General features: G+C 42.9%; 2 protein-coding genes across 9 annotated transcripts; one reads left to right on the forward strand and one right to left on the reverse strand.

Moving 5' to 3' along the window:
* Window positions 1–11,865: 11,865 nt before the first annotated feature.
* On the forward strand, window positions 11,866–33,713 carry DHRS7 (dehydrogenase/reductase 7). Its single transcript, XM_054067165.1, has 7 exons — window positions 11,866–12,023; window positions 19,478–19,630; window positions 25,926–26,032; window positions 27,012–27,251; window positions 31,166–31,288; window positions 32,632–32,847; window positions 33,522–33,713. Exons 1-7 carry the CDS (start codon window positions 11,897–11,899, stop codon window positions 33,555–33,557), a joined length of 1,002 nt encoding a protein of 333 aa, XP_053923140.1. The 5' UTR covers window positions 11,866–11,896; the 3' UTR covers window positions 33,558–33,713.
* Window positions 33,714–34,914: 1,201 nt separating this feature from the next.
* PCNX4 (pecanex 4) lies at window positions 34,915–50,674 on the reverse strand. Of its 8 annotated transcripts, none has more exons than XM_054067158.1 (14): window positions 50,460–50,674; window positions 47,846–47,922; window positions 47,670–47,722; window positions 47,334–47,469; window positions 46,273–46,999; window positions 44,429–44,608; window positions 43,830–44,338; window positions 43,001–43,101; window positions 42,730–42,852; window positions 42,109–42,472; window positions 39,358–39,461; window positions 37,587–38,623; window positions 36,807–36,993; window positions 34,915–36,442 (listed from the first exon to the last, which is right to left on the reverse strand). In XM_054067158.1, the coding sequence occupies exons 5-14, from the start codon at window positions 46,959–46,961 to the stop codon at window positions 36,191–36,193; spliced, it is 3,546 nt and encodes a 1,181-aa protein (XP_053923133.1). In that variant the 5' UTR covers window positions 46,962–46,999; window positions 47,334–47,469; window positions 47,670–47,722; window positions 47,846–47,922; window positions 50,460–50,674; the 3' UTR covers window positions 34,915–36,190. The 8 variants fall into 8 exon arrangements, with proteins under 8 accessions (XP_053923133.1, XP_053923137.1, XP_053923132.1 ...); XM_054067162.1 differs by having other exon boundaries at window positions 47,842–47,922; XM_054067157.1 differs by lacking the exon at window positions 47,334–47,469.
* Between the last annotated feature and the right edge of the window lie 20,518 nt (window positions 50,675–71,192).

Genomic DNA, 71,192 nt, shown 5'->3' on the forward strand with positions numbered 1-71,192 from the left:
TAGAGAATATTATTTTTTGAGGATTTTTTTTTTCTGCTTCCTGTTACAGCTTCAGATGGGTGGTATTTTTAAGAATATTTTTTAAAAAACATCTGTCTCTAAATAAAGATATTTACCACCTGTGCAGACTTGGGTACTGCATGTGGGGGAGGATGATTTTGTCCAGTGTTTTCATTGAAACTGTCAATTTAGAACATTCCACGCTTTGAAGCTGTTCCCAATGACATCATTTCCCATAAAAGAGAATACGGGACTGCAGTTGTGACTAGGATCACATGGCAATTTAACTGCGTTTTGGAATCGGTTTCCATTGCAATGGCTGTATTCAGAACAAGTCTACTGTAATGTCTGCATATTCATATTGCCCAAAGCTCCTTTTAACTCTTCTAGTTTTATTACTAGTTAAACTTATTTTATTATAAGGTATATCATGAGATACAGGAATTTTGGCTGTATATTCTTTAAAGAGGGGACAAATATTAACTGTTGTGTGGCATGATTTAGATTTCCTGATCCCTAAGTGGAAAAGCTGTACTTCTTTCAGTGTCTCTCATGTAGTTTATTCCAAAGGTCAGGAAGAGCAGAGCCCTTTGGTTTCATCTTCCATCCTTACTTATTGTCCCTGTGTCTCTTATTGTCTACCACAGATATTTTACATAGACGGGAAGTAATGTTTTCAGAGTTACTCTGCAGCCTAAAACCTGGTAGATTGTGGAGTTTGGTTTTCTTTGGAGTAGGATTATATCACCTAGTAACCCTCATCTAAATATTATATGTGTAATCAAGCTGTTGTCCAGGCTGTCTTTTGGGTCAGCAGAGACAGGCAGGCACCTTCCTATGATCATTACTCCCATGCTTTCCTGGGTGTCCAAAACAGGTTGGGTGAGTTGCCTTCTGAAAGTGCCCTTTTCTCTCCTGTAGTTTCAGTGATTACAGAAGAAGCCGTGATGAACACCCGGGCTGGACACTTAATTTTTATATGGCTAAAATTCATTAATTACCCATTGCGCTTAGAGGTTATCTAACAGAAATCCTCGTATTGATGATATGTAGGGCCTCTAAGAATGCGATCATGAACCTGCCAAAACTTCATCCTTGGACTGTGCAGTCCTCATGCTCTGCTCCATCTCTCCTCCAGTGGGCTGCCCCTATTTTTGGAATCTAAAAGCCAGCTGCTGGATGACTGTGCTGCAGGCTTTATGTTTCCTTGGTGCTATTCCTGCAACACCCTGGTGTGATGACATCTGTAGGTATCCGCTCAGGCAGCTGTGCCATTGGGAACTGTAGGACTGTAGCTATGATTAATAACCACATGATGTTTACCTCATCAGAAGTGCACACCTAGGGTGTATCCTGTGTTCGAACTGAATTTATCTGAAAGATGTCACAAAGGCTTTGGACTTTTGAAGAACATGGAATGCTGACATCCTGCATTCCTGAAATGCAGCAGTTCTGATAATATTTGCTTTCTGCTAGTGTCTTGAAAAAATGTGTTACACAAACTGCTGCGCTTCGGCCCCTCTGAGGCGAGATCTATGCTCACCTGATAGCTTTTTAAAACAATACTCAAACAGTCAGGACACTGGTTAGAACCAAAATGCCAGTAATTTTCAATCTACAAAATTAGTTGTGAAATCATTAGGGCATCACACTGTGGTTTTCTTGTTCAAGTGGAAAGAGAATTTGCTGATGGAAGGAACCTGCAATTCAGGAAAACCAGCAAACTGAAAGTACAGTAAAGACCTAATTATCAATAGAGGGAACATTATTTTTACGCTGAAAATATAAAGCTTTATTTGAGAATATTGTTATTTTTGTTCCACTATTTTTCTCCTAGTTTTTTTGTATGTGAAATACGGGAAAAGCACAACACCTCCCAGACTCTACAGAAGTCCAAGACTGACAGAAAAGTAAGCGGACCAACGTTCAGGCAGCTCAGAAAGATAAATGCAGTTTGTCCAGGTTTTTGGAGCTCATCTGCAACTCACATGCATTTCACATGGTTCCTCTATTGGTAGCAAAATGTCACTTAAGGTCTGGTAGCCAGGAAGATTTGATTTTCATGTGAAACATGGAAATTAAAAAAGAACGTCAGTACATTTACAAGCATTTTAAAGAAAATGAAGACCAGTGGGGGAAAAAAGATCCATTTGAATATTGATTTTTCCTCCCCCCCCCTTTAGAATCTCAGCTGCCTCAGTGATCTTGCTAGAAAGCCTGCGTGTCCTGAACCTGTTGTATAAAAAGGGACAAACCAGACATGTCTGACGCCTGAAGAAGCGTTGATGTGGCATTGCAGGGTATGCTGATTCATTTTGGACCCTGTGCTCTCTACTGGATTCATGATGGTACAATGTAAATGGACTCATTGGTACCATCTGCCAGTGACTACTTCAGCACAGAAACCACAGAACAGCTGAAAGCAACAAGAGTAGAAAACTTAAGTCAATTTGAGGTGTTCTAAAGGCTGGGTGCAATTCACACACAACAGGGCTCCAGCACAGCTACCTTTCTATGATTCTTTTGTAGAATCATAGAATAGCCTGGGTAGGAAGGGACCTTAAAGATCACCCAGTTCTAATCCCCCTGCGATGGTCAGGGACACCTCCTACTAGCTCAGGCTGCCCAAGGCCCCATCCAACCTGCCCCTGAACACCTCCAGGGATGGGGTGCACGTGAAGGTCCATATGTGAAGGAGATGCACCTTATCTCCTTGACAAGTCTTGACCTGTCAGTGGTGAAAGCTTACAATGCCTTTGTGTTCAATTGCAGAAAGCTTAATTTTCTTGACAAGATCTTCTGCTATAAGAAATAAGGAATGACCAGAATACTTTCTCAGCTAGGCTTTAGCCTATTCCATTCGTTAGGTGGTGCTTCTATTTTAAAAATGCAAGGGTGTATGCAAGTTGCTGTTTCCATTTGCTATTTGTAGTCCATGCATGAAGGCCTGTATCCTCACTGCAGTGACCTCACTGTTGCAGGACCAAACCTGTAGTCATTAGCAGGTTGTAAAAACAGCTGTCATCCCAACCACGTTTAATGGGCTTGCCTACAACTGTCAGTTGTTTAACCTTAAAATTAGCTTAGCCATCACAGCTAAAATTACATGTCAGACTGTTGATGTCTAAGAATACTTCATACTGAGTCATCAAGTCTCATGATGCTCTTAAGAGTTTTATAATTATTAACATTCAAGCAAGAGATTCTGAAATTTGATAAAGACTGGAATATCCAGATGTGAAGGAGATTAGTTCTGATGAGAAGATAAGATTAAAACTCTGTAAACTCTGTGCTTGCATTACTAGTCCTTTTCTTCTTTAAATAGCCTGATCTGATCACCCTTGTACAACCAAAGACAACTTACTCCTTGCTGCATTCATTCATTAAGTCCATCCAATCAGTTGTCTCTTTTTAACAAGGCTGTTAGCTGGGACACACATGAGGAACTATTTTTTTTGGTGTCAATTAAATAGTTAAAATTAAATTAAAAAACAAAAAAAATTAAAAACAACATGTCAGAATCAAATTGCCATGGTATGGAGATACTTGAAATCAAAACATTGCTTAGTGTTTTGCAAAACAGGTGTTACACAGTACCAGGGATTCTGGAGAGTCTGGGATTTAAAGGATAATCCTGTTCTGCAGCTGGATTTTGCCATTTATGCCTTTTTTTTTTTTTTTTGGCTTGACAATAGAACTGAGGTTCAAATTTAGCTTTATGACATAGGTGCTGATGTGGTTTGATTGTAAGAAGTAAAGACATTGTTTCATGTTTGCTGCCATAAGGGACATGATAAAAATGGATATGAGATCACAAGCTATATGTGATTATTTTCTTAGGAAAGCAAAATAAGTACAAATGTGGATTTTTAGCATTTTTATGACAATATCTGCAACCCCACCCTCACGTGATGAAAGGTTTTTTTATGTTCAAATAAATAATATAATCCCTTGTAAGAGCCAAGATAAGGAAGAGGGGGGGAAAAGTAACTTAGAATCATAGAATAGTTTGGGTTGGAAGGGACCTTAAAGATCATCCAGTTCCAACCCTGCTGCCATGGGCAGGGACACCCACTGGCTCAGGCTGCCCAAGGCACCATCCAACCTGGCCTTGAACACCTACAGGGATGGGGCAGCCACAGCTTCCCTGGGCAACCTGTGCCAGTGCCTCACCAATCTCATGATGAAGAAATTCCTCCTTATGTGTAGTCTAAATCTGCTTTTCTCTAGTTTATACTCATTCTCCTAGTCCTACCACTACAAGCCTTTGTGAAAAGTCCCTCCCCAGCTTTCTTGTAGCCCCTTCAGGTACCAGAAGGTCGCTATAAGGTCTCCTTGGAGCCTCCTCTTCTCCATGCTGAACAAGCCCAACTCTCTCAGCCTGTCCTCATATGGGAACTTGTCGTACAACAATGAGAAAAACCATGAGATGGAAAAGGGGAATCACTGGTGATGTTAATTCATAGCAGCCTGCTGAAAAGGGGATTGGAATCATCAGGTCACAGGATTGCTGTTCTATGACATAAATGCCAATTAATACGGACAGTGTCTCAACACCAGTGCAGCGTTTGACCTGATCTGAGCTGAACCCAAGCTGGGTGAGAGACTCATAACCCATAACAGTTCACAATTGGGAATTTTTCCTGCATTGCGAACTGGGAAGCGGGGTTACAGAGGAGCCCCTGAGCTCTCTAGGTAGCGGTCGCTTAAACAAGGTATGGAAAGGAAAAAGAAAGACCTCCTGCTTTTTCAGAGTCTCTGTACAGGGATGGTACTCACGCTCTGGCACCATCCACCCATCAGGAGTTGCTGCCTGCAGAATTGTTTCAGGCACTTGATGTCATCCAGTGCACTTCTGCACTCCTGCACTCATCCACCAATAACTGTACCCGTTGCAGCTGTCTGAGACAAAAGTCCCAGCTGGAGCAGCCTCTGACAGTCAGACTTGTGGGTACTCGAAGACAGTGCTTGTGGAATGCTTCATTCTCAGCTTGCTGCAAAAACAGCCTACTGAGAAACCCGCAGGAAAAAACACCACCGCTCTGGTGCAGTTTATAATGCTGTCTACAAAAATGAAGTTCAGGTTCTTTTCAGAATGCGAATGCTGGAAGTGTTGAATTGATCCAGTGCCTTTCAAGCTAAATTCAAGATTCCCAGTGCCTTCAGCAAGTCTATATAGGGTTTAAATGTCTTATTTGCTCGGGGAAGCATTAGTACTGTCAAAACAACTTTCATCAGTTTGAGCTGGATTAATGATACAGTAGTCATTTATCATAAAATCATAGAATAATTTTGGTTGGAAGGGATTTCTGGAGGTCATCTGGTTCAACCCCTGGCTCAAAGCAGGTCTGGTGAGATGGGGTTGCTTAGGGTCTTTGTTCAGCTGAGTTTCCATATCTTTGAGGATGGAAATGCCACCTGTCTGGGCACCTGCTCCTGTGTTTCCAACCAGAATTTGATGTGTTGCAATTTGTGTTCATTTTCCCTTGTCTTGTTACTGCGTACCTTTGAAAAGAGTCTGCAGTTGAAGACAGCAATAAAATCTCCTCTAGCCTTCTCTTCTTCCAATTGAACAAAGATGGTTCTCTCTTTGTCTCTCTTTATCTGAGTGGCCCTCCATAATTAAGAATTTACTTACCCAGGAAAGACAACAAGGGGCTGCTTACAGCTGTGATTTAAATAATTGTGGCTGATACCTTATCTGTTGCTGTGTAAGATGCGCTTTAACATCATTAAAAGAACTCAGCAATGCAAAATAAAACTGTACTGTCTTTTGCAACTCTCCTGAGCCTCTCTGAGAAAGCTGATGGATCCTCAACAAAGCATTTGCTTGCTTGCCCTGAGGCCTAATGTCTAGTAAAAGTTGACTTGAGAAAGTGGAATAGATGAAATGCTCATCAGGTCGTGTACACATCTCGGATTTGTGTTCCTGTAGCTTTTAAATGTAAGCTTTTGCAGCATTCCATCCTGCACACTTCCGAAGACGGACAAGGCCAGGTCCGCATCTGCCTGATCCTGAGCAGTGCAGGAAACTTTTAGGTGTTGGTAGTAGTTAGAGGAGTCTTAGAGCCTGTTTTTCTCGGTTTTGGTTACCAGAAAGGGACTGCTGGACACCAGGTGCACCCAACACCCTCTCCCAACACCAACAAGTCCTGTCCCTTCAGCTGATGAAGAAAGCTTGATGCTCTGATTTATTTCTCTGACACCCAAGGATTTTCCCAGATGAATAATTAGATCAGTTCTCTGTTTACTGTGTTGCCAGAATGGAAGCTACTGTTTACCCACTTTACCTCCTTGCTTCTTCATGTCCTTAACTATGTACTGTCTCTGCAGGACCACTGCCTATGACTTCTGTTAACTGAGATACACAGGAAAAAGGACCCCAGCAGCGTATGCCTCTGGAGCTCCTTACATAATATCTTCATTAAAATGCCAATCGCAAGGTTCTGCCAAGAGCCAGATCAGACCATGATCAGATTTTTAGGCCGTGTTCACTTTTGGACTTTTTGCCTGAGAAATTCCACAGGTTCACATGCTTGATTATGCAATTATTTTCTTTAATTCATTAAAAACCTCCCCCCCGCCCCCACTTCCCCTGCTCAGTTTACAGCCCCAAATATGATCTTCCTTATAAAGATTTACTAATAGTAAAAGGTCTAGAAACAGAATCTGGATTTTTCTCTTAGAAATATCGGTTGGTAACAAAAATTCTCTGCTATTTTGTGTTTTGCTTTGGGAAGACCAGCAGAGGGTGCTTGAGCCAGGGAGCAAACTCCGTCCCGGATTTGTGCTGGATCTGTTAACAATGTGAGTGTAAAAAAGAACTAAACTTTAATTGGTTTTCTATTGTCCTGGCCCACGGCAGGGGGGGGTTGGATCTTTAAGGTCCCTTCCAACCCAAACTATTCTATGATTCTATGATTCTAAAACCAAAGAGGAAAACGTTATAAAAATAAAGGGAAACTAACTGTCTTAGGAAAACTGGACTATTAAGAGGCTATACAAAAAGTAGTACTGATAATTAAGGGAAAAAATAATGTGGGGATTAGGAAAGGAATTTTTATTATCTGATTCTGTCACTGGCTAACAGCTACTGAAGGACTGGTTCCCTGAAGTATCTTTTCATGGTTTTTTTTGGGAGACATTCCCTCCTTACTTCAAGTAAGGAGACAGAGGAGCAGAAAGGAACTAAGAGAAGGTAGATTTAAACTCAATATGAGAAGAAATTTTTTACAGTGGGGGTGGTAAGACACTGAAACAGGTTGCCCAGGGAGCTTGGTTGATGCCCTATCCCTGGAAACATTCACGTTCAGGTTGGATGAGTCTCACCAACCTGATCTAGTGGAAGATGTCCCTGTTCCTTCAGGGAGGTGGGACTAGATGGCTTGTAAAAGTCCTTTCTAACCCAAACCATTCTATTGTTATATGATAATCTTTCAGTGCAGGATTCTGAGCAAGTTCCTGGCCACCCCTGTCATGGAGTTTTTTCTGCTGACTATAGTGGGTGCTCAGGGAGACAAAGATCTGCAGAATTAGCCTTTCGGAAACTGTCACAGACCACTCATAAGTGGAAGCATGATGGTTCTTTTCAGCTATGATCTTGGAGAGAAAAAAAGAAAGCAAAGCAATAATTCAACAAGTCAAGGGAGTTAAATTTCAATTCAAACAGGAGCTTTATTAATTGTGCCCGTTAAGCGGCTTGCGATAGAAAAGAGAGAGAGAATAAGGAAAAGGATGGGGAGAAAAGGGAAGGAAAAAGGGGTTTATAGCTACCACCACAGGTCCACAGACATCTGACATCTCTGGGGGTCCCACTCCAGAAGGCATTCCACTGCATCTGTAGGATGTGAACTACACATCCTGTAGTTCAAATGCTGTGACAGGTACAAAGCATTTGTTCTCTACCAGCTTTGGTAGGTACAAAGCATTATGGCTTTGGCTGTTATCGCAAGGCCCGCATCTGTGGTTTCTGAGGCTTAGCACCTGATGGGAAATGTTGAGACAGAAATCGATCCTTTGACCGACCCTTACAGAAACTACCAGCTTTTCCTCCTCCTATCTCTCAGTCAACTTTAAATGTCACAAGAGTGAGTTTTCACTAGTCCCCTGAAGCAGGAGTCTTTTCAGTACTAGTGCAGTGAGTGGACACACAGAGAAAGAACCCCTTCTAGATTCATCACAACATATTTAAATTGAATAAATAGGTTTAGATGGGATATTGGGAAAAATTTCTATACTGAAATAGTGGTGAAGCACTGGAACAGGCTGCCCAGGGAGATGGTAGAGTCTCCTCTCCTGAAGGTGTTCAAAAAGTGTGTGGATGTGTCACTTCAGGACTAGGTTTAGTAGGCATGGTGATGTTGGGCTGATGGTTGGACTGGATAGTCTTAGAGATATTTTCCAACTTTAATGACTCTATGATTCTCTGACCTGTTCCTCTGAGGAAAAGTCTTTCTTTAATTGTACCTTTACTTTTTGTAATATTCCATTTAAATATTTTTTAAGAATTAGATAATATTGATGATATAGGAGCAAATATGCATTGTCATTACATGGAGTTTTGTTCAATTTACCTCAATATGTTCTGTATTTCTGTTATTTATATAAACACAGGTGATTTAATCATACCCGTTAAACTAAAGAAAGTATGGTATGTTAAGGAAATGGATGATATGACTTAAGTACCCTGGGTTCCATCACTGTCCCACCATACTAAATAATTCTTATCATTGTAGAAATGGCCAATCTCCTGCAGAACTGCTTGGAGCTTTTCTGGATTTCTATTATTGCTCTGAGTAAAAGTGCTTTTAAAGTCAATAAACAGGAAGAGAAGTCAAAGTGGTGTTGTCTGGAGGAATGTGTGGAGCTTAGGCAGGCATTCCTGAATAAAATTCCTCCTTTTATGGAGGACACACCTGGAACACTGAAGTCACATTCAAATACCCAGTTAGGTCAGTGAGGGAGACTTGATGCACTGCAGCTTTCTGTCTGGGGCAAATGTTGTCCTTAGAAAAGCACTGTGCCCTTTTTAAACAGATATACTTCATGCAGGTGTCAGTAAAAGCATGCCAAGCACTTCTACTTTAAAACTTCTGTCCCTTGTCATGTCACAACATGCCGTGGCAAAGTGTCTGTCCCCATTATTCTTACAGGCCCCCTTTAAATACTGAGAGGCTGCAATAAGGTCTCCTCTGAGCCTTCTCTTCTCTAGGCTGAACAACCCCAGTCTTTATTCATAGCAGAGGAGTTCCATCCCTCTGACCATCTTCTGGCATCCTCTGGACCCACTCCAACTGGTCCATGACTTTCATGTGCTGAGGACTCCAGAAATGAATGCATCACTCCAGGTTGGGTCTCACAAGAGCGGTGGAGTGGAGGGGCAGAATTGTCTCCTTTGCCCTGCTGGCCATGCAGCCCTGCAGCCCTAGATACAGTTGGCCTTCTAAGCTGGGAGCACACATTCCCTGGCTCATGTCCAGGTTTTCATCCACTAGCACCCTCAAGTCTTTCTCTGCAGGATAGCCCTCACCCTCTCCACCCCCAGATCCCTTGTGCCACTGCACTTTTGCATGTGGTCTTCTCAATACTGCATAATTGCAAACATTTATTTCTGCCTTATTGTTTTGGAGAGAGAAGGCAGCTTATCTTGCTTTGATTTACATTGAGTGTGTCAATATAATTAGTGTAACTCTTAAGAATAAGGGACGTTATCATGTTATGTGTGGAGTTTAATTGATCTGTTATCTGCTGCCAAAGAGTCAACACAGCGAACATCAGGGTTCATAGCAGGGTGTGGAGCAAGATTGTGGCCTCTTACATTAGTAACTGCTTCTCATTTTGTTTTCAGAGCCTTGTACTTCAGCTTTACATTGGCTCTTGCACTTAACTGCGGTTAAGTACTTTGTAGAGATATCAGAATATGTTTGCTGAATTCCAAAGTGCTGTCTGCATCACTCACAGCACAAAGTGCAACAGAGCTGACATTCATTCTGTTGATGTTCAGCTTGACTTTGGTTGACTTTTAAAAACCGTTAGATGTAATAGCCTCGTCAGAAAATGAAAATTAACTTCACATTTGGAAACTAAGTTCAGGCATTAGAAGGAGAAACATTCTTGGTTTTCCTTGGGACCTTAGATGTTGGTCAAATCCAAGGCCTTTGTTACAATGTGATCCTTCAAGATATGTTTCACTTTGTTTTGGTGCTTTTTGAAACAGCTCTTCTCTGAGTACTACAGCTGCTATATGTGAAGCAATAAAAAGAACGTATGTCACCGTCAGCACTCAAAGTTGTACTTCCAAAATGAAAGTTGGAGCACTCCTTTGCGTTGCCCAGCCCTGACTAAAAGGCGTTCACTTTCTAAAACCCCAAAACGAGCCTTCGAGATTTTATTTGTCAGAATTTGTGTTATCAAGTGGGAAATATATTGTCCCCAGGTCTTGTCTCGCTGCTCACTGATGGAGATCACCTCTTCATCTTTCTCAGCCCTGATTAAAAGACACTTGCTTTCTCAAACCCCAAAATGAGTCATGGAGAGTTTATTTCCCAGAATTTTTGACATGAAGTGGGAAACATACTGTCCTCAGCTCTTGTCTCGCTGTGCGCGGCTCATGGAGATCACCCCTTCATCTTTCCCATCCTTGATCATAGAATCACCAGGTTGGAAAGGACCCACTGGATCATCGAGTCCAATCATTCCTAACACTCCCTTAAGCCATGTCCCTAAGCACTTCATCCACCGTTCCTTAAACACCTCCAGGGAAGGCGACTCGACCACCTCCCTGGGCAGCCTCTGCCAGTGCCCGATGACTCTTTCCATGAAGAATTTTTTTCTGATATCCAGCCTGAACCTCCCCTGGAGGAGCTTCAGGCCATTCCCCCTTGTCCTGTCCCCTGTCACTGGGGAGAAGAGCCCAGCTCCGTCCCCTCCACAACCTCCTTTCAGGTAGTTGTAGAGAGCAATAAGGTCTCCCCTCAGCCTCCTCTTCTCCAGGCTAAACAACCCCAGCTCTCTCAGCCGCTCCTCATAAGACTTGTTCTCCAGCCCCCTCACCAGCTTCGTTGCTCTTCTCTGGACACGCTCCAGAGCCTCAACATCCTTCTTGTGGTGAGAGGCCCAGAACTGAACACAGTACTCAAGGTGCGGTCTCACCAGTGCTGAGTACAGAGGGAGAATAACCTCCCTGGACCTGCTGGTCACACCGTTTCTGATATAAGCCAAGATGCCATTGGCCTTGTTGGCCACCTGGGCACACTGCTAGCTCGTGTTCAGCTGCTGTCAACCAACACCCCCAGGTCCTTCTCCTCCGTGCAGCTCTCCAGCCACTCTTCCCCCAGTCTGTAGCACTGCATGGGGTTGTTGTGCCCCAAGTGCAGGACCCGGCATTTGGCCTTGTTAAACCTCATGCCATTGGCCTCAGCCCAGCAGTCCAGCCTGTTCAAATCCCTCTGCAGAGCCTCCCTACCCTCCAGCAGATCCACGCTTCCACCCAGCTTAGTGTCATCCGCAAACTTTTGGTGCACCCCAAAAAACTAGTCTTGGAGAGTTTATTTGCCAGCATTTTAGCTATAAATCTAAAGAACACCGGACCACTTCTTCTGCCCGTTTTAAACCCCTCCAGGGTTGGTGCCTCCCCGTCCTTCCCGGGCAGCTCTGCCAGTGCCTCGGAACCCTTTCAGCGAAGGCTTTTTTTTCCCCTCATGCACAACCCGAGCCACTCCGGTGCAACTTCTCCCCCCGTTCACTCCCTTCTATCCCAGGCAGCTCGGCGCGGAGCTGGGAAAAAACCGAAAGGGCTGGTTATGTCAGCAGGAGGCGGGGAGGCAGCGGCTGGGGCGGTTCCGCCGGGCGCCCATAAGGCGTGTGGCGGCGGTAGGCGGGCGGGCGCGGGGCGGCCATGGCGTGGGGCTGCGCGCTCTGCCTGGCGCTGGCGGCCGCGGTGCTGCTGGCGCTGCTGCGGCGCTGGCTGCGGGCCGACGGGGACCTCGCCGTGCTCTGGGCCGAGCGCAGCGGGAGGAAGCCAGGTAACGGGGGGCGGGGCGTCTTGAGGCGGGGTGGAGATGGAGCCGGCGTGTGCACCGAGGAGAGGGCTGCCGCGGGGTGCGTTTCGCACTGGGTAGCGAAAATGCTGGCAAATAAGCTGTCAAAAAGTAATTTTGGGGCTTTAGAAAGGAAGCACCCTCTAGTCAGGGCTGGGAAACGTAAGGGAGTGCCATCCATCAGCTCTGTGCATCGAGGCAGGAGCTGGGGACAGGATGTATGTCCCACTTGGTAGCGAAAATGTTGGCAAATAAACTCCTCAAGACTTGTTTTGGGGTTTTGGAATGCAAAAAATCCTCTAATCAGGGCTGGGAAACACGAAGGATTGATTTCTGTCAATCTTGTGCAGGGAGACCGGAGCTGTTACAGAATGTATTTCTCACTTGATACCAATCACGCTGGCAGATAAACTCTCCAAGACTCGTTTTGGAGTTTTAGAAAGCAAGAGTCCTTTAATCAGGGCTGGGCAACGTAGGGGAGTGATCTCCGGCAGTGATGTGCAGGGAGACAGGAGCTGGGGGGCAGTGTATTTCTCACTTGATAGCAAAAATGCTGGCAAATAAACTCTCCAAGACTCATTTTAGAGTTTTAGAAAGCAAACGCTTCTCTAATCAGGGCTGGGCAACATGAAGGGGTGATCTCCATCAGTCGTGTGCAACAGATGAGAGCTGGGGACAGAATGTATTTCCCACTTGATAGGAAAAATACTGACAAATAAAGTCTCTAAGGCTCGATTTGGGGCTTTAGGACGCAAGCACCCTCTAATCGGGGCTGGGAAACACGAGGCAGTGATCTCCGTCAGTGATGTGCAACAGACAAGAGCTGGGGACAGAATGTGTTTCCCACTCATTAGCAATGATGCTGGCAAATAAATTCCCCAAGGCTCGTTTGGGGTTTTAGAAAGTAGTGAGGGTTGGGAAAGAGGAGGGAGTGATCTCCATCAATCATATGCAGGGAGACAGGAGCAGTTACAGAATGTATTTCCCACTTGATACCAAAAATGCTGGCAAATAAACTCCCTAAGGCTCATTTTGGGAAGCAAGCACCCTCTAATCAGGGTTGAGAAACGTGAGGGAATGCTCCCCAATGATGATGTGCAGGGAGACAAGAGCTGAGGACAGAATGTATTTCCCACTTGATAGCGAAAATGCTGACAAATAAAGTCTCTTAAGGCTTGTTTTGGGAAGCAAGCACCCTATAATCAGGGCTGGGCAACGCGAGGGAATGAGCTCTGTCAATGATATGCAACAGATAAGAGCCGGGGACAGAATGTATTTCCCACTTCATAGTGCAAATGCTGGCAAATGAACTCCCAAAGACTCATTTTGGAGTTTTAGAAAGCAAGCACCCTCTGATCCGGGCTGGTCAACATGAAGGGGTGATCTCCATCAACCACGTGCAACAGGCAAGAGCTGAGGAAAGAATGCGTTTCCCATTTAATACCAAAAATGCTGACAAATAAACTGTGCCAGACTCTTTTTGGGGTTTTAGGAAGCAGGCACCCTCTAATCAAGGCTGGGCAATGTGAGGGAGTGATCTCCATCAGTGATGTGCAGCAAGACAAGAGCTGGGGAAAGAATGCATTTCTCACTTAATACCAAAAATTCTGGCAAATAAATTTCCCAAGACTTGTTTTGGGGTTTTAGAAAGGAAGCACCCTCTAATCAGGGCTAGGAAACATGAGGGAGTGCTCCCCATCAATCGTTTGCAGGGAGACAAGAGCTGTTACACAACATATTTGCCACTTGAGAACAGGTTGGGAGAACTGGGCTTGTTCAGCCCGGAGAAGTCTCCAGGGAGACATAATAGCAGCCTTCCAGTATCTGAAGGGGGCCTACACAAAATCTGGGGAGAGGCTTTTTATCAGGAAATGCAGGGATAGAATGAGGGGGAATGGGTTTCAGCTGAAAGACAGGAGATTTAGATTAAACATTAGGAAGAAATGTTTTCCTGTGAGAGTGGGAAGGCACTGGAGCAGATTACCCAGAGAAGTTGTGGTTGCCCCCTTCCTGGCAGTCCTCAAGGCCAGGTTGAATGGGGCCTTGAGCAGCCTGGTCTCATGGGAGGTGTCCCAGCTGAGGGCAGGGGGATTGGAACTGGGTGGGCTTTAAAGTCCCTTCCAACCCAAACTGTTTCATGATTCGATATAGTTGCTGTCTGAAAGGAGCTTTGCAGTGCCTGAGCCCCAGCTGGTCTGTCGTGAGTGCTGGCTTGTTTTGGCCCAAAATGATAGGATTTTGCACCATTTCTGGGCAGGTGTGTGGTTCTGGCAGTGGCATGAGGAGCGCTGGGTCAGGGATGTTGGATAGGGTCGGTGAGAAGAGGGGGTGTTTGGTGCAAGCAGGCAGGGTGAGTCCCTTTGCAGCCTCTTTGGCTTCTCATTCATTTTATTCTGACATCCTCAGTCAGATCCCAGTTTCACAGTAGCAGTGAAAGTTTTGCAGTGAAGTGAACGTAAATATTAGTGGTTGGATTAAATGGATTTATTCTTCCAAGGATTTTGCCCTGGAAGGTGAAAGGAGACAGCACTGTCAGATTACTGTCTATGGCTTTACACTGCTTCTTCATAAGATGCTGCTTCTTCATAAGATGCTGCTTTTGACACCTGTGGGTACAGCAGTTCAATGAAATGACAGGGATTTAAACTATTGCTTGTGTTGATCTTTCCAATATGACCATAAGTGGTCAAAAATCTGCTCCTCTAAGAAATACTAAATTTAAATCTCTGTGAGCAGTCTTCTTTAACTTTTTGGATAAACAGCGCTAAGTTTTATAGTACCACCTTTCAGGTAGTTTTCTTACTATAAGAAAACTTACTGTAAGAAAACTGAAAAAAAGCTTTGTTTGTGGACTTTGCAAAGATCACAGAGAGACTCAGGGCAGAGAAGCAAGATAAATCTTGACTGATACAAGCAGAATTGAAGCCTTTCCCTGAAGGAACTTTGTGCGAGGCACATCAAGATGTAGGAGCTCTCGGGTAGACATAGAGGTATTTGAGTATAGCCTTCAGTCCTACTGGGAGCCTGGAAACCTTTTAACCAGTGCCTCAAAGATCCCATATAAATAGCAAAGCAGTCATTTTCTGATGCAGTTTTCCAAACGTGTAATGTAAGAAGAATGGGGCAGAATTTTGTTAACATAAGCACCTTCACTCTGCAAAGAAACGAGCTCTGTTTTGCTCTTTCCCTAACCCCTGCCTCCATGCTAGTGATTAACTAAAATATGTAGCTGAAACAGTAGCTTGAAACTGGCATTTTGCTGATCCTTCAGCCACATACGTGTGGGATGGAGGTGCTGTGGTCCTGATCCTAACTGTTCAAGTAGGTAAAAAGAAAGTGCAAACACCAGAAAAGATGTTTCTTTAAATATTTTCACCCTTTTCCTCCTCCCCATATCACACACATAATGTAGCATGCCTAGATGAGTAATGTTTGGATCCTATGGAAAAGCCCTGTCAATTTTGATTTAAATCTGTTATTAGAGCTGTCACTCTTGCAGCCATTATATGATGCTATAGTTTCTACTACGTTTTTATTCATGTCAACGGTTTTGGCTATAAAAATACTTGACAGAAAGCAGACAGATCTCATGCGTTTCTTCCTCTTGTGTTGTAAATAATTATTATGAAGAAAGGCCTTAATGTAGGTAAGATCAGTTCCATTTCTATGATTCAGTTCTATAGGGAGACGTCAGTTCTGAATTTTGTCATTGGCAGGTGCTGGATTGTTTCCCATCTTCTAAGTATCTGTGTTGTTGGAAGACAAGAATTGTGTGACTTTCCTTATTGAGCAGCAGCTGTGCTAAACAGTGTGATTTTCACAGACAGCATCATGTTATCCAGCTGAGGAGGATCTTTTTATATATGGAAGCCTACATATCTGCCAAGTCTACTCTTAAAACTGGGAATAACAGTGTGATTCTGGAGGGGTGTGGGAAGGATGTTCTGTTTTAATCCTTCCCACCCCAGTTTTTTTCCATGAATGAAATGACATGGCAGCCTTCTGCTATAGGAGCTACAAAATATTGGGGCAGAGATTAAACAGAGCTACAAAAGCACTTCTTGGGTCACTTGCAGTACAACTCTGTTCAGCCTCTGGTTTGTTTGTTATGAATTGTAACACAGTAGTTAATGGTTAGTAATAGCATAATCTGCTTTTATTTTTTAATTTGGTGTGGTTAATTTTTAAACTGATTTCCAGTAACACCAGCAGAGTTATTCTAGAGCAAGCGGTGGTTTGATACTTGTTCTACAACACCATTTGACCTAGATTTTCCATTAGGTTAACTGTCAGTAGCTCAGTGCTTGGTGATTATCAGCACTGAGGAATTATTTGCTTATCTTAACTAATTATTCTGTTCACAGAACAAGATCATAGAATAGTTAAGGTTGGAAGGGACCTTAAAGATCATCCAGTTCCAACCCCTCTGCCATGGGCAGGGGCACTTCCCACTAGATCAGACTGCCCAAGGCCCCCTCCAACCTGGCCTTGAACACCTCCAGGGATGGGGCAGCCACAGCTTCCCTGGGCAACCTTCACTCTCGTGGTGAAGAAATTCTTCCTAATGTCTAGTCTAAATCTGCCCCTCTCCAGTTTATATCCGTTCCCCCTCATCCTATCAGTACAAGCCTTTGTCAGCAGTCCCTCCCCAGCTTTCTTGTAGACCTGTCAGGTACTGGAAGGTCACTATAAGGTCTCCTCTGAGCCTTCTCTTTTCCAGGCTGAACAACCCCAACTCTCTCAGCCTGTCCTCACAGCAGAGGTGCTCCAGCCCTCTGGTCATCTTTGTAGCCCTCCTCTGGACCTGTTCCAACAGCTCCATATCCTTCTTACATTGAGGATTCCAGAACTGGACACAGTATTCCGGATGAGGTCTCACAAGAGAGGAATAGAGGGGCAGAATCCCCTCCCTCGCCCTGCTGGCCACGCTTCTTTTGATGCAGTCCAGGACACGGTTGGCCGCCTGGGCTGCGAGCACACGTTGGCAGCTTATGTCGAGCTCTCATCGAGCAGCACGCTCAAGTCCTTCTCTGCAGGGCTGCTTTCAATCACATCATCCCCCATCGTCTACTGAAAATGGGGATTGCCCTGACCCAGGTGCAGTACCTTATACTTGGCCTTGTTGAACCTCCTGAGGTTCTCACAGACCTACTTCTCCAGCCTGTCCAGGTCCCTCTGGATGACATCCTGTCCTTCCTGTGTGGCAACTACACCACTCAGCTTGGTGTCATCTGCAAACTTGCTGAGGGTGCACTCAATCTCGATGTCAATATCAATGATGAAGATATTGAACAGCACTGGTCCCAGTATGGACCCCTGAGGGACACCATTCCATCACAGATCTCCATCTGGACTTTGAGCCATTGACCACTACTCTTTGAATGTGACCATCTGACCAGTTTCTTATCCACCGTACCATTTCCATGATGGCAAATAGATCATAGCTTTCAAGCACCATGGTAGCTTCCAGCTCCTTCTACTTGTTACCCAAGCTTCATGTGTTAGTGTAAAGGCACTTCAGATTCTGAATAACTGCAGTGAAGCTGCCCAAGACAGGTTGGAAGCAGGGAGACTAAGTGGTGGGAGGAAGCAGGCTGGTTTTCAGTAGCAAGAGGAGATGAGTGCGGTAAGCAGGGTTGAGTTTGTCCATGTGTTCTTTTGTTCACGTAGTGTTGGCCTACAAAGATTTTTTTGCCAATAAGTGTAATAGGAGAGCCCTCGTGTTTCTTGTGGATAACTCAATGAAATGATAACATATGGGAAAAAAAGCTGCAGGAAAAGTGAGAATAAGCTTTACAGACAGCAGCTGTTTAATGTCATTATTAATACAATGGTTATTCCTGCAACTTCAGCAACACCTCTTTCCACCTCCCAAGTTCATAACCTTAGAATACATCTCTGCTTTGGAAAGTGACTGTTGTTGCTGTTGTTTTTGTTTTTAAAAGCAAACAAACCCTAAACAACGCAAAAACTCCAAAGCTTGGTTTTAGGAGGGATTTTTCTTTGGCTAAAACACAGTCAGCTTAAGTAAAGAAGTAATAGTCCCTGCCAGTCCCCCAAACTCAAGCTGAGCTCTGGTAGTCAGTCTCAAGTACTCTTTGCTCTTGTTGGAAGGGTGGAAGCTTTTGGTGCTGGTTTCTTTATGGGATTTATGTCACTGAGACTCTGAAAGTAAAACTTGAAACACAGCATAGTGTAGAGAGAACCAGGAACTAATTACGGAAGTAAGCAGGAAGTAAAATCAATCCCAGTCACTGGCTGCAGTAAAAAAGAAATAGTTTTGCTGAATTAAATGAGGGGCTAAGTTTCAGTGAGCTGAAAAATGCTGGTCTGGCATTTTTCAGAATAGAACTGGCTTTGAGTCTCAGGAACAGTATTTGGCTCTGCTATTTCAGTTAAACCATGACATCTTCCTTAGTTGGCTAGGCATAGTTTGGATATTTTTCTGTACAAAGGTGAGAAATTGAAGGAAGAGCTGTTCTTAGGAGCACTCAGAGTTCTTCAGTCAGATTTTCACTGAAACTGATTTTCACTCAGGCTGATCTTGAACGCACAGAAGTTAGGCAATGGTACCTTCTGGGAGGTGGTCTGATATTAGTGGTCATTCATCCTTAAGTTGTGTTTTGGAGTGAAATGGATGATTTCCATCCATCTGTTGTGTTTGATAATTTTGGATATATGTCTGGAAAGCTAAGCCTTTTCCCTGCACACAGCTGTATCATGGAGAGGGGATGATTGCAAAGAATGGGCAACAGGCCTATAAAGAGAGGACTGAAAGGAGTAAGATGCCTTTATTTTTAGTACAGGTTTAAAAAGCATGCCTGGGCAGGAACTATCAGTACATGGGAAATACACGCGTGACCTTACACCTTGGAAACTCGATGTGCTGTACACTGGCCAATGCAAGAATTAACGTGCATGAGATGCAAAACAACATGGATGAATACCTGCTTGGTTTGTTCTGGTTAACTTGTCTTTGCTCAGAGAATTTTGTTCTGTTGGCAATTACTTTGGAACGTTTTTGAGGCTGAACATTATTAGGAAAAGTTTGCTCAGGCTTTTCTTTGGATTTGCAATACAGTGGCTGTTTCCTATCACTTCCAAGAATTGTTCTCTCTTTTCCTCTGAAGCTTTTTTGATGAGGTTAGTGGAAATGCTGTTTGTGGATCGCTTGCAGGAATGCAATCAGATTTCTTCCATCAGGTAGATAATCAGTGTTTATTCAGATTAACCTTGGAACAAAGTTCAAGTGGCAACAGAACAGCTATGAGTGATTTCACAACTGCATGTGACCAACAAACAAAGAAGTCAGGATTTTGTAATAGTCCCCCCAAATGAGCATGTTTCTTAAAACCAGTACTGGATTATACCCTGCAGTGACTTAGATATTTATCCAAGCAGTGGCAATGTGTGAAATGCTGTCTTGATTTCTTTGATAGAAAATGAACTGCGTGGCAAGGTTGTCTGGGTGACAGGAGCTTCCAGTGGAATTGGAGAAGAATTAGCCTACCAGCTGTCAAAGATAGGAGCCTTGCTTGCCATCTCAGCAAGAAGAGAGGATGAGCTGGAAAGAGTGAAGAAGAAATGCCTTCGTAAGTACTAAATACTTCCTGCGAGCAGTTCTACTCTTGCTGTGATGGAGGTGCCACAGAAATACTAGCCCACATATCACATGAATAAATTTAATGATGAAAATACACTTATACACAGCTTAAACTATACATAAACCGTACACAGCTTTGCTGTGCGTTTGAAGCCTTTGTGTAGATTAGCATTGTAGGTCCCTTCATAAGCCAGTGCTACCGAAAAATCATCAATTTCAAGTCTTGTAAGATACTAGATTAAGAAAAGGAATAAATACTGCAGGGAAGGAAATAATCTAAGGGACATCATCCTACTAAGAACCGAGTCATGCAAGCTGCTGAGAAGCCTTTTTCCTGCAGGGTTGTGCATGTTACCGTTGGACTGATAACTGACTTTCCTATGTGGAGAAGGAATGGATAGGAATGTTAAGAAAAAGTTGTTCTGAGCAAGTGCAAGAAGGAGGATCTTCTGTAGACTAAGAGGAACAAATGTGAAGCGGGATGTTTAACTATTCAGTTACGTTTTGTAAGCCTGCTGAGTCAGTAGTTTGGCTTCGTTCCTCGTTTTTCTTTTCCCCCCTGTTTTCTGACTTGACAGCAAGCAGGATAGAGAGTTAATTCATGTTGATAAACAGAAGTTTTGAACGTGACTAGCTTTATGTCTTTTTCAGACTACATATCCTTTGTAGCTCAGTAAGCGGTATTTTCTGCTGTGTATATTATGACAGTGACAGTTCATTTCTGGTAATGCTGACAGAATGTCCACAGTTTATGTGGAATGAGTGCTGGTAAATAATGAAACATTTGTCTAGGGCTAGCACCTAAACATGTCTAGAAATCTAGAAGTTGCAGCAGGCTACTATGTAAACCTGTCAAGAAGCTTCAAAAATGCACAACTCCTTATTTTTTCTTTCTGATGCTTCAAAAAAGCTGTCCCTTAAATAGACATTTTCAAAAAGAAGCAAGGGAAGTAAGATGACAATGTGGTTAAGTGGTAATCATGGCAAAATTCCATTGCTGTATGGTGCAATGTTTAGCAGTCAGTAAAAGTATACAACCATGTTTGCATCTGTGGCTGTTGTCATTGCAAAATCGATAACATGAGGTAGGTTGGCAGGAGCTGTAATCCTGGATATCCATCTTCCGGCAACAGTTGTATGAGAGTGAAGCATGCTAAGGAATATTCACAAAGATTATTTTGATTGATGTGAACCAAGAATCGATATGTGTGACATAATTTCTGCCTCTGCCAACTTGAAGGAACTCTGTGAATGTCTCAGCTGTGCTACATACAAGCTTTAAAGTCTTATGTAGCCATGTATTTTGCAAATATACCCTGCAGAGCTTTACTTTAACTGTAAATCAGATTAAGAGGAGTACTGGAAACTCTTTAATAATGTAGTTACTCTGTATTTTCTGTAGCCAGCCTTTAAGTAGTGAAAGAGAGTAATTGGGTCCCCTTCCACTCTTATCCTTCTTTTCTCAAGGCTATATAAACCCAGCTTTTCACCCCTTTCCTTGATTATCATGTGCACTAGAACCCCTAACCGCCTCACTGGCCCTATGCTACGCTATCTCCAGTTTATCAGTGTTTGCCCTGAACTAAGGGGTCCCAAAACTAGACACAGTACTCCAGTAAAAATCACTTCCCTCAGTCTGCTCTTGTTAGTACAGCCTAGTAGCATTTGTAATTGCCAGAGCTGACAGATGACTTACGTTTGCCTTGCTGTTGTCCTTCCATTAGGACCTCAGATCTTGTTTGGGGAGCTGATACCCAGCCATTTGGACATTGACATGCAGTATTGCATGGCATTATTCTGTCCCAGGTGTGAAGTTTTGCATTTGACTTTGTTGAACTTAATGAGGTTTACCACATCATTCTTAGAGCTTGTTAAGATGCCTCTGAATGGCAGTCCTGCCCTCCAGCATAGCCACTGCTCCTTTGAATGTGATGGTAACTGAAAATTTGCTGAAAACTTGTTTGTTTTGTCCCATCAATCATAGGGAGTTGTTTAGCCTTGAGAAGAGGAGGCTGAGGGGAGACCTTATTGCTCTCTACAACTACCGGAAAGGAGGTTGTAGAGAGGAGGGAGCTGGGCTCTTCTCCCAAGTGTCAGGGGACAAGGCAAAGGGGAATGGCCTCAAGCTGCGCCAGGGGAGGTTCAGGCTGGATATCAGAAAAAAATTTTTCTCAGAAAGGGTCATTGGGCACTAGCAGAGGCTGCCCAGGGAGGTGGTTGAGTCCCCGTCCCTGGAGGTATTTAAAAGATGGGTGGATGAGATGCTCAGAGGCATAGTTTAGTGGTTGATAGGAATGGTTGGACTCGATGATCCTAGAGGTCTTTTCCAACCTTGTGATTCTGTGATGGTATGGTTTGAGTTGGAAGGGACCTTAAAGGTCATCTAATTTCAACCCCATCTGGGTAATTTAAAAGACATTGATCATGGAGGGATACCATGTGTATTTCGTTGATTGTTATTTTTCGAGCCTGTTTTTCACTGGCATTGTAATCCACTCGTCTAGGCCCCTCATATTTCCCTAGTATAGCCTTGAGGATGCTATGGAAGACAACATAGTAAGCTACATGTCAAGATGAGCAACTCCACTGCTCTGTCCTTGTTCACAGAGCCAGTCATCTCATCACAAAAAGCAATTAAGTTGGTCAGGCAGAATATGCCCATGCTAAACCCATGCTAGCTTTTTCCAGTCACCTTCTTGTCCTTCATGTCCTTGGAAATGGCTTTTAGGAGGAATTGCCACGTAATTTTCCCAAGGTTAGGCTGTGTGACATTCGGTTTTCTCTAATTACTGGGGAGCTACGCCTAGCAAGTGCCTTCCAAAGATGGTCAGCTGTTGTAAATCTTGGATCTATATATTGCTCTGCTTATACATGCAGTTTGTCCCTAACTTCGTCTTCCTCTGATGCTGTTAGTGTTTCTTTCCCCCAGAGTCTGGCTTCCAGAGTGTGGGAGGCCTGAGAGGAGATCTTGCTGGTGAAGACTAAGGCAAAGAAGGCGATGAGTACCTCATGGTTTCCTGTGCCCTTTCTCACTTTATCGTCATCCCTGTTTAGCACACACAGCTCACTCGGTCTTCCTTTTGTTGGTGCTGTACCTTTGAAGCCCTTGTTGTCTTTCATGTTCCTCACCAGTTTCAACTCCATGTGAGCGTTTGTCTTCCTGATTCCATTCCTGCATGCCTGGGCAGTGGGTCCGTGTCCTTCCTCGGTGGCTTGTCCCTCCTTCCACCTGCATGTTTTCTTTTTTCAGTTGAGTTCAATTGTATTCTGTTATGTTATAGTAGCGTGGGATGGATTAAGATCAAGCTGCAACACGTAACATCAACTTGAATTTGTCTGAATTATATGGGACAATTGGAGCCAATAGGCTTTAACATGGCAGTTGTAGATGCTACACACAGCAGCAACTTAACTGGGCAGTTTTCCTATTGATGTCAGAAGCAAGCACATTTATCTTGTTCAAAATTCAGTGACCCCACCCTATTATACACGCTTATGCATTTTACACAGCTTAGAAAGAGAGAGAGAAAGAAGGAAAGTCCCACAAAACTATGGTAATACCTGTTGAGTCATGCATACGCCAGCTGAACACATCTCTGTAAGAGGGAGGAAAACCAACTTGGATAGCTTTCATGGTTTCTGTATTTCCCCCAGCCACTCTCTGCAACGTGAGTTGAACTTCACCAGTAATTTTGGAGACTGTTTTCTCTCAAAAGCCCCAAAAATAAATAAAAAAATAAGTAGATGAGGTATGAGTTTCTTGGTTTGACAAAGCTTAAATATGATTTAAATATAGATAGGCCCAATGAATGACAGACAGTCTATAAATTATAGGATTATACAGTAATTGAGGTTGGAATGGGCCTCAAGAGGTCATCTTATTCAGTCTCTGCTAAAAGCTCCTCTTCTGTTAAAGGGCAGTATACAAAATGGAAATAAAAGGTGGAAGTGCCAAACAGCTGGGAAATAAAGGGTCTGTACATTGTTGTGTTATGAGAAACTGCTCTCTTGGATTAACATGTGTTGAAAAGAGTCATTGAGCTGAAATTGTTTAGGGAATGCTACAGGAAGGAGGTGTACGCTTGATGTCATGACAAAATATTATTTAAGTCAGCATTACTAATGCAGCTGTCCTTCAAAAACCAAGTTGCATTCAGGTGATGGTAACCATGTTTTAGTTACAGTGTAACTAGAACTTAATGAACCTTCAACAGGGAAGAGGCAGTCCGTGTCCTTTGGTAGAACCTTGACAGGAAAATGTGGGTCAGAAGACCTGCTGCTTAGTGGTTAGGCAGTTTGATCCTGACAAGAAGCTGTGTAGTGTGAAGCAGCTATGTAAGGTGACTTTATAAGACCTCCAGAAAGTGCACACAGATGTGTGGAAGTAGTTGTTGTTCTGGGCAGACTGAGCTTTGAGTGCTCAGTTTCAGCTACATCGCATCCAGAAGCAGGCGGCCGTGTGCAATTCACTTTGCAGCTGGAGACACTTCACTAAAGGATGGTAAAGGGTATTAATTAATGTATGCTAGCACTTCTGTAAAACAGTGGACTCTGGAGTCTCCCACTTGGAAGCAAGTGATTTTCTAAGTTACCATAATTTTTCCCTTAAAAACATCAGTTTAGTAGCAGGCAAAAAAAGGAAGTAGGATTTTGGGGGTTACTAGTAAAAGAAGTGGAGAACATAATTCATTCGACGGTGTAGAAACTGGGACGTGTACCTGCCTTCAGCCCTGTGCACAGTTCAGTCCTCTGCCAGAAAAACTAGGGGATAGGCAGAAGTCGTTTAGAAAAGGGGTAACAAGGTTTGAAGCTTTGTCTGAGGAGGCTGGTATCTGAGGAGGCTGATGGAGATGTATGGTCTGAGTGCTTTGAGGGTGGAAGTCAGACTGGACTACTGGCTGCACCAACATAAGAACTAGCCCTCTGGTTCGATGTTTCCTGGAGTCAAGAGTTTCTTCTTTGCCTGCGTCTCCTCTGCTTTTCTCTTTTCCTCTATGTAGCTTTCTTGGCTGTGTTGACCGTGTGGTCTTGTTAATCCACGGCAGAAACACTCTGTGTCCCAGTAGGCTTCAGCTGTGCAAATCTGCTTGATGGAGCATGAGGTAGGGTGTCTCTGCGAGGCTATTTTAAACTACGTGGATTTTACTGCTATCTTAGTGCAAGAGATGGAGGGGAAAATGCACATGGAGTGATTGAAGGGACCAATACAGGGAAATATTGGTAACTTTAAACCAGGCAGATGGATTTATTCTAACTGGTAGTCTGAATATGAGTGACCTTTGCACAGAGGCCACTTATGGGTTTAAGTAACCTCCTTGTTTGTACGTTGCTGTAAAGGCAAAGTTCAACCATACTTGTATGCAAGAAGTAGCAATTAGGCTCTCTGAAGAGCACAGCTGGTTTAAGGGGAAGCAGGTGCACTTGTGTCTAGAAATGAATTTAGGAACAAAATTAGCACTACCAAATTAGTATAAATAAAGTGAAAAACTTGTGTTATTGTGTAGTTTAAAAAAAAAAAAAAAAAGACAACCCCCCCCAAAACAACTGAAAAGATTAACATTGAAAATGTTTTATTTTTGTGAGTCATCTCCCTCAGAAATCCAGGGGAGCAGATTGCTGCTCCAGAAATACTTTCTATGGAAAAGGTCAGTTGTTCAGAAGAGACAGTGGTAGGAACATTCAGCGTGAAGGCTTGAACCTGATGACAGCTGACTTTTATTTCAGAAGATGGATGTATTAAAAGCTGACAGTTAACCAAAACCTTCTCCTTCTACCTCCTTCAATAATCCAACTTCTCTAGACTTTGCCCCATAGCTACTCATGTACTTATGTCATTTTGGGTCTCAGTTGTGCTGGTCCTGTCATCAGAAATAAACATGCTTGACCAGCTAACGTGCAAGCAAAGTGTCAAGTCTGCCAAGATGCTCTGCTTCTGAATGGCTCAGTGAAAACTTCTCATTATCAAATCCTGTTCGATGTTACTCCCAGTTGTTGCAATTTACTTAGAGAAGTGAATTCCCTATATTATGCTACACAAGCGTATTTAATAAATTCAAGCTTTTCCCAGGCAAAAACATGATGATGAGGAAAGAGAGGAACAGATTAAAAATGGATTCTGTGTTGGAGATAAAATGAAAGCAAAGCAAGCATTTTATTTCCAGCTTAATGTTATGATTTCTTGGTGTCTTCTTATGAAAATGTGATGGTTAAAGGCACATTATATTTCCCACAATTGTTATGTCAGCAATCATATTATTTCCCATTCACTTTCTGTTTGTTTTTAGAGATCAGCAACTTGAGTGAAAAAGATATCCTTGTTCTGCGTCTTGACCTGACTGATAGAAGCTCCCATGAAGCTGCAACCAACAGTGTCCTTAAGCATTTTGGCAAGGTAAGGTGTGCTTCTGGAGTTAAACTTCTTCTCTATCTCCTGTACCTGCATTTATGCTGGTATTTCACTTTTATTTTGTCACATGATAAGTTTAGCAGTGTCTGCATCTTTCTTAGGTTTCAGTATATATCTGCCAAAAAGTGCCTGGGTTTTCATCCCTTCTGTTGTTTGCTTCTGCCTTTTAGGAGGCTTTGCAGAGAGGCAGCAATGGATGAACCATCACTAGTCATTACAGATAAATAAAAATTCACTTGCTTGATATCACTGAATTTCTGGACCATCTGGATCAACACTCAGCTGTGTATTTAGGGCTTTAAATTGTGTATGAAAGTTGGTACCTTTATTTTGTAGTTTCAGTAATGCATGTAAGCTGAGTTCAGACCCACAGGGGACAAAACTGGACACGGGCACAATTGTTCTCCTTATTTTGTGCGTAGCTTTCTAAATTGCTTGTCCAGAGTATGGAGTTAAGAAAGTAGAAGTCAGGTGTGGCTAATGTTAAGTACAACATGCAAAGCTTCAATCTAGGACTTTAGTCCATTGATGTTTTGGTTTCACAGTGAAATTCTTGGTAAGCAAGTTGTTTCTTCTGTCCTTTACTCTAGTTGGTTTCTGGGTTTGCACAAAACCTGTTTTTAGAGGTCACCTTGCAGGATCCGAGTCCAAAGTATTATTTGCTGTAGCGCCATAGGGTTAAAAAAATGTTGTGTGGCAAAATGACTTTCCAGTTGCTGGGTTTCCTGTACTAGGAGTTAACCTTGTTTGGCATCAAACACTGTGTTCCTTTTTTGTTGATTCTGCTCAAAATTGGCCAGCCCAGGGGAGGTCTAGCAGGCAAGAGCAACTGCTGAAACTTCAGCAGCTGATACCTCTGACCTGTGTGTGGCAGAAGTGACGTTAGAGGGAAGAGAATGGTCACTTAACAACTGCCTGAGAAAGTGCCAACACATTGTACAAATTTATCCTTGTCTTTCCCAAGATTGATGTTTTGGTCAACAATGGTGGACGTTCCCAACGTTCTCTGTTTGTGGATACAAACCTGGATGTCTACAGTGCCATAATGGAACTTAACTACCTAGGTACCATCTCTTTAACAAAACATGTCCTGAATCACATGATCCAAAGGAAAAAGGGAAAGATTGTGACCGTGAGCAGTGTGATGGGTATCATGGGAGCTCCTCTGGCCTCTGGGTACTGCGCCAGCAAGCACGCTCTGCAGGTAAGTTAAGTTAAATGTCTGAGATTAACTAAGGCTTCTTTTGTAACAGAACAGCATCAGTGAGTGCTGTGCAGGAAGCACGTCTCTCCTGAAGTCTCTCTCTCCTGAAATTGCACACAGTGTATGTAACCTCCTCAGGTTTCGATAGTCCTTTAAAATTAATTTGCTCTGAAATGCAAAATATCTTAACTGCCAGTGTAGATTTATTTTCCTGACTGAATTCAGATGCCATCTTAGCTGGGCTTAACCACTGCATAGTTAAATTCCAATGTGAAACACAAGACCTAAGCCTATGGCCTTCAGATGAAGGAATACCCAAATCAGAAGATTATTCTGTTGCATCTAGAAGCCCTGATGTTCTCACCTTAATTCAGCTAGAGAGGAAAAGTCATGGCTGAGTGTTTTAAGGCTACGTGAAGTCTTGAGGACACTGAAGTGAGAACAGTGAGTGGTGAAGCAGACTGCTTGGAAACCTGAGGGTTCCTGATGTAGCTGGGAACATCCCAACAGTTTTGAGTCTCACTGCAGTGTGAAGAGCTGGCAGCTCACAATGTCCTAGGAGGGGATTTTCTGCATAATGCTTAACTTTCAGTATTGCTTGGAGTGTTTTGGAAGTAGTCTTTTTGGGTAGGAAAATCAAAAAGAAGAGCTCAGAAAAGTATCTGGGGAAAAAAAGCTGCCTGTATCATTGGGAATCATTTGTTTAACTAGTAAATTTATCACTGTTTGCCTTCCTGGTAATGTACTTTTTGATCTCAGTAAAATAAACCTCAGCCGCGCTCAGTCAGGGTTTACAAAACTGGCACCTTCTTCCTCCCTGGTGTATTAAAGCACATAAACAGAGTAAATAACTTTGCCTAAGCTATCGGATTAGTATCTTTTTGACAATTTGACTAACAAAAATGTAACAAGTGGCTGATGCTCAAATCCACAAGAATGAAGGTATAGAAGGTAGTGTCAGGTCTCTGCTAATAAAACATTTTTGTTTAGTGGCAGGGAGAGAGCACACCACTTCCATGGGGAGATTATTACAACTGTTCTCATGGTGAAAAATTTTCTTCTGGAATCTCCCCAGGATCAACATATACCCATTACCCCTTGTCTTTTCCATGTGACTCTTTGTAGAAAGAGTCTCCATCCTCTTGACAGGCACCCTTTTATGTACTTGTATGTGATAATACGGTCTCCCCTAAACCTCCTCTCAAGGCTGAACAAACCCAGTTCTCTCATCCCTACTTCATATGGAAGGTTTCCCAGTCCTCTGATCATCTTAGTGGCTGCTTTTCATTTGAGTGGCAGCAGTGAAATTGCCAGCTTCAGGTTTGAGACTAGTAGGTTTAAATTAGAAGAATGCAATGACCAGAGGCATGAATTCCTTTTATACTTACTTATTTATTTAGCATTCTTTCACTTAAATTATCTTTTGGCTGTTGTAGTTGGTCTGATCAAGAACAAGCAAGAGGCTTTAAAGAGATAGCTTACTAACGTAAGTTAATGGATAAATTAAAAACAAGCTGATTGAACCGCTTATATCTTTGTTAGCTTCTTCCTCTGCTCAAAAACCAGGCCAGGCTCTAAACCTCCTATCTAGTTCCTTTCACAGTAATTCTGCAAATACCAACGCAGGTGTCAAAACACGTGATTTGCAATACAGACTTCAAAAAGACTGTCTGAGAGTCTCTGATCAGTCTGGAGTTGTGGCTAGATGTGGGTATGTACCCTAAACAGCTAGAATAGTTTTTCTGAACCACCAGACTTTGCCAGCGCATTTCAGGTGAAGGAGGTCTGTGGGGATAGCCATCCTCTGCAGGCAGCCTGATAGCCCACCGCTAGCGGTGATGGAGGTGAAATGGCTGGAGAGAGGGTAGGGGAAAATGAGATGAAGCGTGAAGTGATGCTTTTTCCTGTTGTCTTTTTCCAGCACCTGTCAATCTTTATTCTAAGATCTTATTGACACAAAGATTACATTTTGGCCACCAGTTACTAAATGCGTGTGCCTCTCTATCATGGATTCATCTGTTACAGAGTTTCTTTGTTTTTTAACCCATGCCTTGGAGTCTCCTGCAGCTGACACAGTTACGCTGCAATCTTTGTTATGCTTTTTTTTGAAAAAAGTCCCTCTTTTTGTTCTGTTTGCTGGGTTGGTTTTTTTATAGATTTATTTAAAATGGCAGTTGGAGGAGGAAGGAAGGAATTCTGTTAAGAATTAAATTCTTCAAACAATCATACTTTGATTCATGCCAACTAGAATTCCTCACAACAGCATTCTACTGATGAAATTACCCTTTATTTCAGTTCTGGGAGTGCTGTGAGAGCATGAGTCATGTCCACGGGAGTCCGAATCTGACTGATGCAGTTTCTCTCCTAGCGTGATGATGCTCATGGAGATCATGTGTCATCCTCTAGATGTAATTCATGTCCTGTGGTGTGAATTGGAAATGGTGGCTTTCAAAAAAGCAGGTTGAAGGAATTGATTCTGCCCCTCTACTGTGGTCTCTTGAGACCTCAGAGAGAGTACTGCGTTCTGACCCTCAGCACAGGCAGGACATGGATCTGTTAGAGTGAGTCCAGAGGAGGCCACAAAGATTATCTGAGGGCTGGAGTACCTCTGCTAAGAGGACAGGCCGAGAGAGTTTGAGTTGTTCAGCCTCTAAGAGAAGGCTCCAGGGAGATCTGATAGCAGCCTTCCAGTACTGAAAGGAGAGCTGGGGAGGGGCTCTTTATCAGGGAATGCAGGGATAGAGGGACAGGGAGCAGTTTTCAGCTGACAGAGGGGAGATTTCGGTTAGATATTAGGAAGAAATGTTTTCCCTTGAAGGTGGGGAGGCACTGACACAAGTTGCCCAGAGAAGTTGTGGCTGCCCCATCCCTGAAGGTGTTCAAGGCCAGGTTGGATGAGGCTTTGAGCAACCTAATCCAGTGGAAGGTGTCCTTGGCCATGGCAGCGTGGTAGAACTGGATGATCTTTAAGACCTTTTCTGATCCAAACCATTCCATGATTCTATGAAAACTCTCCTACGTCAGGAACTTGACTAATTGAGCGCATGCACTGCATTGGGCAGCGACTGCTCTCTTTGTTCAGTCTTTGGTCGTTATGGGCATATCTATGTTTCTGCTACAACAGGAGTCAGTTCAGCCTTGCCTTCTTCAGCATTGTCTAGGGTTTGGTCATGGAGCTGGAAAGGCCCAGAGACTGTTTAAAGCAGTTCCTCTTCCACAGATGCTGTGTCTGTGTCAGGGCTGGCTACAGCCTGGGCTTAGTGTAAACACTCAGGTTCTTCCCCTTGCACTTGAGTTTCTTTACTGCTCCCAAACCTAGGTCTGCTCCTGCCTGAGTTTAAAGAAGAGAGCACTTTCTTTTCTTGCTTAGGAACTTTAACCTTTTCTTCTAGAAGGAAGGGGAGGAATTTCATGCCATCTACCTCTGGATATCAAAGATAAGTGCTGGAATTAGAGAACCTGTATATACTGTAGATAGAGCCCTTGCTGTTTCCTTCTCTCATATAAAACCCATTCCACTCACTGAAAAGAATTTGAAATCTGTAATCTCGCCACGAAGAACAATTCACCTGCAAAAGATCATCTCCACAATATTACAGTTCTTACGGATGGTGGTACTTATGCTACCAAGCCAGTGCACGGACAGCAGAATCTGGCTGTGATTTAGAGAAATTACTGTGTTTGAGAAGCCTGAGATAGGTTCCTCAGTGATTTACATATTGATGTCTCTGTCTGTAACTGCAGATATAATTAGCCATTGAATGTGAGAAGTCCAACAAAATAGTAGGAATGGCTTTTAGTGGAATACTGCCGTCTTTACAGCATAGCATTAGAATGAAAAGATGTAGTCAGTTAAGCCTTGCTACATGCAGAAATATAGCAAAGGAAGATTACAGCATTGTCTTTTCCTCCAGGGTTTTTTTAATTCTCTTCGGACTGAGCTGACTGACTACCCTGAGATCAGTATTATCAACATATGCCCAGGGCCGGTACAGTCCAAGATTATACAAAATGTCTTTACGGAGAATCTCGGAAAGGTAAGGACTCAGTTCTGCTGTGATAAATTCAACTTCTGCTGCTGGCCCAGTGATGCTACCATGGTTTTCTTTTCTTTTTTCCCTCCTAGCAAACACTATAACCTCACCTTCTTACTGTGAAATGCTTCCATTGGTGCAGAACTATGTATAGTTTTGTTATTCTTTGTGGTATCAAGTCTAAATTAAATGAAAATAAAGTTTGAGGGTTTTTATGCCTTCTCTCTTCCAATACATACATTCCACATCCAGTAAAATTTACTGTACATCCATCTTGCTGCACTTTTGGGGGAAAGGCCAGGATTTTCTGGACACAGTTCTGCAGAATGCTGTCTGTTCTGCACAGGTAGCTGTTTGTTTGCCCTAGTCACGATGTCCCTGTTGGCTTGACGAGGATGTTGGCAAAGCTGCCAGTGTCAGCTGATGCGAGGCACGCATTCCTTTCCTGTTAGCGATTGTTTGAGGAGAAGCAGCAAAACCTTCCAACTGCACAATTGCTTTTAATAAAGACTGACTAACAAAGCAGCTGGTAAAAACTGGTCTTCTGATACATTTTGGTAATCTGTCCTAAATTCAATCAATTTAAAACTCAGGATAACCCACCAGAGAGGCGGGGGCAGGGGGGAAATAAAATCTCCGTTTGTTGAGTCAAGTTCTGCAAGGATTTTTGGCTTGAAAAGCTTCATACTTCTGTGAGAGCAAAGATGTTCTTTTGAGCAATCTGGAAAGCTTGCAAAACAAATTCCTCAGATTTCAGCATGGCAAAAGACCTTGGAGAAAGACTGAAGTGCTGTTACTCTGGGAAAGAAAAGAACAGATTGAGTGAGCACTCTGTTGTTGCTGGAGTGCAATGTATATAAATTCACAGGGCTGTGGCTCACCAAGTGGTGTGTGTGGGCAAGATTTGAAGTGAGACATCCTTGTCACCGAAGCAGCCTGTTGCTGTTCTCTTGTTTGAGATGGCTGCCCTCAGAGCAGGTATATTTAAGTAAACAGGGAACGTGGCCTTATCTACTAACTTGGATACTGATTAATTTGTAGCGTTAATGGGGTGGACAGCTGGGAACAGGAAAGTTCCCATTTCTCAGAGCCCTCAGCTGCAGAGTGGGTAACTTGTCCTGATAGGTCATTTCGCTGATAAAGCTGAAGCAGGATAGAGTTTGGACAACCATTCTTTTAGCCTTCCTTGACCTGTCAGTCAAGGCGTTAGTTAAAAGGATGCTTTATTTAAGCATGTGCCCAGTGGAGAAACTGGGAGGAATGTCTGTTGCACAGAGCGTGACCCTTTCTCTCCCACAGCCAGAATTCCAGTTCTAATTGCCCCTTATTCCCTCTGTCCCCTTCAGGCCATAGAGAGCAGTGGTGATCAGTCCCACAAGATGCCAACTGACCGTTGTGTCCGGCTCACGCTGGTGAGTGTAGCCAACAATCTGAAGGAGGCTTGGATCAGCGATAACCCCTACCTGGCCGTGTGCTACCTCTGGCAGTACGCACCCACCTGGGCGTGGTGGCTGATGAACAAAATGGGCAAGAAGAGGATACAGAACTTTAAAAGTGGAGTGGTAAGCTTATTCGTCTTTCCTCTGCTTGCTTTTTTTTTTTTTTTTTTCCTTACTCTGCCGACAGACTCTTTGGCAATGGGAATGCTGGGATGGCACTTTGGATTCATTTCCTTTTTCCTTAGCAGCTGATGCCAGGCCGGACTCCATCACTGCGTGCCTGGCAGTCTTGTAGGGCCAAAGGCCTTGCTCCAGTCATCACATGGCTGCAGGCTCAGAAGGCAGAGCTGAGCGAGAAGGCACTAGTGTAAATTATTGAATGCAATTTAGAACTAGAACTGTTGCAAATCTTTCTCTTGGTTGTGTCTGTTTTTTTTACATCAGGCACATAATCTGGCCGCTCCCACAAGTGTTCTAATATTGCTGTCTGTCAGTGCTCTTCAGTTGTGTCCATATCCCTGAGAGTGTTTTCAGTGCAGTATTCTGTTCTTGCAGTACTGTTTGGTAGATGCTATTTTTCTTACTGTGTTTTCAGTGAACTTGGTACAAAAAACCCCCTCATGTCAAAATACTACAAAAGCAGGAAATGCAAAAATAAGGCTGGCACATGCAACCGAAAGCTTCTTGCTTCCACACTGACTGCCCACTGTCACAGGCTGGGTCAAGCAAAATATCACTATGCAAAGGACTGAAATTGGGGCGGGAAGAAATACTAATTTAATGTCCTCTCACTCCAGGATGCTGATGTCTCTTACTCAAGAAAGAAGAATTAAGGATAAATATGCACGAAATCCTGCTTGCGCTAAGGCTGAATAACACTTTTTTGTATTGCATGACTGCAATAAAGGCTTTTTTATCTGTTTTACCCGTGTCATCGTGTAACTTGAAAAACAAGCTGTATAAAGAATAAAAATCTCTTTCTAAACATACCTGTTTTGTGTCAGTCTCCCAGAGGCTGAATTTTTAAGCTTATAAGAGCTGAGACAGAGGTGGCCAGGCAGGATTATTTTGTTTTTCTGCTGCCCTGACATTAGCAAATACTTGATGAGCAGGCTAAAAATGATATACTCACAGGATCTCATTTCCTTCACTTTCATTCCTAAAGTAAACCCACAAGTAGAAGCTTGTGATGTGAAGGGTAAGGATGTGTACTCTGTTTCTTTTGCAGTGTTCCTTTGGGAAAAGGAGATTGCATTTGATCTTTGCATCCAGCCCCAGGGCTGCTGTACAGGTGGCCTGAGAATACAGTGTGTATTTAGGGCTAAATTCCTGACCTTCTGGCACGACATTTAGAAGTGCCTAATCGTTAAGTCTCTTAGTGCTGCAGTCCTTTGCAGTCTGGTTGCTCTGTGAAGTCTGAGGAGTGGGCAGTGTCCAGAGAGGCAGTGGGGAGGGGAGAGAGTGAGGGTAGAGAGTTGTAACCGCTGTGCCATGCAGGGGCACTTGCCTGCACACATCTGTGATAGAGAACGTGAGGCTGTACCTCTTGTTTCTGCCAAAAAGAGAATCTGAGGAGGATTATAGGAAATCAGCGTGAATTGGAGTCAGGGTGTTACAAACCATGCTGGAATGTGTGAACTTCCTCACCATATTAACGAGTGAGGGGCTGTAGGATGCGGTGCCTGCGATACAGGGTACAGGATGTTACAGCGCCTTAGAGCCCAGCTCCACATTCCTGGGCACAGACAAGGAAGGATTCTGCACGTAGTGAATGCTGTTCCTCCATCTGGTGCCATTTGAGATCTTTGCTGGAACACCAGCTACCAGTAACGCTTTTCAGGAAGGCTGGGTACCAGATGGAGCAAACCAGAGAAAAGCAGGAGGAAAAGATCACAGCACACTTGTTTTTTCTCAGCTTGTTTATTTGGTTTACAAACGACATAGAATGAAGGCAGAAGTCTCCAGATAACAGGCTGCAAGTTCATGGGCAAGAAAGATGGTTTTAGGTTATCAGCACTCTGTTATTTACGTTCTTGCACACCAATCACCTGCTAAAAGCTGCTTCCATTCATGTTCTGTGTGATTCTCATCCTGTACAGTAGTGTTGCATCCCAGAGTTTGATGGGTGTTTCCTCCACTACCAGGGCTGCATTTATGGTCACTGATCAAAAGGAAGAGCTAACAGCCAAACACAGGCCTGTGCCACATCTTACCTGACACAAAAAGGCCTTAAAGGTGAGGAGTAAAAGTAATGAACATTACTCCAACTCGTACAGCTCTGGGTGTTCTGAACCGGTATGGATTCAGTTCCAGAGCAGATCCGATTTAAATCGATTCTGCAGGTTAAAGACAAATGCTTACGACCTGATCAGGTGTCAGCAGTAACAGACAGCAACAGCTGACCCACAGGGAAAACACATTTGTGTGCTAATGATGGGTGATAACAAACAGGATAAGCCATGCCCTGGAGAGATGACTGAGACCTGCAACACTACAGACCAACTGCCAGGCTCTGCTCTAACCTCTGGTAGGACTAAAAAGCTTAATTCTGGCTCAGACAGCTGGATTTCCCCCCAGCCCATAATGAAGCTCTTGCTGTATTTGTGGAAGACTTGTTAGTGACGTGGGCATCGGTTTGCAAAAACCAACATATTTTATATATATATATATAATATTATATATATTTTATATATATATATAAAATACACGAATATTGGAAGAACGAAATAAAATTTATTGTTTTGGATTTAAATTCCTTGTCTTCCCTCATTACACGCTTACTTTTGTCTGTAGTCTCAAAGGTTATTAGTGTGCCAGAATGAACTGCTTTATAGAAATTCTCTTTGCCACCAAAACGGCACCAGTACTTCAGTAGAAATTGTCTGTTAGAACTTTGCTGAAGCACAGCTGGTAACTCACTGCGCCTAAGGAAGATCAGCTAAGGTCAGATATCATAACAAGTGCTAAAACTGAACTCAGTGCAATATACAAATGGCCAGAATAAAAAAATACACCATATAAATAGTCCTATGTACACTTTGGTTACCGACCCTGGGGCTGGCGATTCTGCAGTGAGCTGTAACCTGTCAGTGCAAGTCACCTGTCCAACTATTAAAAAAGAAAAATGAAATATAATAAAATCAGAATGCACCAAAAATAACAATCAGAATTATGCTGCTCTCCTTGAAACTGGAGAAGAGAATTTCAGCATCTCCTGGCTTAGCAGCCACACAGACAATGCTGTCTCACGTGTTCCAGCAACAAGAAAACAAACCCTTCTGTTTGCTGAAAGTTCTGGCTGCCACCGTTTCTGTCCTTCGCTGGCTTGGCACTGCCATCCAATGCCATTTTGAGAGTCAAATCTTATCCCTAGGGCATATATGTAGCATTTGAATCCCACCAACAGGTGGATGGAAAATACAAAATAATAATAATAGTAAACCAAAACAAAAGTGCCACCAACGTTCTAGAACAAAGGCAGATAGAGAAGTTCAGATGAATAAACAGGGTAACCAAGAGGTGGGTCCGCAGCTTGCACGGTGAGGTTTCGCAGGAGAACGGAGTGTGCCTGGATGCTGTAGCGTTCTTCATCATCATTGGTAGCGTACAGCAGCTCCCAGGACAGATTTGCCCACTGACCTCGGACAGCTTCTTCGTTAAGTTTTCCCACTTGCACTAACAATTCCTGGAGAGTGAGGACTCGCCCAGTGTAAACGCCCTTTAAGAACAAACAGATCAAGATGGATCAGGACATTCTCGAAGAAGATACACAAGCATTTTGGTTACAAAGCACTAAAATGAAACTTTGGGGTTATGCACTATGAACACCATCCCTTTAAAAATGGCAAATTGTATAAACTTGTCTCCTCGGTTCAATTCTTCCACCTAGGAAGACAGTCAGGAAATATTGCTGCACCTGAAGGACCCCACAGTGTGATTTTCAGCAACAGTTATGTCAGCTCCTGCCTAGTAGAAAGAAGCCTGGTTGCACAGCCTTCATGTTTTGGAACACAATTAAAAGGGGAAAAAAAACAGCAGTGGAAAAGAAAACCACCTTCCTTAGTGGTGATGTTTCTCCTTACCATGGTTGGGTCATGCCCCAGTGAAAAGAGAAATGGCTTTTCTTGAAGAACTGCTTGCTGCCACTCGAGATCTGACGCCAGTCCAATGTACCAATTGTTTTCATACTCTTCCAGGTAGTTAACGAGCTCTTTGAAATTCTCAACTGGACCCAGGCTTGCTTTGTCCACCATGAGTTTAATAGTGTATCTGGAAGGCACAAAGAGCCACACAGTGAGTACTACAGCAAAAGACGAAGGGAGAAAGCCTCTTCAGGCTACAAATGGCAGGCAGGCAGCATCAAACGTTATCAAGCACCAGCAGCTTTGTAAGTTACTGCTCAGTCGCATCACTAGAAGTTCGCGCAGGCAGGCTTTTAGCTCACTCAGATGTGAAACCCATTAGCTTGAACATCTTTCATTCACTCAAACACCGTTATGACTGCCCAATAATGGGAAACGCCAAGCATCCAACTCCACCACAACTCCTTTAGATTATGGGGACAAAGAGAATAGGTTGTTTTTTCCCCACTTAACACAGCAGATTTCCAGTGTTGGAGGCAGCTCTTGCGGGGAAGGAAGGAAGGGAGGAAAGGAGAGGGGAGGGGAAGGGTTCTCCATATCTTCACTCACTTCACAGATCTCCATGCCTTCACTGCCTGTGGTTACAGGCAATGTTTGTGTAGTTACAAAAGTATTTAAATTATATGGATTTGACATTAACTACTCTTAGTGAAGTGATACTTTCAAAGCACAGGGCATTCTATACCATTTTTATCATCTGAGAGAGTATTTTTCTTTTACCTGAATGCTTTTAACGCAAGCTGGAATAGCTCCGGTTTGCCAGTCAGCCAGTTCAAACCAACAGACCATGGAATTCCACCAGTGTATGCTCTGAACACGTGGCTTGGGACAAGTATGGCATTATCCAGTCCAAACATACCAAAACAACATGACAATACTCCATGGATGTACAAGTCTTTCAAAGCTTTATCTTTCATAAGGTCTTCAAGTAAATTGGCAGGCTTTTCTTTCAGGTAAAAAAAGTCCAGCTGACTCAAAATGAAATGGTACCATTCTTCTGGAAACCTCTGTCTCATTTCATGGACTTTGGAAGTAGGAACTGGGGCTGTTTGCCATTCTTCAGGGATGCTCAATAGCTCTGAGTAAGAGCAGCTAAATTCAATCTGAGGTAAAACTTGTTGCTGTTTCCCTTTGTCTACAGCAGGGAGCCCAAGCACAACAGCCCTGTGTAATTTATCTTCTGGTGACATTTCTTGTGGGACATCTTGGCTCTCTGTTTCTACAGATCCTGGAATAGACAGACATACTTCTGGTGTAGCTCCCAACTGCCCAGCTTCTCTTCTGTCTTTCATTTTGCCACTGGGTTCAGGATCAAAAATTTCACTATCATCATCCCAGTCCTCAATGGTATCTGCACTAGAGCTTTCTTCTTCCCTCAGAGGCCTGGATTTTTCTATGGCACAAATATGCTGGGTTTCTGGAAATGATCCTTTGTTGGCTTTGCCAGCATTTCCAGGGCTTTCGCACATTTTTGATTTGTTATAACAATATTGGACAAGCATCCATACAAGCACTTTAATGAAATCATCTTTCATTTGCTTTAAATTCTCATGAGAGTCAATAATTCCAGATAACACATTTCTGGCGTCAGAATACAGCCGCACAGGTAGAAGAGTACAAGGAGTTAAAATGTGCCCAAAATGGTGATTGGGAGAAAGAATCTTTGTGTGCTCCTGATGTTCAAAGGCCATTTCAAAAATTTCATCAACTCTTTGAGCTTCAGCAGCATGACAGGATGTTTCCTGCAGTTCTAGGCCCTAAAGCACAAATAAAAACAACTTGGTTTTTTGCCTTCACTTTCTTACAATCACAGAATCATAGAATGGTTTGGGTTGGAAGGAACCTTAAAGATCATCCAGTTCCAACCCCCTGCCATGGGCAGGGACACCTCCCACTGGCTCAGGCTGCCCAAGGCCCCATCCAACCTGGCCTTAAACACCTCCAGGGATGGGGCAGCCATAGCTTCCCTGGGCACCCTGTGCCAGTGTCTCACCACTCTCATAGTGAAGAAATTCTTCCTTATGTCTAAATCTGCCCCTCTACGGTTTATACCCATTCCCCGTTGTCCTATCACTACAAGCCTTAATAAAAGTCCTATCCCCTTTTAGGTATTGGACAATTCTTGCAACAACTTTATTCTGAACAAATAAAGATACATTTGATTGTCAATATTTCCACAACTGAACCTACAAATCCAATCAGAGATAACAGCAACAGCAAAGCATCCACAACAATATAAGACACAGTCTTAAAAAAAATAACTCTTTGCCTCATACAGATCTTTTTAGTCAGCTTATTGAAGATGCTGTATAACAGGATAGATAATAAAACATTTCACATCTGCAAAGCACGTCAGCTGCAAGACTAGTTAGTAAAGCAATAACACTCATCTTAAAACTGGCTGTAGCATCAGGTAAATTAAAGTGTTCAAAGTTTATACAGCAAAATGTCTACATGATTTCAAAATAGTTAGTTCTCTGCATGCAGTTACCTTAATGTTAACGCCACAGTAAGTGAAGCCTTTTTCTAGCACCAATATCCACATCAGTCTGTCCTGAAAACGGCACAAGTAATGCGATCCAGGGAGAGACAGGCCTAGACAAGAGAAAAACAAAGGAAAAATTATGGTACTACTCTGTATTATATTGATGAAAACCTTTTCTACTGCCACCTGAGGGATTCAACTCCAAACACAAAATATTTCTGCATCAAAATCAGTTAAAACTGACTAACTCATACCCTAGAGCCTTAAAGAAACAAGCTGCAAAGCTCCATCTTGAAATTGTAGAGCTGTCTCTGAAAAAGCTGCAGAAATCTGGGAAACTCTCATAGTGCAGACTATGATAATCCTACCAGACCGGGGTTAAGCAACTCCACTCTCAATTCCCTTTGTAGACCTAACTTTGATGATGAACGATGATCTTTGGTTGCATTTCTAAAGGCACAGTTTCCATTGATGTCACCTGAAGAACTGGTACTCATATGAGCACTGAATACACTCAAGACTCACCATCTAGCATGTAAATATCTTAACGGCCCTATTTGCTGTGGAGTAAGAAGTTTAGTGTTATGGGAGAAATAAAAATCCGACTCGGTATGATTTGTTACCTCCACTACCAGTTCCTAAATTGACTTTTCTGTATTTCTGAATTATCAGAAAATATCCCTTAGGATGCAAAATCCAGAGTGTAAACGATTTTGCTCAAGTGATAGCTTACCATTGACATAATATGACACTCATTTTACAGGTGCATAAATAGAGGCAGAGAGATAAAAAGCCACATTGTCAATGGCACCTGCTCATCTTTACAGATCTGTGACTCAGTATCGTACACACTGAACACTAACAATAGATATCACCTGCATGCAGTATTTCTGAAGTACCTCTGGGGCAGTTCTGTGTGTGTGGAATGAATCTGGTCTCACTGTCTTAAGTCTGAAATCACCCAAAATACAGCCACACAAAATAAACTGAGATTTGAAAACCAAGTTCTGAACAACTTCAGGTCACACATCAAATCAGTCAGCACTCAAAAATCCTGCAATCTGGCTCTCACACTAAAAATTAGATGACATTTAGGTCCTGAATTCATGGTATTCTCTCTTTTACCTGTTTCAATAAAAAGTTGCTAACAACATGTGGTTTATACCATATTTCTTTTAAGTTGTAGCCAACTGCCAGCTTCTCCAAGACAATGGTGCTGTCCTCAAGCATGACGTTTGCTACCAGTTAATGACCTGCTTCTACTCCCACTCACGTCTAAGTGATCACTCACTTGTACAGAGAATTTTAGTTTCAGGATGTTGTAAGATGAAAGCAGGGAAACCAACCATTAAGCTGTAGTTAAAATTTAAGTAACCTTTTCTGTCCCACTGAGCTAATGAAGTGCATTTTCTTGCTAACATTTTGCAAAGATTTTAATTCTTCTCTTGCTAGCTGTTAAAGCTACTAAAATGCCTTTACATTGAAAAAAGTAGGGTTTTAAATTAAAATAGAGGCACGCAAAGTGGTAACTCTTCATTTTGAGCTCATCTACGGACACCACACTATGAACACCACTTGAAGACATTAATTCATCTTTTCCCATTAAAAGAGAGTTTTCCCCCCCTAAAGACTAGTGGTTTTAATTATTTAATCTGAGCCATACATGCTACCACAGTCATGATGGCAATGAAGAAATATATATCTGTATCTCTATTTTATATATAGAATATACATAGACTGATGCAGTAGACAAACTAAAATGTCTCATTTTTAGAGGAATAAAGCTTCCTAGCTTTATTTTTTTAATCTCTCTCTTTTCACCAGTACTAAAAATGCAGCAAATGCCTCCTAGTAAAGCACTTGCACACAGTCTTCAGAAAAGTGTGATTGAGGTTAACTTCCACTGTCTGTAAATATTAGTCCATTTTTTTCTAGTCATCAGCCGTTTTCTAAGAGGCTTATTTAAACGTTTGCCTTTTGTGCAAGGGCTACAATCTTTTGATTATTAACAAAGACGGTTTCTCAAGAAAATGAGCTTACAATTTTAACAGTTATTCTGTCTCCAGCTGGGAAAAAGACTGGCCGTTTTTTCACCTCTGTTTATGTAACTCTTAATACCTATCGTGATGTCTCGCAAAGTTTTAAGACCACCAGTGCTGTTACAACCCTACCCTAACTGCACAAGATACAACATTAAGACTTATCACCTGGTTCAGTTCTCAGCTGTTTACTGCTTGGTAGGCTACATCATGTATTTTACAAATAGCTATTCGATATTCACCACCCCTACTTAACACGGCCAAACCAGCCAAGTCACCTTCTGGATCCTGAGTTACAGGTTTGGGGCAGAAAAAGACACACATATACACAATCACAAAAAGTAGTCTCACGCACCACCTTCTCTCCACGAACTGTCAAGAGAACCCCTCAATTTACTGCCTCCAGCTAGGTGGGATGAATGCATAACATCCTTTTTTGTTCAGGATAAAAAGATGAGGATTGATACCAATTCATCACCACTTAGTTTCTCCCTATTTTAAAGATAACCAACCAGAATTGTTTTCTTACATGAATGTAACCCATAGAGATGTATGACAAGGATAAAAGTAATCAACTGAACAATCTCTGAATATCAGATTTAACCTACACCATGAAACGTAGCTTAAATCAGATTCTATGATTCTCCTCTTCTCCACCGAAACCATGCTTCCCAAAACATGTAGCTGTACTCCTTCACAGCATTTCCAGCCCACCTACCTAGGCTACCAGCTGCCAGAGCAGACTGCAGAGCCACCGCCAGACTTGGTACCAACTGCTGGTAGTACACAGTGTCAAAGCAAACACATGCCTTAGGGCCCACCGGTCCTGGCCAGCTTCGGATAGGCCTAGGAAACCCGACTAAAAATACCGGTAGCGTGAAGAGCGGCAGCAAGGGAGAAGAAAGGAGTGCAGAGATGGCGACGATGGTCAGCAGAATTGGGAAGAAAATGACATTGAGCGTGATTAATGTGGCGGTAGATTTACGACGTTGTTTTTTCTCTGTCCACGATGTCAAAAGAACAGCCATAGCAAACTGCAACTTTGAGACAAACTGAAGCAGTCGATCCCGGAGGATACCAACCTGCAAGACAGATACAACAAGGATGTGTTGATTTGTATTCTTGTCATGTTCAGCACTGCCAAAGCTGTCTTATCAACAGCAACATGAAGAAAATGAAGTGTGATTATCATTGGCCGGCATTAGAGCGTGTATCTTAGCACACAGGTTTTTAGCTTCTCTTTGCTAGGTCCTGTACTCTAATTCTCTAATAGGGGAGGGCAAGGAAACAAAGATCTTAAGAGACAGTTATCTGCTTAAATGTACATTATGACAATTACCAGCAAGAGTCTGATTCCTGTATCCAGGCTCCTGTTCCACCAGAGGTCTGGATTCAACACCAACATCTGCACTATTGACACAACCACTATGTCCACCAGGGCATTTTCTGTATGTTGCCAGACCTAAAACAGAAATATGTTAGACATAAATACATAAAAATGTATTTATTGATCTCTGTTTCATGACCCGGACTATTTCTTCCAAGTCACCTTCATACTTAATCACGTAGAAGATGATTTCTTAGGCTAACATATTTAAAATTCAAATTACCATCCTAAATATTCTTGTGAATCCAATGCAAACAGACACAGAATGAAGATTTTGTAGCGCACGGTCTAGTGACAGGAATGCTATCATAGCAAACGGAGACACTGTAATTGAAATGAAAAGATCATTGATTTCCTTTAAAAAAAATAATTAAAGTCTACAGAGGTAAGCAGTCTTATAGAATCATAGAATAACAGATTTATTTGTGTTGGAAGGGACCTTAAGGCCCATCCAGTTCCAACCCCCAGCCATGGGCACGGACACCACCCACTGGATCCAGTCACTCAAAGCCCCATCCAAACTGGACTTGAACCCCTCCAGGAATGGGGCAGCTACACCTTCCCTGGGCAACCTGTGCCAGTGTCTCATCACCCTCATTGTGAGGGTGAGCATTGCTTCCCCCGACTGATGCTTCTTTATAAAATTAAACAATTCCGATCAAATTTTGTTTCCTCTAAAGTGGATGCGTTTGTCCCTAACCTACTAGAAAGGAGACTGTTCCCTTTACCAGCAAGTTTTTATTTAAAAATGACTTCTGATATTCTAACTAAAACCCTTTAAAAGGTCTTTTTTTTCTGACCTGGACTTTTAAAAGCTTGAATTTAAGGTTTATCCCTAAACCAAAAAGTAACTAAAATCACTAATTACTTTTTAAATATTCTGAACCAGTAATTTTGATCTCAATGCACAATTCAGCAAAACATCAACAAATATTCCCAGCTACTTGGTTTTTCTTTAGTACTTTCACAGAATCTTGCACATAGACCAATTCTAGCATTGTGTCAGTCTTCCTACAATCATCTAACAAACAACAGACAGCGCGTATTCCTACCTACTGTTAGTAAAATCCTCCTGACAACACCAACTTTCATTAGCCTTCTTTGCTTCTCCATGAACACAGTCACAGTCCTGACATCCTTTGGATAAAAAGGGTTTCGGAAGACTCCAAACAAGTACACTTTCTGAATCTCTCTAAGAATCCACATCATTATAAACAATATGATGAGAACGTAACTCGCTATGGCCTGAGGTCTGGCTTTGGAAAACGATGAAAAGCCTGCAAATTGATGCAGCAGGCTAGCTTCTACGAGAGCAAATGTTAATACAGTCAGATAAAACATAAATTCCCTCCACCCAAATTGCAGACCTCTGTGCATATTTTTAGATTTGCTGGAGGCTAAATGGCTGATCACGGTGTGTTTGAAAGTAAAACCAATCTCGCTTAGGTTAAGACTCAGTATGAACCCAAATCCAGTCATGAAGAGGAGCACACCGAGAGTGCTGGGAATGAAATACGATGCTATTGCTGTTCCAGCAGAAATGAGAAACATTACTAACAACCTGTGAAGGAGAAAACAAAAAAAGATTTGCTTGAAAAGAAAAAGGTTATGAACAATATTGATATATTTAAGTTACATAAACAACATTTACTTTGTGTTGCTTGACATAGGTGAACCTCCTAGTCCAAACTCCAACAGTTGCTCCATTCCCCATAGAAAAAGTGCGTCAAGTGGAGGCAGAACTCCCATTGCCCATAAGAATGGCAGAAAAAGAAATATGATGTGCAAAATCTGGTTTGTCTGTTCTAGAATGGGTGTGTTGACGGCAAACCTGGATAAAAGAAGAGATGAATTTGACTTCTGTGAAGGAAAAAAACCCCGGTGTGTGAAAAGGCTTTGTTTAACCACTACAGCAAACCCAGAAGTATAAACATGGCATATTCTATCCACAAAATCACAAATGGCATCCTTTAAAAGGAAAAATAGAGACATACATTTATACTGGGGACAGTAATTAGTAACATCAGAACACAGGATAGCAGTTGACTCAAAAAACTTGAAGACTTCCAATTATACAGATGAGTCCAGTGGCGCGAGTATCCTAACGGTTTTGATGCCATTGTGATAATATACTCAAGAAATAGTTGTGCAAAATGAAAGGTCCAGCCCTCAACTCTTTAACAAAAAAGTGCTAATTATGTTTTCAAAATTACAAAAGCAAAACTCTATGCATCCAAGACCCAAGACATAAGCATTAACACTGAAAGAACTGGCAGGTTGCAGGTGCAGCATCAAGAGATAAACTCCCTTTATAAATACAAAATGTTATTTTCTAAATAAAAGTACTAAAATCTTCCTGTAAAAATGCAAGGATCAGTATTAGAAATCTGCATAAATGCTAAGCTGTACATAGTTCACCAGCCAGCTAATCAACTTACTGGTGGACTGCTAAGATATTTGGTTTCTCTCTACTTCTTACTAAAAAAAAAGAAGTAAGCCTCTAAGTAATTTTGTAAGGAATTTAAAGAACAACTCAGTTTCTTCTTGGGTAATTAGAAGAGTTTAGTATCCAAGACCACATGTATAATTCTCATAGCATAACTGAAGAGGCAACAAGGGTAAATTATTATTAACAAAAAAAAATTATCATCATTAACAAAGACATCTCCCAGTGCAAAACTAGTAAAATCAAACATACTTTTAAAAATGCATTTGAAGTACCCCAATGATAAAATATTTACATGTGACAAAGTGATATAAATGTCAGCTGACAGGGAGAAAGAATGCATAAAGCAAATCTAAAAGCATCTTGCTTTAAGAGATTCTACAAATACTTTAGCTAAGACAGCAATCTCAAAAGTGGAAATATAAAAGTCTCCTATTTGTAGGCTGATATAGTTGTTTTGTACTCTAAAAGCACTTAAAAATACAAGTTGAAAATACACGGAACAAAGATATAGCGACAGTCACACTTGCTGATCTATTCATCAAAATCAAAGTAATGCTCCTTTTTTGCCTGTAAGTTAAACCTCTCTGCAATAATGTGCAGATTAAATAAGAAAATATTCCTGGATGAAATCTGGATGTAAATCCAGTGCTCCTGAAGCTTGCAGTGTTTAGATCTACGATTCCAGATGAGGAATATGTTTTTTTGAAAGCACATCCTTTAAAAGGATATGTATGTAAATACTCTTGTACAAAAATACTAAAATTGACCCAGTAGGAGACAACTTTAGCTGTCCCTTACTTAGAAACCACTCTAACTGCTCCTCCTAATTTATGTGGAATGCTATAAAAGTTTAAGAACAACCTTCTATGCACAACATACAGCCTCGATTTTTACCACGCGCTCTTCTAGCTTCTTGCTTTGTTTTTTTTCTACTGTCGATTAAAATCTCCAAATAAATTTTCCTCAGAAGAATAATTTCATGTTTCTCCTTAAAAATATATAGAATGGCCATTACTTTAATTAGCCAAGTGCTGTATTATGTTTACCTGTGTGCAAGATCCACTGCAACAAAGACAAAAATGTAGAAAGGTCTCATCAGAGCAGTGATTTCGTAAGTATCCAGGGCTTGGAAAGTAGCTGTTTCGGTTGCTGTATTTATGATTAACGAATACTCTCCTATACATACGGTCACCCATCCAAACACAAAAATCATAACGGTTCCTCCAATGTTGCTATAGAGTAAGGTTATTCTGTTTGGCAGCAAATACCAAGTTCCCAACCCACATAATACCCCTGCCAGAAGGGAATGAAATACAGTGTTGATTATATACTTCTTGCCAGGAATAATAAATTTTACTGTCTCTGAACCTATGCAGCTGGAAAATTCAAACTCATCTTCATCTGTTAGGGTATTCTGAATTTGCCTCCTTTCTACTGTCATCGTTTTTTGTTTTGCATAGAGATTTGTCATCTGAAGAATAAGCGCAGTAACAAACATCAATCCCCCTGAAAGCGCTGCGGTACAGTAGTCTTTCATAATGTCTAACTGGTACAAAAGTGTTCCTACTCCTCCCAAAACCCATGGTGTCAGGAAAAGAATAATCTGATTCACATAGATGTAAGGAGGGGCACAATAGCCTAATTTAAGCCGGGGACCTCCCAGCACAGTCTGTGGAAAGCGCTTCAAGAAGAACTCCTTTTTGTAATCATTCAGCAGAGGTACATCTGGATCCATTCTTATTACTCAGGAATGCTGGATGAATATAATTTTTCCTGCAAGAGAACAGAAAGAAAAAGACAGAAACATTACTGAACCTGGAACTCAGAACTTAATCAGGGCACTCTTTTGTCCTATTTTCATTTTTTAAGTTATCCTGGCATTCAAACATGTTAGTGTTGGTAGACATCATCCTAAAGCACCTACAGTATCAGGTTGAATACAACTGCTGAGCAAACCTACAATGGGAAAAGACTAGCTATTTCAAAATAAAGAACATATTCATGTTCTGAAACGTTAGGCAATATATAAAACCTGTAATCTGTTCTTGTGATATCATAAAAGCAACTCATCTCCACACGAGAACACTAAAACTGAAATCTTTTTCACCTGGTCTTCCAACCACATCTTGCCGCAGACCTCCAATTCCAATTAATCCTGTTAAGGATCTCCATATACAAACAGAAAGGTCAGGGATTTTGGTGAATAGTCACATAACTGCAAGGATACAGTCACAACCGAGGTCCTGGTAAAAATTAAAACCTTATGAAATAAACTAACTGTGACAAAAAAAAATAATAGAAGCATTAAAAAGGGTTTTCCATATCGGCATTATTACATAGCCCGGTCACAGAACAGGATCTCACCATACTAAGAACTACACAAGACTTACAATGAACAGTTCTGCTTCCTAAAACACTCAAAACAAAAAAATGAACACACTACTTGTGAGCTGTAGTAGAATCGTCATGTATTCTTCTGTGTGTCAGTGGAGAGAGCTGAAAAAAGGGAAAAAAGATAACCGTAAATGATTACAATGATTCATCAAATAGAAATCAAATATTCATTTAGAAAGGATCAGGCAATGTAGAAATTAATAATGAAAGTAAGATGGTACCTACGATAGTCAAATACAGTTTTATCCTCCCAGCCATGAAAGCAGGAACCCATAAATGACAGGTAGAAATACTCAAGAAATCTAGTGAAAAAAGACAACACAAAAATGCAGTGCTAAAGCACTTCATTAGCAATAATTCTCAGTGTCAAAGCACATTAGGAGACGCGAAAGTACTGAAATGCCGAATTTCTTCTACTGGACCTGTATAATCTGATGAATACCTAACAGCTATCACTGCTGATATATTTAAAATGAAACACTCCACTGCCATGGAGTTTTCAAACTACTGTGATCTCTTCTTTTTACAATACCAAGTGCTTTTAGGTGCTTTGAAGAACAATATACTCCTTACATTTAAACAGATATCAATCGCTTTACTGTATGCAGGTACTGGTCATCATGGGATTAAGTTAAAAACAGTGTTAAAGGCCATTCACACGCATGATCACGACTGGAAATTTGCAGTCAGGGTCCACTAAATCATTACACTCCACGAGGAAAAACAGGATCCCACAGGCTCTATAACTGCCCTCATGTAGGCTGTGGAATTATTATGCTTTGTTTTTAAGTAAAAATTCCAAATTGGAATCCCAAATCAGAATTCTTACATGGAATATTGAAAAAATTGAAAACAGAGGTTTTTTGGTCATACTATTTCACGTCACTGAAAGCTTCTTAAGGGAAGAAAGTGGCAGCATTCAGTCTTAATGGAGAAGACATCGTGACAACGGAGAGAGGAATTTATTGCAGTCAGCTCAGGAATTTGAAAATGTATCAGGGACACACCCAACTAAAACCAAATTTCAAATGCCATTAAAAAATAATCACAATTCAGCCAATATTGTTTAGAAACACTGTTTAGAGGGCACAAAACCAAATTGCTGCAAAAATTACATGCAGTAGAGGATTTATATGCATGAAAATTATAGAAGCTGAGGTCTAAAAGAAACTTGGAACCAAAAGGTGCAGAGTTTTCCTTGAAAAGCAGTTTTCTGGCAGCTGTGTTTTCCTGCTCTAAGAGAGGTTATTTTTCTTTCAAGCTCCAGTCTGCGTTTGTGTTTGTCAGTTTATACTCCTAACAAAATGTTAACAAAACATTCCCCTTACAGTTTCTGTGCAAACAATAGACATCTTTGTGTGAAACACAAAAATCTACGCATATAAATAATACCGTCCTACTTGGCTATATTCCAAAATGAGCCATAAAGAGATGCGGATTTATTTATAAATGAAAATCCCAAGACTCCAGCTCACGAACTACAGACTCGACACCCACAACTATCTTCTTGGCTTCCGAAGAGTCAGGTAACACACTGGGACATAGAGGGTCTCCTGGCTGTCTTGTTTTTTTTTCTGTGCAAAGCCCTAGCAACAGGACTCCACACACAGTGAGTGTTTACAGGACCTGGCTTCAATATACATTCCTAACATACAGGGCTGGGGTGACAGCCACAGTTTGCCTGGTTACCCAAACAATCTGCACACAACAGTTCCTCCTCAGCAGCAGGAACCCACACGACTTACATCCTATTCCAACAAGGATGGAAAAAATACTCTGAACACCACAAAGTCATTTAAGAAATCCCCCTCCGCTGCACTATCCTCTCTGTGTCCTTATTACAACAGGAAACCTGGTCTTGGAGGTGTTCAAGACCAGGTTGGATGAGGCTTTGAGCAATCTGATCCAGTAGGGGGGGGTTGGAACTGGATGATCTTTAAGGTCCCTTGCAACCCAAACCACTCTATGAAACAAAGCATGTATTGCTCAAATCCAGGCAAACTTTCGTAGGAGGGCATTAAGTTTTGTCTAAGGAGACATCATCCTTCACATGCACTGACAGCGGATGAGCTTGAGATGGTCTAGCCTTACGTCAAGCAGATTACAGCTCTCAGCCATCCCAGCCACTGAAGCATGTAAGGCTTAAAAATACTTACTTTGGTGGTCTTCCAGGTCTGGTCCTGCCAGACTACGGAGTGGTTCCTGACCACCTCTAGCATAGATGGTAGGAAGGCCGGGGCAGGAGGCACGGGGTAGCCGTTTATTAATCCATATGCACCTCACACCCAGCCCTGTGCCCGGACACCCACACCTCTACCCCATGATGAAGTTCCCTAGGGAGAGTGGGGATGCAGCATCTTAGGCTGCCACGTTCCAGTTACGGGAAGAGCATCCCAGGACTACCTTTGGGAAGGACTGTAGAGCATCTCCTTCCAGAGTCACCTCTGCACCTGCCAGATGCGCTCCCACGTTGCCTACCCAGCCACCTCTCCCTTAGATCTTAGAATAGTTTGGGTTGGAAGATACGATGAAGGTCACCCAGTTCCAACCCCCCTGCAGTGAGCAGGGGCACCCTCAACTCCATCAGGTTGCTCAGAGCCCCATCCAACCTGACCTTGAATGTTTCCAGGGATGGGACATCTCGATCTGCAGAAATGGAAGTCAAGTAATCAACCAAATGACCACAAATAAATCAACCATCTGCTGTTTCCAGCTCTGCAGGGGATGGGGAGCTGGGCAGAACCAGGTGGGTGCTCCCAGCCCTGGTCCCTCTCTCTGTCCCATCAATGTCCTCATCCCCGGGCTGGTACCAATGAGCCTCTGCAAGAAGGGCACCTACCTCTGGCCCCGGCTGGAGCAGGGGCTGAGCGGGGAGGGAGGAGGAGGAGGAGGAGGAGGAGAGTGGATGGAGGAAAGAAGGAGAAGGAGGAAGAGGGAAGGACTGGGATGAAGGAGGAGAAGGGAAGAGGAAGGAGGATGGAGGAAGGAAGAAGAGTGGAGGGATGGAGGAAGTGGGATGGAGGAGGAGGAGGAGAAGAGAAGAGGAAGGAGAGGAGATGAGGAGTGGGTAAGGGAGGACAGGGGAGGGAGGAAGAAGGAGGGAAGAGGAGGAGAAAGAAAGGAGGGAGGAGGAAGGATGGAGGAAGGAGAAGGAAGGATGGAGAAGGGAGGAGGTAGGGAGGAGGGAGGAGGGAAGAGGGAGGAGAAGGAGAGGAGAAAGAAAGGAAGGAGGATGGAGAAGGGAGGAAGGAAGGATGGAGGACGAAGGAGGAAGGAGGAGGGAGGAGGGAGGAAGGAGGAGGGACGGAGCACGAAGGAGGAAGGAGAAGGGAGAAGGGAGGAAGTAGGAGGGAGGAGGGAGGAAGCAGGAGGGAGGCAGAGGGACGGTGGCGGAGGAAGGAGGATAATGGAGGAGGGAGGACGGCGGGAGAATGGCGGATCCCTCCCTTCCCCGCCCCAGGGCGTGCCTGAGGGAGCCTGAACGTTCCGGGCTGCGGGCGGGGGTGAATGGCGGCGCTGCCCCTGCCCGGACCGCGGGCACAGCGCTGGGGGGACAAGGGGACAGGGACGGGGGTGAGAGGGGCCGGTCACCTGGGTCAGCCGGGCACAAAGGCTGCAAGGAGCTGGTCACCTTGGTCCTCTGGCAACACACAATGCAAGGAGCTGGTCACCTTGGTCCTCTGGCCACACACAATGCAAGGAGCTGGTCACCTTGGTCCTCCGGCCACACACAGTGCAAGGGGCTGGTCACCTTGGTCCTCCGGCCACACACAGTGCAAGGGGCTGGTCACCTTGGTCCTCTGGCCACACACAGTGCAAGGGGCTGGTCACCTTGGTCCTCTGGCCACACACAGTGCAAGGAGCTGGTCACCTTGGTCCTCTGGCCACACACAGTGCAAGGGGCTGGTCACCTTGGTCCTCTGGCCACGCACAGTGCAAGGGGCTGGTCACCTTGGTCCTCTGGCCACACACAGCGCAAGGAGCTGGTCACCTTGGTCCTCTGGCCACACACAGTGCAAGGAGCTGGTCACCTTGGTCCTCTGGCCACACACAGCGCAAGGGGCTGGTCACCTTGGTCCTCTGGCCACGCACAGTGCAAGGGACTGGTCACCTTGGTTCTCTGGCCACACACAGCGCAAGGAGCGGGTCACCTTGGTCCTCTGGCCACGCACAGTGCAAGGGGCTGGTCACCTTGGTCCTCTGGCCACGCACAGTGCAAGGAGCGGGTCACCTTGGTCCTCTGGCCACGCACAGTGCAAGGGGCTGGTCACCTTGGTCCTCTGGCCACACACAATACAAGGAGCTGGTCACCTTGGTCCTCTGGCCACACACAGTGCAAGGAGCGGGTCACCTTGGTCCTCTGGCCACACGCAATGCAAGGGGCTGGTCACCTTGGTCCTCTGGCCACACGCAATGCAAGGGGCTGGTCACCTTGGTCCTCCGGCCACACACAATGCAAGGAGCTGGTCACCTTGGTGCTCTGGCCACGCACAGTGCAAGGAGCTGGTCACCTTGGTCCTCTGGCCACGCACAGTGCAAGGGGCTGGTCACCTTGGTCCTCTGGCCACACACAATGCAAGGAGCTGGTCACCTTGGTCCTCTGGCCACACACAGTGCAAGGAGCTGGTCACCTTGGTCCTCTGGCCACACACAGTGCAAGGAGCTGGTCACCTTGGTCCTCCGGCCACACACAATGCAAGGAGCTGGTCACCTTGGTCCTCTGGCCACACACAGTGCAAGGAGCTGGTCACCTTGGTCCTCTGGCCACACACAGTGCAAGGAGCTGGTCACCTTGGTCCTCTGGCCACACACAGTGCAAGGAGCTGGTCACCTTGGTCCTCTGGCCACACACAATGCAAGGAGCTGGTCACCTTGGTCCTCTGGCCACACACAGTGCAAGGAGCTGGTCACCTTGGTCCTCTGGCCACGCACAGTGCAAGGACCTGGTCACCTTGGTCCTCCGGCCACACACAGTGCAAAGGGCTGGTCACCTTGGTCCTCCGGCCACACACAGTGCAAAGGGCTGGTCACCTTGGTCCTCTGGCCACACACAGTGCAAGGAGCTGGTCACCTTGGTCCTCTGGCCACACACAATGCAAGGAGCTGGTCACCTTGGTCCTCTGGCCACGCACAGTGCAAGGAGCTGGTCACCTTGGTCCTCTGGCCACGCACAGTGCAAGGAGCTGGTCACCTTTGTCCATTGGGCAAAATGCTGCAAGGGTCTGGTCACCTTGGTCCTTTGGGCACAAACGATTCAAGGGGCTGTTCACCTTCGTCCGTTGGGCACAAACGATGCAAAGGGCTGGTCACCTTCGTCCGTTGGGCACAAACGATGCAAGGGGCTGGTCACCTTGGTCCGTTGTTCACAAAGGCTGTTGGGCTGTTTGCCCTTTTGACAGGCTGGGTCCCTTTTTGGCAGTGGGCTTTGTGTTGGATGATCTCTAAGGTCCCTTCCTACCCAAACCATTTATGATTTTATGATCCTAATATAATCCTTAAGCTTCCTTAATCTTGAAGGTGAATAACCTTTCTCTCTTTTTGTGTAACTCACTCAAGATGAGAACGCTGGCTTTAGCGTCAGGTAAAGATAAATGCATTCTCTGCTTTCTTTTAGGTTAAATAAACTTCAGCATTCACTGGCAACTTGAAATGTAAACCCAAATCCTACACTGCTTCTTGCCAGTTGAGACTGCACCCATTGAACCCTGACAGTACTCAACAGAGTGAGCACGCTCAATGTAATTTACATCTAATAATGCTAAAAACTCTAACTCTCCGTATTCATTAGAGCACCATGGTGTGCAGATCTATACCTTAGTATCTGTTACAACAATCACCATATGAATTCTTAAAAACAGTTGCATGCATTTTGATCTGGATTCCTAGAGTTTAACACGCAGGCATATGCTTGGGATTTTAGCATTACTGCGGTCGATTTAATCCTTATCAGAAGCATTAGAACCTTTTTGTAGCTCTGTTAATCTTTGTCCTTCAAAGATAATAAAAAGGTAATTTGATTGGGTTCTCCAGTGTAAAACCTTGGAATTGATTCCAAAGAAGAATGTTTATTTACCTTTACTGAGGTCCTTTTGAATGAAGGTCAATGGCACAAATGACACTGGAGTTCAGCCTGCTGCAAGACAACTACGAGTATCTCAAACAAACAAACAGAAGTACCTCAAACAAACCTCAACTTAGGGTTTACTCAACCTGTCCTTCAAATATATCTTTTACAGTCCTAAAAGTAAGTATTGATATGTCTTATAGATACTCTGAGGTAAATAGTGTCTCTGTGCAGTTCACTAAAGGTTGGTAGCAGGTATTTACTTTTTGGTTTACAAACCCCATCCTGTTCCAGTTTACCAATTCAGTTACAATTTTGTAAATGTGATGACTCTTTTCTGGAATATGTAAATCCTAAATAACAATTGCAGGAGGCAATCAGGCATCAGATTTACTTCTCTGCAAGCTCTGCTGCTACTGTTTCAAAACTCAGAGAAGGCTTCTTGCCTGTCCTCATTTCCTGTGGTTTCTCCATTGCTCAAAAGAATAAATCAGAGTTTCAGTCACTGCAGACTCCAGGCTGTTTGCTGGAGAAGAGAGAGTAATAATTTATTCCTCTTAAGAGAAGAATTTTCTTGGCCATATAAGATAAGATAAAACCTGCTAACAGAGTAAACTGTTCTAGGTAAGCTCTGCCAACCTCCAGTTGTCTTTTGCAGATTATCACACAATGTGTAACTGCAAGCATGTGAATGGTCCCACTGAAATTAAGAAGACTCCTCATCTGCTTAAAATTAAGGGACAGATAAACTATTTGCACACTTGGTTGTTGACTTGCTTTTGTGAAAGGGCTAATGGTCCAGACTCCTCAGGTAATCATTTTGCATGTTTCTGCATTTTTAATGTTTACTTTGTTTGGAATGTTGTATGTGGGAGCAAGTATTTTTCTTACTGACCTTTCTTCTCTTGAAAAATGAACAAAAAAAGTGATTTTTGTTTTGGAATGCGTCTTTTTATGCAGCAATAAGAGTAGGAGAAACACGTGCTTTATTGCATTTACTGACTATTAGGGAAGACAGAGCTTGTAGGAAATTATTCTTTGAGAGTTAGTGCTAGGTAAAAAAAACAGTCACTTTCAAATCAGATCATGGAAGTTATTACCTTTCCTCTCTTTTTCTTGATGCTTGGGTGTTATACTCAATCTTTTTGTTCTGCATCCTATCGCAGACCCATCTTGTGTTTATCTGTAGGGCTTTCTGGAAAGCTGTGTATGCTGGAGGTATGTTATCCATGACTACTCTTTTGTGGCTCCCTTGGAAGTAATGCCTTTCGACACTATGCCCTGGCATGGAAAAACATGGTGTGCTAGGGAGCTTGCTTCTTTCTGTATAGCCTTATTCCTTTAAAATAAACTTTACAAAAAAGTACCCAATACAGTGTAAGATGCCCATGGTTTCTGAGAGGCAAAGGCTTTTGATGACATTTCTGAGCTACCATTAAGAGTTCAAGGGTAACATCACCCTTGTAATGGGTCTTATCAACTGAAGCAGCAACTCCCATGCAGCTACCCTTTCTGTATGGCAGCTAAGAGTATGCTTCAAGCCATTCCAGAATTGATATCTAGCCATTTATTATGACATTAAAGCGATATGAAAGTATTTCTTACCAGTGTAGTGTTGTGTATAATGTGGTTTGTATTTTAGAAGAACCGTATTCTTTCAGTGTCGCTCCTAGTGAAGGGTAAGACAGTCTGAGTTTGCAGATTTCCTTTTAGTTTGTGTAGGATATTCTTAAAATCAGGGACTGTGTTTTGTGTTTTAACGAAACCAGGTTTTCCTTTTTTCCCCCCTCCTTGCATTTAATGCTCAAAACATCTTGATTATGGAAGCAATCTAGTTAAATATTTTATGTTTTGGGAAATACCTACTTGCCTTGGAACTCTTTTCCAATCGCTGTGTTTTGAGAATCTGTCACTGATCTGAGGAGAAGGGGAGAGAGAATGAATTACAAATGGCAAATTTGTGTACTACTAGGATCGCAAGTGACAGCCCAGGATTGACTGTGGGATATTCTGCATCTTTAGTTTGACAGGGTGCAACAGTCCTGTGGCCATGCAAACTTCACAGTTGTCATTCATACCACAGTCTGTGGCTGCACAGATGTGGTTATAAATGGAGACAGATCACGTGCAAGGCGCTCTGCTCCAACGACACACAACCTCTTACTGCCAGAGCTTAAGGACGCTTGGTAGCTGTGGTAGCAGTGTTAAATTTTGCATGATCTACATGCAAGGCATTGGATCCTGTGTTCTTGAGCACTTCATCCAATTAAGAATGGTCATAGTCACACACGCTAGTTGTTAAAAACTAGGTTTTGGATCTCCACCATCAAGCAGCCAACTTTGCAATGACTTAAAAAAATATTCTTGGCCCAAAATAATGAATCCAGAAATCTGTGAGATATCTGGGCTTTGTGCAAGATTGGGGACAAAGTGAAGTCAGTGTCTCTGGTAGACAGTTAGGTGTTTGCTAAGTGGAGAGCTGCCAACGTTAGCCATTGGGAAACATCAGTCCAGGAGCAGGTCTGAGCTGCTGCCTTAGTGCATCTGATTTGTTGTATCTCCATTCACTCTGAGCAGTGGTGCTCCTGGCAGGTCCAGTACCTGCTTAAGAAGGACTAAAAGGCAATGGTGTGATGTCAGGAATTGCCTTTTGCAGACCAGACAAGTAGACTAGGGGCCGCCCACCCCAAGAGGAAGGAGGCCAAGGACCTTCTTAGCCTGAAAAGGTCCAACTCACTGTCTCACTCTGTAAAAGATATTTTAACCATGAGGCTACAGGCAAGGCTATGGAAGAGCCATTATTTACCATTCTAGTGCAGTCAGACTGGAGGGGAAATCTGATCCCATCACCTGAGGATGAGTATTTCCCTTGTGTACCTGACTTAAAATATTGATTAGTCTTTACCTGTTGCTTCTAATTATGTCTTCAAAACAGCAGACCAGGAACAGAAGGTCTCAAGGTGAAGATTCTCATGTGAAATTTCCACAATATTGAAGTCATCAGCTATGGTGTCTTTGTGTATACCAGAATCACTTGCTTCTGTAGCGCTACAGGCCGTTAGGTCTGCTGATGCATCTCCCACATGAAGAAGAGATTTGCTGCCAGCCATCAGAGTGCTTCCCTGGAGCAGAGCTGGCCCTTCGGAACTGTTTTGGGTGGCAATATTGAATAACATGCTCAGGCAGTAGAGGAACATTTTGGGTCAACTGGCTGCTCTTGAGAAGAACTTGTGACCACATCTCTGTTTAAGGCTGTCCAGGTCTGTCCTAAGTTGTAAACAATATTTACATAGGCACAAATGCTAAAGTACTGTTCTGTGCTGGTACTAAGCACGTTGCAATACTGTTAATTAAGGTTTCTGACATGGGTTTTGATCTAATCTTGCAGAATTTTAAAACTCTGACTTTTTTTCTTTGTATGTGCAACTACATTTAAAAAGGATTTTCATAATTTCTTTGTTTCCAGCTTCTCATAAGGTTGGACAGATTCTCACAGTTTCTGTTGCTAATATGATTCCTGGCAAATAGAGCAGAAGGTTCAGGAGAACAAAAGAAATGATCTAATTTTAGTAATGGTGCAGACTGAGTCTGTCATTTTTCTCTCTCTTTTATCCTCCTCCCCTTTCTGAATGTCAGAACCTCTCCCAGCACTGCCTCTTTTCAGTTTGAATTGAATTCTTGTTCTTCATCAAGGACTGGGCATGAGGAGTTTTTAGATGCTCCTCTGAACAGAAGCTGGAGTAAGTGAGAGGCTTTATCAGTGAAATTCTGACTTGTCACAGATAATTTGCTAAGAATGAATCACTTCCAGCGAAGCAAATTAGAAAACCTTATGTCTGGAATTTCACTTCCTATGTGTGTCATATTTCTATTATCCATTTTAAATTTTAAATTGAACTTTGAGTCTATTACAGTGTAAAGACAATAAAGGAATTAATTTAGTTTCTGGAAGACAGAGTTGCGTTTAGTGTAGTAGGTCCACTCTGCTTGGAAGGTGCTCAGACCTCATCCAGTGAGTCCTTTGACCTGTGAGTAACTGCAGTGTGAACATTTCTATAGAAGCCTTGACTTAAAATGTATTCTTTCAAAGGCAGTGGGAATATTAACATGTTTTAAATGAAATACCTGCTTACAAACTTTGCTGGGTTAGGCTCTCAGGGTACTGTTGTAGTGAACAACATTTGTGCTTGTCTTAAGTCAACCTTTATTCTTCTTGCTCCTGTTTTGGATGTGAGAAACAAACAGGCTGTGTTTGCAATTTGCAGGATGGCAATTTCAGGCATATGATGTGCAGAACTGTATGAGAAAGCAAAGAGTAAAGAATAACATGATTTGAAGTGAAAATTGCTTGAGCAGTAACAAAATGCAGAGGATATCCTTTCTTGGACGTTAATGTATCGAGTGTACAGCAACAACACTCCTATGGTTAGAACCAGATTAGAGTTCAACATTTAGAGACATAATATATTACAAAACAAAAAATAAAGCCAGCCTAAAGATTAATTTTGTTCCTGAACAGGTCTACTTTAATAACCATGGCAAACTGGATGAAAAATGTGCAGTTATTTTTCAAACTAAATAATTCCTTAGTACCTAGCTCCAGTTTGTTTCATTTCATGTTATCTCTATAGAAAGGGCAGGCAAGTATTGCCGTTAAATCTACAAAACCTGCAACCATATTCATGTTGAAATAAATTCCTGTGACTGATGCAGCAGAACACACTATTAGGCATAAAATGGGGCTTTGGAATAGACTGCATGTACTGTAGAGTAGTATGTCCATTTGCAAGTGCTCAGTAAATAATTAGTCAGACCTCCTTCCCTAACTTCTGTAATAGGCTTAAAGACTATGCTGAATGATATTGAGATGGGAGGAGTATTGCTTCTCAGCTTTGTGTCTTTAGGAATGATATTTATATTGCCTTTTTTCCAAAATCATTAGGCCTGAAAAAATGCAACTTAAATATATTCCAGGAACTGGAGATTAGAAAAGCCGTCTGCCAAATAGGCAAGGTTTGCAATGAAATCTCCCTTATCTCAGCCAAGCAGCTCATCATTTAAGCAGAAAATAGAAGGGAAGGGCTATTCTCTCTCCATTCCTGTTTTCCATGCACAAAAAGGTTTGTATGGTTCCACCCTGAGGCTCAGCTGAATGCAGTGCTCAGCCTGAGATGATGTCCAGCCAGTGGAGCTGGACAGGGCGGGTGGAATGGTGATGGGAGTGGCTTCACAGCAGTGTGCCTGTCCCTCAAGACACAGTCCTCCGTGCTTGTTGCACTGTACAGTGTTAACAAGAGTCAACCGACCCCTTCGTCCTCTTCCTCCCTGCTGCAGTAAATCTACCAACGGCTTCCAGCCCACCCCTTCTCAGCAGTGTTCAGCCTTGCTTATCCCTCACCTCCTTCTGCTCTGGCCACTAATCCCACTCCATCTACAGTCATGGAATAGCCCAATAGTTCTGTTTTAATGAGTGTTCAGGAAATGCTTCTCGTCCAGGGGATGGGTGGAAGACTCAAAGTTGGCAGGATGATCTTTAGGTTGCTGAAAGTTTTTGCCAAAGAACATCAGGTCTCCCAGGCTTCTCTGTTGGGTGCACTCTAACCATCTTCATCATTCTTCCCTATATCTGGCACATGTTTTTCACAGGATGATATTCCCGCTGGGCTAAGGGATCTGAAGCCCTTTTGGTGCAGCAGAGCACGTAGCACAGGCTCGATCACCGTTTCAGCCAGCCGCTCCCATTGCTATCCCCCGCAGCTCCTATCAGGGCACTAATACTGTAGCTAATGATGTCTGAGTTCTTGAGGCGCTTTAAGAAGTCTGGCATACAGCCCACAGCTAGAGCTGAGATTCTACTACAATAACATTTACGTTGGCAGGCCTTTGAAGAGAAACTTGCGTTCGCTCCAGCTGGTGGGTGTGATTCTAGCAATTAATTCAGCTTTTCCAGTGGCAAGAGTTTGTTGATACAGCTTGTTGCTCTTCCTGTGGCAAAACACATCAATAACTTGGAAAAGAAACTGGCTAGACAGTCACAGAATCACAGAAGCCTTGAGGATAGAAGGGACCTTTGGAAGTCATCTAGTCCAAGCCCCGCTCAAAGCAGGGTCAATTACAGCATGTTGCCCAGGGCTGCGTCCATTTGGGTTTTGAATATCTTCAAGGATGGAGACTCCACACTCTCTCTGGGCAAACCAGTATTTTACCTCCCTCCCAGTAAAAACCTTTTATGTTTAAGTGGAGTTTCAATGCATGTCTTTTGCCTCTTCTCCTCTTGCTAGTCACCACCAAGAAGAGTAAGGCTTTGACTTCTTGCTCCTTCACAAAAGTCGTGAAACACTAAAAAAAGGCTAAACAAAACTTGCTACTTCAACCTTTCCTCATATGACAGGTTCTCCCATCCCTTACCCATCATGGCCCTTTGCTGAACTCATTCCAGTATGTCTATGTCTGTTTTGTACTGGAGAGCCCAGGACTGGACCTAGCTATGGTCTCACCACTGCTGAAGAGAGGAGAAGGATCCCCTCCCTTGACGGCTGGAGATGTTTTTCCTAATGCAGCCCCGGAAGCTGTTAGCTGCCTTTGCTGCAAGGTTATATTGGTGGCTTACAGTTGGCTTGTCGTTTACCAGGATCCCCAGAGCCATTCCTACAAAGCTGCTTTCCAGCCATTTGGCCTCAGCCTCTACTTGGGGTTATTCATCTCTTGGTGCAAGATTTTGCAAATATCTTTGTTGAACATCATGAGATTGCTGTTTGCCTAAGTCTTTATAAAAAAAGATTTGGGAAAAAGCTGGAAGGATGGAGATTTAAGTATTTCAGGTTCCCCCAAAATCCACACATCGTTAATTATCTAATTTTTTAACTCAGGACCCTCACATCTGTAAGGCCGTGTCATCATCCTGAGCTCTGGAGGCTGTTGCAAAGCTGAAACGAGGACGAAAGTCATCCATGTGATGATTAGCTTTTTAAGTTTATAAAGCAAGAGGAACTGCAGGCATTTAATTCTCCATGTAGTAATCTGAACTTTAGGATTCTGTATTTATAGCATTTTTTAAACAGGAATTCTGCCCTGATCTAAATGCATGTAAATGGAATCCTCTTGGTTATGAATAAATTACTTATTTTATAATTGGCATTCGTAGTTTCCTCTCTACACTGTGTCTTTTTCTACAAGGTTGTTCTTTCCAACAGCGCCTCACCACCTCTGCCCTCAGCAAACCTGTAGTGAAGAAGGAGAGTATCCATATTGCTTCCCAAGTATACAAAATATAGTGGAATGCTGGCTGTGAAATGTCACTGACTGGAATCACTGTCAGATTGTCAAATGTCCTAATATAGTGATTTTTTTCTTTGCCTTTATCATGTTGCCTGTTATTTTTGGGGCAGAATGGACCTAGAGCTTCATGGTGCAGTACAGTAGAGCTCTTGGTTTCTTCCTTTCCCTTTGCCATTCACATTAGATGGTCATTGATTCACAACTTGGATTTACACCCAGCTGTGAAGGTTTGTTGCTCTGGGCCTTGCCTTGAATCTAGAATTTCGGATCTGGATTAAGTGTGCTAAGGCCATCAGGAGCATTTCGTTGGTTTCCTTCAGGTTTTATGCTGCAAATTTATCAGTAGCACCAAAACTTAGATTTATCAAGAAGGTGTGCAACCAGAATAACAACATTAGAAAGTGGATGTAGCAAAGAAAGGAAATAGAATCATAGAATGGTTTGGGTTGGAAGGGACCCTAAGGCCCATCCTGTTCCAGCCCCCTGCCATGGCCAGTGACACCTCCCACAGGATCAGGTTGCTCAAAACCTCATCCAACCTGGCCTTCAACACCTCCAAGGATGGGGCAGCCACGACTTGTGAGGACAACCTGTGCTAGTGCCTCACCACCCTCACAGGAAAACATATCTTGCTAAAATTCAATTAGGATATTTACCGTTAATCTGTTCATTCCTATCTTCACTGTTGGAGCAGATCAGGACATGGGGTCTTCATGACATGGTAGTAGGAATCTCTCTGGGTTCAGGGCGGTCTGGGCTGCAGATATTAACTGCTCAGCTCCATTCTTTGCATGTCTGGATGGAGAGTGGAAGAATGGCTTTGTCTTCAAATTACTAGAGTGAGATGCTTCAAGGCTAAAAAAATGGAAGATGGTTTTCTTTAAACAATTGTGTTTTCATCACCTTCAGTAATTCTAATTTCAGCTTTCCCCCTGCACGTTTGGTACTGTCAGGCTAAGTTGGTTGGATACCAAGTGGTAGGAAGGAAAACATAGTTATTTTAAATAATTCCAAGTCCTGCTTCATAGACAGAGCTCAGTTCTTAAAAGTAGGTCCGAGTTGTTGGAAAATAGCGGTAGTCATACTAACGATAGACTCTGGTTTGTTTAATAAGTCCTGTTAATGTTTAAGACTTTTCCCCCCCTTTAAAAATTTCCATTTTGAAGTCAGATGATTCATGATAATACTTTTTTCCTTTTGCAGTGAACATGTTGTCCTGGCATCTCAGCATCAGCACTTGGGAAGCCCTGATGGTGAATGAATCCAGGTCCTCAAGTCAAAGGAAGCACGTATGAGCTGGGATTAAGGAGGAAGCGGAGGCTTTAATGAATGGGGAAGACTCCGTTCTTCAGAGGGGTGAAGGGAGGTAAGGGAACCTCCTGTTGTTTATGTGATTATTGCTAATTACTGTGACTGAACATCCTCATGACAGGAATATTTGTTGCCTGAAGTAAAGCTTGTTTGCTGCCATTCCTTTTTTCAACTGTCTCATGGTGCCCTCTCGAGGTAGGAAAGACCCTTTTATTTACTACTTTACAGCAACTAGAACGCAAACTGGAGACACAGACACTTGTGAAGAAGCTGAGAAATTGCTGTTTGCTTTGAAAAACAAATTAAATTTGCTATCTCTTGATGCAAAGTCAGTGGTTTTTGGATTCCCATTTAGAAAAACACACCAAACACTTTGCCTCCAGCTTTTCCACTAGGAGGGAGACAAAAAGCACAAAGGATGTGTCTTCGCAGTGCCCTGTGACCACAAAGGTGCGTATCCCCATAGTGTGAGCAAGGTTAAATACTGGCAGTTTCTATGTGGGAAGGGAATGTGTTTCCCACAAAATACTCTTGTGTCCTTGAAATTTAGCTCAAAATGCATCAGGAAGTGCTGGCCATGTTTGGATACTAAAGTGGATTAGGAATCCTTCACGCATTAGGAAGACCATCCTTTGGGCTGAAGTCAAATAGATTGTATTGTGCTTGTGGGTAAGGTCTGTGAGTGAGGCACCCATCCCTTCTCATTGGAGGAAGCCAAATGTGTGGTCACCGCCTTACTGTGATGGACTGCAAACTGTAGGTTTCTCTTTAAAACTGACTCTTAGGTGCTTGATCTTGAAATGTCTCTTGCCAGGTCACAGCAGGCTGTCCTTCCAAAAATCTTAAATCCAACAAAGAGCAAGAATTTGCAATACAGTGGGTCCTCAAGAGTCAGGGAATTAATCACTTTTGATTTGGACTGGGATAGGGACAATGCTGAGTGTTGGGGGCAAGGACAGCCTTTTTGAGATGCTATGGGTGCACGCTGATTTATTAGTAGTCTCCTTCACTGCTGAGTGGGATACATTTAAGCTCACTGTGCAGCCTGTACTGTCACCTTTTCACAGCATCCCACTGAGTCGCTCCAGGATGTTTCTGTCTGTTCCCATTCAGTGCTGATGTGGCAGTTTCAGGAAAACAGGCACAGAAGGCAACTGCAGGCTGTATTTTGTTTAAGTCTGTGTCCTTTCAGACTTCATTTTCCCGTCCAGGTGCCCCCAACAGCCACAGTCACTATGAAGTCTGCTGTATCTGTTTGATCAACGCTCTTTTCCTTTGTTTCTTGTGTGCTCTTCAAACTGGATGAGCACAGACCTCATGCTCAGACCCAGGAGCAGCAGAAGCTGTGATGCCTGTGGAGGTGCTGCATCCAGAGGCTCTGCAGCCATGGGGCCACCAGCATGCTTGGGTGATGACTGAGACTCTACCAGGCTGTCTTAGCAAGTGGTGCGACACCTTTTCTCCTCCTGATGGCATGACAGCTTTGATTTTCTGAGACACTTGAACCAGCAAGGCATCTAGAAGAGAGATTTTCTCAATGAAGGGTTTTTTTTGGCTCTGATTTTCCTCTGCTGCTATTACAAACTGCAGACTTCATGAACTACAGCCCTTCCTCCATCCTGTCTTTTATGTGCAGCTCAGTTTTGGGGTTCGGAAGGCTTTTGATGTGTTGATTTTGTGCCTGTGTTGGTTACATTTAAAAAATACTTTTTTTTAAAACATCTCTGCTTCTCATAGATAACATTTGATGTAGACAGTTGGAAATAAGTGTAAACAAATGCTGGACAACACACTGAATCTGAAAGCATAAATCGCCTCCGCAGAGCTATAAATTGAAGACTCAAAGCTCTTGTTGTGTTGAAAAGAGGGACTCTTGGGCCCAACAAGGGGTAAGATCTTAATAAAACCTTTGTTTGGTCTTACAATAGTGAACAGCAAAGTGTGGTTTGGGATTTCTGCCAAGTTAACCCTGGCTTATTCCCAGTGTCAGAAGTACTGCTAAGAAACCCCTTAACATGTTATTAAAGGTAAAGAACAAAAAATAGTTAATATTTTTAATTTTCAACACTGATTTTAAAGCAAAAGCTTTCATTTTATAAACATCCTTCATTCCTTTTCCCTGTTGCTAGAACAGAGGCTTTGGAGAAAATTCACATTTTATGTGGCATTAACTCTCTTTTTGTGGGGAAAAAACAAAGTTAGTTTAAATGGTAGGAAACTGGCACTGTCTTTAATATCAGTGGAGTCTTGTTTTCTTTAAGATGAAAGTGCAGGTGTTCTGAGTCCCCTCGAATGCATGCTGATTTGCCTTATTTGACTGTTTCCTTCCTTGTGCTTTGTTGGGCTCTGCCCATCTGTGATCCCTTGCCCTGTTTCTTTGCAATAAAAGGGAATCAGAGGCTACTCCAGACATGGCCTTGGAAACCCTTTGGATAAGTATAAGATTGTAGGACATGTTGCGTGAGGTGCATGTCCAATGAGAAGCTGAAACCTCCCCTCGCAGAACTTAAGGCCATTTCCTCTCATCCTATTACTTGTTACTTCGGCGAAGAGACCAACACCCACCATTCTACAACCTCCTTTCTGGTAGTTGTAGAGAGCGATGATGTCTCCCTTCAGCCTCCTCTTCTCCAGGCTAAACAATCCCAGTTCCTTCAGCCACTCCTTGTAAGACTTGTGCTCCAGACCCAGTTAGGTCAGGATTTCTTGAGCACTGGCGCCACAGAGGTCTGGTGGTGTCATGTTTTAAAGCAGGCTGGCAGAATACGCAGAAGTGATAGTCACATTTCTTCCAGTCCTCATACCCTTCTCTGCTCTCCACTGTGCTACCTACTCATCTAAGGAAAGGTGGCATCTTTATTCTTGTAGAATTAACTAATCAAAAATATGCTGTTGGTGATTTCAATTATAAATGTTTCCTCCCATTCTTAAAACGTTTCCACTTGTTTTCTTGGCAAGACCTTGAGGATCTCTCGTGAGAGTTCATTTCACATGGATGTGCACAGAATGAATAGTTTATCTCCAGCTCCTGCTGACTTTCATGAATAATTTGATGTAAAAAGCTAAGTTGGACTTTGCTGTCTTGGATAACTTGGGAGTACCAGCTTCTAATATTCCAGCCACCGACCAAAACAGCCTTTCTAGTCTGAGAGGCCAAAGTGCCTCTGGCTTCCACTCACCTGCAACCTTCCTTGGGAATTTCCAATCCTTACTGTTTCCTCTTTAGCTACCTGGCTGCTTTGGGCTCCCCCCCCCCAGAAACAGGAGGGGCTATAGGGCTTCCTGCTGTCAGAACTTCTCTTCTGAATGAGAACTATTTGATTAAACAAAGAAGATTTGGTGGGACTGTGATTTTTACTGTTTCTCATTTTCCTCCCCAGGCATATGCCAGAAAACACTGTGGTCCGTCCTGGAAGTGAGCAGCTTGTTTTGCAGGGTGCATTCATCTGCCCAGGCAAACTCCCTTGCTTATCTGAGTAATGTCACACGTGTCTAAATGATTGCAAGAGAGTGAAAGGAGTTGGGAGCAGAAATAATAGCACTCCTTCATCTATCACAGAGCAGTGCCAACAAAATAATGAAGCCATGTGAATAAAGAACCAACATAATAATCAAGCTCTAACCATTTTTGGAAAATTAGCACTTCTTCCATAACAGTAGCGGCTGCTGGGAAAATGGTACGAAATATTAACTGTCAGGTTAAGCACACCTTAATCAACATGTGCCGAGTCCCACTGATGTGTCCTCAAACCTGTTACTTAAGTACTTGTTAAGGCCAATTAAATAAACAAAATTTTAAATCCTAATAGCATAAACCACATAAATAACATAAAAGAGCCATAATGGCTGAGTGGGTGGGTGTTTAGCCCTTCTTGATTTAAAACAGCGAAGTGAAAAATGTTGGAGCCCTTGAAGGTGATTTCGAAGATGGGGAAGTGACTGTGCTACACAAACAGCAATCAGAGACAATTAAGAGAACTGGGACAAGTGCCTCATTCTCTCCACAGACCGCATGGGAAATTGTGCTTTACATTTCAGTTGCCTTGCATTTCAAATAAGGCCCCCAGCTATGTCATTTTTCAAGTCCAACTCAAATCAAAAGATATTGCTTAAAATCCCTATTACTCCAGAAGTGAAAGGAATGATTGTCTATGCTGATGAGCCTGGAAGATTGTCTTGGAAAGAATTCGACAGTTTTGTCTCCCGGTCCCATTATAACATTATTACTGCCCCTGAAGAAGGCTGACAGAGCCTGAATACCAGCCTAAGCACAGGGGTGGTTTAGGATGGCTCTCTGCCGCTGCCGATTTCCTGTTGTTTCTCTGCACTGTGCGCTACGCTATGTGTGTGTGTGTTTTCTTTTAAAGCTTAATCTGATGAAGAACCTTAGTGAGACTGTATGGTAACAAAAGAGCGGAAAATACAAGCAAGCTGAAAAAAAAAAACGTAAAAAAGGAAAGAATGAAAATAGGGAAATTCAGAAATAATTATCCATATCCAATTATTACCCTGTCCCAATGGAGAATGCATAGCCCTGGAGTGATACTTGTTTCGAGAACTTTCTGGTAAGCATGAATAGGTTTCAGTACATAATTCAGGAATGTTCTGACGTGCTGAAGTGTACTCAATTTTGCAGCCTTCAATGCAAAGGCAGGAGTACACTCAGCTTCCAGAGCTCTTGTAGCTGTTCTGGTTTGTCCTAATATACAGTGGGGCCTAGAAATGAGCACCTTAGTTTCCAAATGCACCTATATACCTATTTTAGTGACTACATTTCCCCTGGTCCAAGTGCTTGTCTGCATGTCATTTGTGTAATACAATACCTTCTGCTGATGTTTATCCTCTTAATTATGAGTAAGCAGTGATTGGGAAGCTAGATGAACATTCTGAGTTAAGTTACTTACTAGAACATCAGCTTTGTAATGTGATGCATATGCGAGACAGACTGTTTGCTTAAAATAACCCCAAACCAAACCAGCGAGGCTGGCGGGGTTGCTGAGATCAGGGCTGTGTGCTACAGGCAGTGCCTGGCTGTGCCGTCTCAGGCGCGGGGTTCAGCTCAATGCTTGCATCTGTGTTTTCACCTTGCTGCAGCTTGGCAGAGCCGAGACCTTCAGGATGCCAAATCCCAAGTGTCCCTTGCTTTCCTGGGCCTCCGTGGAGCCTCGCTGCCTTCGTATCTGGCTGCCTGCCGTGGGAGTGAGTGGTGGCCAGTGTGGTGTGCAGAGGGACACAGGGGACTCTGTGCTTTGGCTGATGGCCCATGTGGTGCCCAGCAAAGCTTCCCTTAACCAGTTCTTACTTCTCTGCTCACTGCTGCCATGAAAACTGTGAGATGGAGAGGCTGTGTTGCTCGCATACAAGTGATGCGAGCTCTACTTGCAGCAATTTTCCCAAGGAAGGAGCAATGTGCCTTTGCATAAGGCACTTCTTTTTCTGTTATTTTTTTTTTTTAAATGAAAAAGGCTCTAAATGTAAATATTCAATTATAATTCTAATTAATGGAAAGCTAGTATCAGACCTCTCCACTCACATACAGTCAACTCTGCACAAATCAGGTCATCTTGGAAAACAAGAACCTAAATCAATTGTTTCCAGATTAAAGATTTAAACTTTTACTTTTCACTGTGTAACATTTGACTGAGAAATAAATCATTGTTACAGTGACAACGTGGCCCTTGTTCTCGTCAATCCAGTATATAAGCTATCCACATCTCTAGAAAAAACACAATATCTTGTTGATTTGTGGGGGCTGCAGAGCAAATATACCCACTGAAATCAAGAGGAATTTGTGAAGGAAACAGGCTGCTTCTGAGCCAGGGATTGTAGAAGTCATCTACAAATTTTGGCAACCTCAACACGAAGCCTTTCGCAGGGTGGTGTCAGAAAGCAAGTCCAGTGAGATCATTCACATGTGGAACTACACAAAAAGACAGAAAAATACTGACAGACCACATTCACTGCTCTCAGAACCTGAGCCCAGTACCCAGAGTCAAAATGAATAATGTCTCTAGCAGAAATCTCATTCGTTTCAGTAGGAATTCCTTGGACTGTGGTGCTACACAACTAACAATGACAAGGTTGGGTCCTGACCTGCTTGTTTTAAAACAGCTTCAAGAAAAACACGTTTAGGGGCAAATTCTGGTCACAGTAAAACCAGTGGGAGTTCCGCATCTTTGTATCGTTGTATCGTTGTATATTATACAAAGTTGTATATTATACAATAATATCGTATATTATACAACGATATATCTTTTTCTACATTTTCATGTACCTCAAATATGTAACTCTTAGCAGGAAGGAACTCATTTATGTACATAAAAATATGCCTATAAAAATGCAATGTTTATTATTTTAGATTCACTGATAACTCTATAGCTCTGCATTAATATCTCTCTGTTGTTTTCTGAAACAGCCGAAAGGCTGATGGGAGTGAGATACCAACCTGAGGTAGCAATCTAGCAAGAAAAGCAATGCTGTCACTGTAAAGGGACTCCTGGCTGAAGAAGTGACGCTTGCAGTTACTGAGACTGTCAGTCCGAGTCCGTGTTGTGTTGGTACCCCAGATAAAGATCAGGCCAACTTAAGAGCTGGCGACACGCCATGCAGACAGATGGACAGATTGGTGAGCAACACAAAGGCCGTGTAGGAGCATCAAGTGTGGATTCTGGAGGCAGCGTTCTCAGCTGGGAGACTGCAAACAGCTGGCCAGATTTTTTATAAACAATCTCTGGTTTAGGAAGTGCTGCCGTTTGTTTGGGTTTAGATGATGTAACATAGCAAATAAATCAGGGGTTATTGTTCTTTAATGTTGCTAAAGTTGGCTTGAGCTGCACAAAATTAAGGAAGCAGAGAAGGGGCATTCCCTCTGAGCCCTGGAGAGAGCAAGGGTTAGGAATGGTAATGGAATTCCTCTTGTGGCAGGGTTAAAAAGATCTCACAAGCTGCTGAGCGGCGCTGCAGAGTGAGTGCCAACGCTGCTCATTAGAGATGGGGAAGAGAAATCTCACCTTGGATTCAGAAGCTGGAATTCATCACAAACTCGTGCTTCAGTCTTCCTCTCCAAAGCGAATCAGTGTCAGGGTAGGGGCGCTATGCAACAACTCCTTTCCTGGGGCAAGGGTAACATTTACTAGACAGTAGAAACTTGAACGCTTATTACAAGCTGGAAAACTGAAACCTAAAGGTGAAAATCTGATGCTAGTGCATTTTCTTTTTGAAGAAAATAATTTATAAGAGTTTATCAGAATTTAAATGTTTAGTTTATGGCAGTTTTTTTCCTGGCACGACAAACTTTAAATGGTTAAATTAAATGATTCAACTCTAACTAAAAATAGGGCTGCTGTGTAGAAATTTGAATGATTGGTCCTTGTGTGCATTAGCATCCCTTTGTCTCACAATGTTTCATCCCTTCTGTTTGCAAAATGAACAGGTTTTTCCCAGGCTGATACTCTATCCAGACTTTACTGTATTCTGTCTTCTAACAATAAGCCCAAGCTGCCTTTTAAATACCACTTTACTCATTTTTCTACCATTCATTTATTATTTCTTTCAAAATCCTGGGTTGCCCCATGTATTTTACCAGTGTTAGTGCATGTTGGGCAGTCAGGTCCAGAATCATCCCAGCTTTGTAATGCTCGTGTTGTGAGCTCAATTTATATTTAACCTGTGAATAACAGGCATAAAAGGGCAACACAAAAAAAGAATAAAGAGAAAATGAATCCAGAGCACTCAATATCATAGAATTGTAGATGGGTTTGGGTTGAAAGGGACCAACCCCCTGCCATGGGCAGGGACACCTCCCACTGGATCAGGTTGCTCAAAGCCTCATCCAACCTGGCCTTGAACACCTCCAGGGATGGGACAGCCACAACTTCCCTGGGGAACCTGGGTCAGTGCCTCACCACTCTCACAGGACAAAAAATTCTTTCTAATATATAATCTAAATCTCCCTTCTTTCATCTTGAAACTATTACCCCTTGGCCTGTCACTACAGTCCCTGTTGAAGAGCCCCTCCCAAGTTCATGACTAGTCACGAACTGGGTTAGAAAGGGACAGGATGGGTGAAGGGATTGAGAAAGGGCAAAAGCATCACATTTTTGTAAGTGATCGAGATTTGCTAAATCAGAAAACTATTATCAACTAAAAGCACTGATCTATTGTTAGGTTCATCTCTTTGGGTGCAGCAAAGGGATAACAGAAGGAATGACACCAGTAGACACCTGTTGGTCTTTGCAGCAGAAACGAGTTTATTTACTTCTCTGGAACTTTTGTCTTCACACCTGCACATGATCAGATTAATGCTGTGGGATCTGAGTGGGGCCATGCATGTGGCAATTACAGAATAACACATTGGGAGTGTATTCTGATGGAAAAGAAAACATTTAAAGCATCCCCTTTAATGAATACTGGCGTATTGCATAACTTGTGTAAGCTCATGGAAGAAGGAGTACTTTCCATTGATGCACTTCCCCAAGGCCTCTGTTCTTCTATTAACTTGCATTGAGATGGGCGCACAGCTACACTTTTTGGGCTTCTGCAAATTACAGTCACGAGCCTAACAACAATTATATGCCTACAGTGCATTAAGTAAAATAAATACATTGAAGGAACATTTAGGGATGCTGGCAAAACCACTGAGTTGTTTGTATTTTAGGGTGAAATCATAATCTGAGGACTTCAGCAGTATATCTAAACCAGAGGGCCCATAAATGCTTCTAATGTCATCTCAGGACAAGACTTTGGGATATTTCTCCATCATCCGTGGCCTCTGTAATTCCTATGTGAAGGTATGATGCACAAAGGCTGGACAGGAGCTGCGCTGTGTGCAGGAAGGCTCTGATTTGGATCATCAGAGGCCCAAGACCATAGCTATCAGTGTAGCTATTACCTAACTGTTGGCCCTGTCTTGTCTTGCAG

The sequence above is a fragment of the Cuculus canorus genome, chromosome 5 (assembly GCF_017976375.1).
Source record: "Cuculus canorus isolate bCucCan1 chromosome 5, bCucCan1.pri, whole genome shotgun sequence".
Taxonomy (NCBI): Eukaryota; Metazoa; Chordata; class Aves; order Cuculiformes; family Cuculidae; genus Cuculus; species Cuculus canorus.

What these genes read in the sequence shown, in the direction of transcription:
- DHRS7 (XM_054067165.1), top strand. Translation starts at nt 11,897, where the DNA reads ATGGCGTGGGGCTGCGCGCTCTGCCTGGCGCTGGCGGCCGCGGTGCTG. An exon ending in TTACGGAGAATCTCGGAAAG is followed by an intron (nt 31,289 to 32,631) that starts GTAAGGACTCAG and finishes TGTCCCCTTCAG; the next exon opens with GCCATAGAGAGCAGTGGTGA. An exon ending in AGAACTTTAAAAGTGGAGTG is followed by an intron (nt 32,848 to 33,521) that starts GTAAGCTTATTC and finishes CTCTCACTCCAG; the next exon opens with GATGCTGATGTCTCTTACTC.
- PCNX4 (XM_054067161.1), bottom strand. Translation starts at nt 46,961, where the DNA reads ATGGATCCAGATGTACCTCTGCTGAATGATTACAAAAAGGAGTTCTTC. An exon ending in CCTATGTCAAGCAACACAAA is followed by an intron (nt 44,339 to 44,428) that starts GTAAATGTTGTT and finishes TCTCCTTCACAG; the next exon opens with GTTGTTAGTAATGTTTCTCA. An exon ending in CAGGAATCAGACTCTTGCTG is followed by an intron (nt 42,473 to 42,729) that starts GTAATTGTCATA and finishes TCTGTCTTGCAG; the next exon opens with GTTGGTATCCTCCGGGATCG.